This window comes from Nuphar pumila, chromosome 15 (genome assembly GCF_984573655.1).
Source record: "Nuphar pumila chromosome 15, dmNupPumi1.hap1.1, whole genome shotgun sequence".
In the NCBI taxonomy this organism is placed as follows: domain Eukaryota; kingdom Viridiplantae; phylum Streptophyta; class Magnoliopsida; order Nymphaeales; family Nymphaeaceae; genus Nuphar; species Nuphar pumila.
The window spans coordinates 44,218,895-44,290,983 of NC_143263.1; the positions used below are offsets into that span (position 1 = coordinate 44,218,895).

Here is a 72,089-nt window from a genome sequence, read left to right on the forward strand (position 1 = left end):
TCACATTCGCTGCCGAAGATATGGTTTTTGTAAAAGTATCTTCGATTAAGAATATGCTTCATTTTGGAAAGAAAGAAAAGTTGAGTCCCAGATTTGTTGGCCCAATTGAAATTATTGAGCGAGTTGGCGAAATTGCCTATTGGTTGGCGCTACCTCCCCAGTATTCACAAATTTATAATATTTTTTATGTCTCAATGTTAAGAAAGTACGTGCATGATCCATCGCACATCATTCAGTATGAAGAATAGAAGTCCAAGAGGATATGACTGTTGAAGAAAAACCAGTATAAATCATCAATCAAAGGGATCAAGTCTTGATGACAAAAACCATTCCACTAGTGAAAGTAAAGTGGCAACATCATGGAATAGAGGAATGTGCCTAGGAGCCTGAATCCAGTATATGGTAAAAGTGCCATGAACTATTCGTCTAAGACTTGTATAGAAAATTTCAAGGATAAATTTTTTCTTTAGAGGAGAAGGATGTAATACACGATATTTTTTTAGAGATTTTTGTTAAATATTAATATCTAAGGTAATGAATATTTTTGGCAACCTATTTTATGATTTTTGAATACATAATTGTGACCACATCGAAATTATGAAAAGAATGCAATTGATTTTCTCAAAATCAGAGCTTGTAAGCTCGCAAAACATGCCCGATAATCTCAAGGGAAAAGTTATAATTTTGAAAGTCATTTTTATGGGTTTTGAATACTTGATTGCATTCGTATCAAAAATCCAAAAAGAACGGTTTTGATTTCATCAAAATCGGAGTTGAAATGCATTCAAAACATGCTCGGCAAGTTCTAAGGGTAAAATGGTTATTTTACAAATGTCGCTAGAGGGTCATACCCATCCACCCACCCATTGACTAAGTCCAGTCAACTCTGATTTAATGTGTAGATAATATATATAATATGATTGGGCCTAGCTACATTAACTAAGTAAACTTAGTTAATGTAACTATAGACAACCAATCCAGTTTAGTTGGCTGGACTGGCTGGGCCTTGGAACCAGGGTTGGATCATAATTAATCCAACCAAAGGCCCATTTAAGCTAGAACATGAGGCACCCACTATTTTTCTTCCATGCTTTTGGCCAACTTTAACAAGTGTTAAATAGATTTAACACTTGTTAAAGAAGGGTCATCCATGTGGATGACTTGGTGTTGGCATTTGGCAACACCAAGGCATCCCTTCTCTCCTATAAATAGGGCATCGAGCCCCCCGCCCCCCTTGTTTCATTCATCCAAACTTTCTCCTCTCACCTCTCCACTTCACGCTCTCCCCCACTCTCCTTCACTCCCTATCACCACCTAAACCACCATTGGTGGTAGCTGAACCACCACCTAACCCAACAACCTAACCCACCTGGGTGCAGATTGACCCCCACTCAAGTTTGGTCTTAGTTCGTCCCCACTCCAGCCCAGCCCAGCCCAGCCCAGCCCTGCTCATTTGAACTTGATCACCCATTGTGTTGCACTCGTACTTCTCCCTTCCACGTTGCAACACTGAACTCTTAAAACACAGTTCGCTCTCACACCTCAAAGGTTCAACTTGGAGGAAAAATTCCCCTGGGATTTTTGGAAATTTTTTCATCTCTTATCAAAACACTATACAAGGTAAGCTTTATCCAAATGCTTGTGGATTCCGGATATTTAATATATATTTTGAAAGCATACATGTTCACTTATATTATGCATGGCATATTTGTCTTGTCTCAAGAATATATATATATATATATATATATATATATATATATATATATATATATATATATATATATATATATATATATATATATATATATACATGCATTGGATTTTGAATAAAGTAGTTTGATATGTGTCATACTTCAAATAAAACAAATATATTTCAAATAAAATAATAGTTTTTGTATGTACCATACTTCAAGAAAAATGATTATATTTTAAATAAAATAATAAAATAGTAGCTTTTGGCATGCATTATGCTCTGAATAAAATATTATAAAGATGCATGCATAAAATAATATTTTTCACTTATATTCTGCTTTATGAAGATAAAATATTGGAAGCATGCATAGAACAACGTGCATCTCTATTTAGCTCAAGAATAGAGCTCTGGGTTCAGAGAACCCTACTGACAATGGAATAATTCACTCCACATAAAAAGGAAAAGAAAATAATTGCAGCCCAAAAAAAGCCAAGATCCTAGAGACTTTTCCAGTACACAGTAGTGTGTAGGGCATATTTTTGTTCTGAGATTAGCTCGTGTGCGAGCTTGAAATCATTTAACTCTCAAAGTGTGAAACAAAGCATTATCTAATAAATAAAACATGCCTACACACAAAAACTTAAAATATTGATTCACTACATTGGCGAAATGCTCGTAAATACTGAGCAAGTACTAATTGGATCAAGTACACATACATGACTTTGGTTATTACCCGAAAAATGGGTACTTGGATTACTAAACCCCCATTCTGGCCTACACAGTGTAAGGCACTTATAAAATAATCTCAGTAATAAAGATAACCCTTGTGACTCATTATGTTTTGATCTCTACTTTGAAAAAGGTAAATGGTACAAGTAGTGATTTTGTTCTGATTTTTTGGAGTGAGGCGTCCTAGTGGTCTCCACCCACTCGTAGGTTTACAGAGGCCGGTTTCTATCCACATGTCCTAAGTGATAGATCTCCAACTATTGCAGTAGTCCAGAATGCATCCTACTTTCTGTTCTGCCTTAGCGGTGATTCTCTTTGTCACAGACTGCCCGTTTTGGGTCCGCTACAGTCAGATACACAGGATTAAAATATTTGAGAATAATACACCCTTAAAATGCCTCGGTTGTTTGCGATGGTCTTCCCCCACGTATAAGGGTGGATGGTTAATAATCGAAACAAAAAGTTTTGTTTTGTATTTTGTCTTACTTTTTAGTAAAAATATTTTATCTGAATTGACTCAATATGTTTAATGTTCTGACTTACCGGAATTGATATAGACTTACCCGACTGTCGAAAGTCTGACCATTTAATGAGTTTTTGTTCAGGTGCATGTCAGTAAATGCAGCGGGGCAGTAGCATCATCGAGGAACCAATACTCTCTGAAGGATCCAGGGACCAGCTTGAAACTTTTGTTCATAATATTTTGTATTCTCAAGTTTTGAACTATCTGTACATTTTATAAAAAATGATGTAAATAATATTTTGGTTTTCACTCTGATAATAACTTTGTCTTATTTTACCCCAGTGGCTTGCTCAAAAATTTCAAAACCGGACTTAATATTAAATTGTTTTTCGCTGCCAATAATTTTTTTCAAAATTTTTGGTAAAATTTTGGCTTTTAAATTTCGGGGCATCACACGCACACACATGTTAAATGGGTTCTTTGGGTTTTCTCACTGTTCTTTTTTTTATTCTAACCTGTAGATGTGTTTGGCATGGTTGATTTACTAAGAATTGATGCTTGAATTATGTTTGAAAAAATGAAAAAAAATTATATTTAGAGCATAAAAATTTTGAAAAGATTTTAGACCATTGTTTTTTCAAATCTTTTAAAAATCTACTCGTGTGTTGGAATTGAACTCTCTATGAGCTGTTTCTATAAAATCAAGTACATAGATCATATTTGTATCATTAAAATTTAAAATTAAAACAAAACAACCTGAAATTTTCATTTAGCATGTATGCATCCTCTCTCTCTCTCTCTCTCTCTATATATATATATATATATATATATATATATATATAATAAATATTACAAAAGAGAAAGAAAGGGTAGTAGTTGTCAAAAATTAAATGCATCATTACTTTTTCTAAATTGACATTCTTGCTATGTTTTATAAATATCATTAAAAATTTGTTTACCCTTCTTTATCTAGTAGTCTTACATGAGATTGTAATTTTTCAAACACCCTTGAATTACCATATATAACTCTCTCTCTCTCTCTCTCTGATTAGGATGATAACCGAGGCATCCAACCATGAACCAAGGCCAACTCAGGTGAAGCCACATCAAGCATCCACATTTGTCGATGCATTCATCTTCTTTGTCAATCATTAAGGGGTAACAACCATCTTTTTGTGCCTCAAGCCACGGTTAGAATCAAATTAGTTTGTTTCTCCCAATTCATAAACCTTTTCCCAATATCTTACTCTGGCTGCAGAGTGCAAAGGCCTTGTTATCAATCAACTATCGAGGTCCCAGCTACGGCCAATTCCCAACAATGATCATGCCCAAAAATTACCTAAACCAATGTGTACAGCAACAATCCAGCCAAGAGGATACCTCAGCATGTCCAAAACAATTATCATTTATTGCTTGACCACAAGGGCTCCACTCATCTGGTGAGGGCAATCCATTTCCGTCACCAAACTGAAGGGATGTCACGATCGAAATCAAAAGGTGTGCAGGGTTTTTTACACCAATAAGCTCACAAGTGAATGAGGCGGTTTTCAGTTATAGAAATATATGTATATCATTTATTGCTTCATGTGCCTCAATGGTGACCACTGGTCACAATACCACGCGCTTAGTTTTTCTTCAACGAATCCCGTGATCATTTGTCTAGATTTCTTGATAAATTCTGATATAAAGATTATTCTTATCGGTCCGAGTTTTAGTAGTTTTATTTTGATTAGTGAAAGTTCTTATATTCATACTGGTCCTAGTCTCCCTATCGTTTATAGGGTCAAAATTGATGATTATCAATTCAAAATATTTTCTATCTAGATTTGATACGTATCAAACATATATTTATCCTTTAGGCAATCATTAATAGTTATAACATAAAATCAATTGTATTTGAGTGTATTGTAATAGAATAGAGATAAAATTTCTCAGACTCTTTAATAAGCCCAATTTATAATAATCATTTCTCTCTGAATGAATTAATTGATCTTTTTCTTCATATGAATCCAAGTTTTGTAAGTCATTTTTTTTAACTGTAGGATGATGATTGTCTTTATTTCTCCATTTCAGAGGTGCCAATCTTGACCATTTTGCACAGGACAAATTGTATTGATAATGACTCCTTAACCGGTTTTTTCATTCATTCATTCCAAAATTCTGCAGTTTCTTGTGTTTTGATTCAGAATCATATATTCCTCATGTATGGAAATAGTCTTTTATTATATCCTTCATAAAAAGATATGTTATGTAGTATTGAAATATAGATTATATTTGTTACTAACTTGGGTTTGCAATAATTTGTAAAACACAATAAGCTTGGGACAAAGAAGATAAGTAAAAAAAAATCAGTGAATGACTATTACTACTAATAGTAGTAGTAAAAGTAGAAAAGGATTTTATAGTCGAAATGAAGGAAATTATATTGGATTTGTTTAGTTAGTATCATTTTCTTCTGTTTTTGTCATTGTAAGTGTATCTATTTAGAATCTTTTTTGTTGGGTCAAGAAAAAAGTGTACATTGATCTTGTAAATTTTAATGATACATAAAAGGATACCCATGTATATTCTTTTAATAAAAGATTTCATAAAAGTGTTCTATTTAGGAATTAATCCGATACTTTTTTTATTAAATATTTTCAAATATATTTCTGTAATTCCATTCTTTTTTTTGTCTTTCATAATCTTTTCTACTTTTTTTTATATTTACGTGGAGAAACCGGCCCCAGGATCAAAGAACTAACTGCGCGTACTTACCGTCACTGTCTTGGTAGGTAAAACTCCGTGGACCTACCCCTTGCCTCCAGGGTAATCTTTTCTACTTGATCCTAGATTTTGATTGTTTTATCAACCAGATCGTTAATTTTTCTTTCCGTCATTGAACTGTTTGCCTAATCTCTGGACCCAATTCTAATGAGTAATTCATAGATGATCCTATTATTTATTTTAGAATCTTTCTTATTTTGAATTGGGTCAAAGGCTCATATCAATCTCAAAAAGAAAATGACTTTTGAAAGTTCTCACTTTGATTTTTATCCCCCAAACATAAAAAAAACAGATTTTTTTTTCTTAGATCCCTATGATGGAATCATAGCTTAGATCTACACCAAGGTTTCAGAGAGAAAGGAAATAGGATTTTTTTTTAATATCATCTGTTAAGCAGTATGTTGAAAATTATGTTTTCGACAGCATTATATGTGCATTTGACATGCATTTACCGACTCCATTCCTTAAAATCTTCATAGCACTTGAGAAATTGAAACAACAATGTACGATCAATATTTTTAACTATTATCAATGAAAGGTAATACAATGTATTTTCGAAGAATCGAGTGGGTTACTAATACGGAACTCCTTAATGAAACCATAGTTGCCAGAGATGAGTACGGGTCCTAGTACAGGTACGAAATACTAGCACGCTACGGAAAATTCTCAAAAGTTTTGGGTGTGCTTTTATTGAAATGTGTATCTAAAAATTTTGGTACAAGCTTCTAATAGATATTGATACAAGATTTTCTTGAGTAGTTTCTACGAGTTTCTGAAAATTACATCTCATCATATATATTGTGACAAAAGAAATGCTAAGAAAAGCAAAAACACTAAAAATCAAAATATGGGGCAAATGTCTCAAGCAACATGTAAAAGCAAAATATTAGAAGCATTATCTTTTAAGACAATAACTAAATAAAAAAACATAAAACAATCACGTGCTAATGATGTAAAGGCTGCCTCTTGCAAGATTATTAAAAGTATATGCAAGTATGAGAATAACATCTTGCTTGTCTTCTCAAATTTTGATATAAAAAGTATATATTATATTTAAATTAAAGAAAAAAACTCCTGTGACAGCCTAAATGAAAGTGAGAGAAGCCTGTTGATGGTTTCAATGAAAGTAAAAAAAAAATGTAAGAAGGAATTGTCCTATTATCCCATGTCTTACCTTGTTTGAGAGGAATACAATTATCGCCACCATCATAGATGAAACAAAGTTTGGTACTGGTTTCACTTATATAAAAAGCTGGTTTCCCATATTTTTAAAGGTGAGTTACATGCATTTATAGATGAAAACAAGTTTGGTATTGGTTTCACTTATATAAGAAACCATTTTCTTATATTCTTAAGGACAAGTTTCATGTGCATTTAGAAACGAGTTTTTTGGTGTTTCTAAAACTGGTTGCAATGTTTTTTAAACCAATTTTGCGTGGGGCAAAATATGGTTTATATGCAACCATGAATGAAACAGTATCCCAAGCATATTGCTATCAGTTCACCTTCCCATCTTATCCTCTTTTCTTTTATACTCCATTTTTTCTTATCCACTTTTCTTTTATACTCTTTTTCTTCAAGTTTTTTTCTCTTTCCCATCTTATCTTCTTTTATTTCATACTCCTTTTATCTTATCCACTTTTCTTTATTATACTCTTTTTTCTTAAAGTTCCTTTTTGCCCCTTCGCCTGTATAATTGACCTTTCTTATTTTGAATTTTAGGTTTTCTCCTTCATCCAATTCCTAAAAATTAGGTTACCATCTTTGAGATATCAAAAGAAAACAAGTGTTTTGTCTATTCTATCCTAAAAAGGGAAGACGCAGATTTATTTGAAACATTTCCCAAGTCATTGTTTTCCATCTTTGGGCCCGCATCAACCCTTTGATTAGATCCCAACAAAAATCCAATTGTAGTGAGTAACACATCAAGGCCATGTCATGTTCTTCTAGTATAAATTACCACACGTTTAGCTTTTCTTGAACATCCATGGGTACTTCCTCATCTTCTTCCTTCTCATCATCAATGGTAATTTATGCACGGGAGTGTTTTTTCATGCTTTAAATACTAATTTGATAGCTGCATCTTTGCTACACACAAGTACTCCAATGATGCATTTGCTGCGACTGGCAACCAGAGCCATCACATGGGTGAGGCAGTAATTCTACCAAGATATATTTTGACATATATACTAGTATACAAGAGCATATCAGAATTAAGTATACATCAAATAGAAATGAGACAAAACCATGAAGTGGGTTTAAGGAGATTTCGACCTCTCCCTGATCAAAATACCGCTCCCGCTTTCCTCTCTCTTGACGACTGCTCTTCTTCCACTGTACAATTAATCACATTTTAGTTGCCGTTTGCACATCTTCTCGACGAAAGCACCGCTCACAAAATTTTTCCCGGCATCATCAACATGGCCGTGGATTATGATACAAAATGTTTAGCACCCTGATTTCCATGCAATTTGCACTAATGCAAAATGCGCGCGCTATGGCTTCTCTCCCTTCACCTTGGCTTTTGATCGAGATTCGATCAACAAACAAGCATGCTTGCTTTGAACTTCTTGAAGCTCTTTCTGAAGCTTCTGTACCTGCAGGAGGAAAGAAAAGGAAGCAGCTCAATGTAAAAAAAGAAAAAAAAAACACTTATATAGAAATAATACAGAGAATAAGAATAACTAATTAAATAAAGCATATACTTTAAGCTCAAGCTCTTTCTCCACTTTCTCATATTCCTTGCACCTGATCAAGATAACAACACTATCAGAATCTTAGGCTCTGTGGAGAGAGAGAGAGAGAGAGAGAGAGAGAGAGATTATAATGTATATTAACCTACTATATATTAAAATACAAGAAAATAAAAGCCAATCAATTATGACATGTAGAACATGCATATTCTACAAAGAAAAGATTGTCTACTTACTGATCTCTTAGCTTCTTATTTTCTTCTAATAGTTCTCTAGCTTCCTGTAACCTCCTAGCGTCCTCAACTTTGTTGCTTATCTAGACACAAAATCCAACCAAGAATTATGCACAAATTCCAACAAAATCTACCAATTTTTACAACGATTATATATATAGAGAGAGAGAGGAGTAGCTGCCATCGCAGCCAACTTCCCAGTGCTGTCCATCATTGATGATGGATGGCACTCGTGCTGCGCGTGCGCAAAATCATGATTTAGCAGTGGGCACTATCCACCTGGGTCTTTAGCGGCGCCTGGGTCTTTAGCGGTAATTGCAACCGCCGCTAAAGACCCAAAAGCATTAAAAAAGCAGGCATGTTGACCACAGTTGGCAGGGAGTAGCATTGGCAGCTACTCTCTCTCTCTCTCTCTCTCTCTCTCTCTCTCTCTCTCTCTCTCTCTCTCTATATATATATATATATATATATATATATATATATATAAGAAAAGTATGAACGGATAAAGTGAGCCCAATGAAAGGCTGGATGAGCAAGCCCCAAGTGCTGACCTGATTTGCATGGTTATAGTCACTTTTTGCACTTTGTCCTACCACTGCCTGCCGTTTGGAAGTTTCTGAGGCCACCAAATCATTTGGTACTTTCCTCTTTACAGTAGAGCCTTCACGTACAGCATCTGGAAAAATATAAGGGTTAACTCTGTTTCTCTTCTAAAAGCATCACTATGAATATACAACTACAGGCTACCTATAGTTGCCACACCAGTGGCTGGACTAACTGATTCCAACTTGACAGATTGGGGATTGCTAGAAGAGCCGTGAAACTTTGAATTCTGAACTGGAACAGTTACTGAACGAGATTTGTTCATGGGTTTATAACCAATCAAAGCACAATGCAAGTTCCTGCAAAAATGCATAACATAAGATAGACAAACTACATACAGCCACTGCCAATGACTAAATATTATCTCCAGCATCCTCTGCTCCGCTTTCAAGCTATCCCGAATAAATACTCAAAAATGGTAGTTTAGGTAGAACCATAGCAGGATCAACAAACTCAGAACAATGAAACTGCAAACATGGACAAATCAAGATTATCTCGCAAGTTTGAAGCGTACGGGCTTGAATTAAGAAAGTCTCCTAAATGAGTAAACCATTGATACAACATTATGACATCGGATTACTCTACATTTACTGTAAGTTCTTAGTTTTCTAACATTTAGAGCAAGTGTATACTATTGAATGCAGAATAGGTCCAATTTAATTTAACTAATTTAGAGTCAGAAAGAGAATAGACAACTTATAATAACTATGTTGGACAACTAAGTAGATATATCAAGCAAACCAGTATGTGGCCAAGAACTAGAGTTAACAAGTAATAAAACAACAGATATACAGCATAAAACTGAAGTTGCTAGATTTGAAGTATTTTGAGACTCTCATTTCATTGCTGATTTATAATGAACTCTAATTTGTTCTTACATTGTAGCCTCTAGATCACAAAGCTATTGAAAAGAAGATTGTTTATCTGGGTCTCTTTTGTTTTGCTCTAAAGTATGTTCAATACATGTTATTCATCCTCATTGTATTCTGACTTTCGTGCTTCAATCACCTGTTAGGGTCAATCAGAGATCAGGTAGGTTATTGTATTGAGAGGATAAACCTCATGGCTATGGTGGTTCTTATGTCAACTGCATCATTAGTTGTTGCTCATGAGTGCTCACCTCCTACAAAAATAAATGGGCAAGCCTCAGGATTTTACTGAAGCTAAGGATTGGTTTTCCAGACACCTAGAGATGCCGACCTATTATTGTATTGTCGTGACATCTCATCAACACCAACCTTCTTCTTTCTAATAGATAAATTTTCTTTTATTCTTCAAAAGAAAAAACTTTGAGTGAAAAAACATGTCTTCATTATTGGTTCCATACACAATCTCTTGCATAGATTATATAATACATATAGAAAAAAGAAAATACCCTAAAAAATAGATAAGACTGGAAAGAGAAAACAAGGAAAGATCAAAATAACCCCCGAGAAAGAAAAATTCCAAACATGTTCATGAATACATATTTTATATACATACCTACACGCATAGATACATATAATTTCAGTAACAATAGCTGCTTCGGAGACCAGAATCGGCACCAAGCAGCAAAAAACTCTAAGCCCTTCAAGATTGCCATATTCATTCTCTATTCTCATACATTTGAAAAGTTGACAATAGCTATTTACTATTTAGTATAGAATGTGATATTACTGATTACCAATATTCAACAGCCATCAGCTTCAGACGAGTTTCAAGTTTCTGGAGGACAGCAGTCTTTTCAAAATCTTGCTTATCATGGGCAGGCTCCATAAAATTGGCTTCTAGCACCCCTGAAATGAAAATAACATCAGCACAGAAAACAAAAAGTTTCCAAGTCCAACGATGCAGTCAAGGGTTTTGCATGTGTGCCTACTGGGGGATCCCAGAAAGTCTCACAAGTGCAAGAGATCCCCAGTTCACAGGGAAAATTCTTACCAACAACACCTCTTCCCCTACTGCTAGCATCATTCCAAACTTTCCAAAAAGGCTGCAAAAGAGGGAAGCAAGTAGTCAACAAGGATGGTCAGATGTCATCTCCCTTACAGAAAGAAACATGCTAGAAAGAGATACCAGATCTCACAAAATATGATTCAAGTAATTACTAAATACTAACCTATAAGGAAACCATTGTCACAGATCTGCTATGTATCAAAATATTCCAATGTGCTCAAATAATACTACTAGCAGAATCTCTCAATTTTCTAAAAAGTATTGCCATTTAGAAATATTGCAAAAACATTTCAAAGCTGTTATGGATATATTCACAATATTGGAAAAAAAAACTATAGATTAGATAGATTTATTTTTCTTATACCTTAATTTCCCTACATTTCCATGATCAAAACATTAACAATGGCATTGATAGAATGATCATAAACAGAAGTAGAAATATGAAATAAGTAGTTTGATCCTTATATGGAAGCAGTATGCAAAATTCATACCATTATGAGACGGTTCTTGTGGTAAATATTGAAGCCATGAACATTGACATGTGGAGCTTCCTTCACAAAACCTATTGTGGTAATGACTGCAGCCTGAAGAAAAAATGCACAACAGCTGTAAGTAACCATCTCTCTCTCTCTCTCTCTCTCTCTCTCTCTCTCTCTCTCTCTCTCTCTCTCTCTCTCTCTCTCTCTCTCTCTCACACACACACACACACACACACACACACACAATAGACTGGGAGATGTCCTTGGCATCGAGTCATACATTTTGAAGTGGATTGTCAAGGTTTATTCAGTACCAATCATGCTTTACTTCTAGTGATTTAGATGTGAAGATTCATTTTCTTGACCATTACATTTTTTATGCAATTTGGGCCATCCATTTTTTCGTGCTTCAAGAAAATATTTCAATACATAAACTGAAGAACATTGCATCAAATGAATAATGACAACTCATTCATATAGCCTGACAGATTAAATTGGAAGAGCAGGTGGGATTCTACCTAAATTTGTGGTATGCAGACCTAAGCCAGAAACTTTATATATATATATATATATATATATATATATATATATATATATATATATATATATATAGAGAGAGAGAGAGAGAGAGAGAGAGAGGTAGTAGTTGCTAACCACTTTTCTAGCTAACCAGGTTTTTAAAGTTTTTTTTTTCATGTTTTTCCTTAAATCTGACATTACAGATGTGTTCGCCATGATCAATTTACTAGGGAACATGATGCAGTGGAGATGCTGGCAGCGTGACACCAGTCGACTGATTGCAATGATCCAATTCTTATGGTCGAACGATGCTCAGAAATGGAGAGGAAGGCCCACTGGAAATCAGTGGGTCTGTTTCTTTTATTTGAAAATAATGGATTCAATAGACAAGAGACTATAGGCTGAATGATAAACTAAGCAAATGCAATAAAGAATAAAACACTAGTAAAGGCAAGAAAAGGAACTGCTGAAGAAATAAGGCTGCTGCCCAGGAATCAATCTCCCCCTGCGCACAAAACCCTAGAGGGGTTTTAAAGACTTTGGCTGGATCCGGGTAGCGGGTCCAGCCCCGGACCCGATGCCAATGCTGTTCTGGCCTGCTGTTGGATCTGGAGCGGTCCGACCCATACTCTCTATGCTTGCCTGACATTGGTACACAGTGGTACCTCCCCTCCACGTTTTGGAACCAGTATGGGAATTGGATCCACTGCTTGGATCCAATTTCCAAAGTGCAAATCCAGTCCCCTACGTGAGTCACGCGATATAAACCCAGGCCCATCCTGCTCTGCATCATTCTCCCCTGGTTGGGAAAAAGTCAACTCCGACGACTTGTTGTTCTTACAGTAAGCACTTAGATCAGGCACAGTAAATGTAGGATAAGAATGTCAATTTTTGGGTAGCTCAAGGAGGTAAGATCGGTCTAGTAGGTTCGCGAGCCGGGGCAACCCGGTCTCCTTTGTGGGAAGGAGAACTATCCTATGACCCTGAAAGACAAATGTGTACGTATTCCTACGGCCATCATGGATGGTCTTACGGTCAAACTGCCAGGGACATCCCAATAGGATGTGACACGCACTCATGGGCGCCACGTCACACCACACTTCATCGTGGTAATGCTCCCCCATAGAGAACCGAACTAGACAACGCAGGGTGATGGGCACCTCGTTGCCTTTCTTGAACCATGTCATTTTATAAGATTGGGACAACTTTTTTGTTTTTAGGTTCAAAGTGGACACGACACTCTCGGACACCATATTCTCGCACGCTCCAGTATCAATGATAACATCACACGCACGCCCCTCACAGTTACACCGGGTTCTAAAAATATTATTTCGCAACCATTTTGTGGGGGGCGACTCTCGGGATGTGGTCAGCACATGATGGATGGTTAACAAATTTTCGATGCTGCCATCGAACTCTACGACTTTCACCTCGTCATTCCCCTCAACAAGCGACTCACCCTCGCTCTCGCTATCGGACGCAGACTCAACAATGCCCTCTGCTAGATGAGTGTTCTTATTCATGGTAGGACACTTGGACGCAATATGACCTAACTCTTGACACCTAAAACAACGAACAATGGACTCATTGGGCTTACCCTTGGATCAGGTGTGGTACGCGAGTCCAGACTGATCGGGTTTGCTAGGGTCGACTCCTTGGGTTGACTTTGAGTCTTCTTTCCTAGGGGAGCTCGCTCCCCTAGTTGAGAAACTCGACTTGGGTTGACTGGACTGATCACTACGAGATGTCCTATGTTCCTACCTCCTTTTCAGTTTCTCCTCCACATTCATAGCATAACTACTTGCCTGATCCAGTGACTCGACTGTGATACAACTGAAGTCGTCAGAAATAGCAGGACGGAGACCAGAAATATAACTCGTGACCTGCTGGCGGGCGGTCTCCTCGATCTGCACTCGTAGGAAAGGGCGATGGAACTCCGCAGTGTAATCCGCCACAGAATTGGTGCCTTGACGCAGGGTCAGGTATTCCTTGTAGGCTCTCTCGGCGTGATCTGACGGCACGAACTTAGACTGCATCTCTTCCCAAGTCTATACACGCTCTAACCCTTGTCGCTCCCTCGACCGCTGCATCTCAACCCATCATGTCTGTGCTAGGCCTCTCAACCGAGTAGAGGCTAGGGAGACACGACGGTGCTCGGCGACATCGTGGTAGTCGAAGAAGAATTGGACGACATATGACCAATCAAAGAACTGCTCTGCATCGAACCGACCTGCGAACTCTGGAAGCTCCAACTTCACCCCATACGTGGAGGGGCGCTCTGGTGCTCTCTGCTGTCGGGTCCCCACCATTCCTGCAGGATGCTCGTTCCAGAAGGTGTCATCATCCCACACTGCTCCATCTTCGTGGTCTTGTTCGCCTGGCTGCTGGGGTTGGCGAATTCCGATGACCTGTTGTCGGCGCTCTGGTCGCACCGAACCCTGCTGAGTCTGCCTCGGTCTGGCTGGCCCGTGGGAAGGAGCCATCTGTGGTCGGGGTTGTGGCACCAGTATGACAGGAGGTCCCAAGTAAGAGGGATGGGTCTCGGGTTCTAGGTGGGTAGGAAAGACATAATATGGGTTTGGGTTAGGATACTGGAGTTGGGTCGGATATGGTACTGGATTCTGGATCAGTGTTGGGTGGAGAGTTTGGTTCTGGTTTGGGTCTAGGGTCTGGTTGGTATATTGTTGGGTTGATTCGCCCGATGGGATGTGGATCGGGTCTGTTCCTAAACTACTCGTCGGACCCAGATATAGATAGGTTGGATCGAGGGTCGAGTTGTGGGGATAAAAGGCTTGGTTTGAACTCGATCCACGATCCATATGATTATGGGTCTGGTTTTGACCCAGCTCAAATCCAAATTGAAGCTTCGTCCGGGGCCGATATGGGTTTGGGTCAGTATTGGATCCATTTTGGGGTTCAAAATTAATGGGTTGGGTTTGATTCGGGATGAACCGCGAACCAAACCCAATTGGATTGGTTGGGTAAGGGGGTTCAGATCCCAGACCCGCTCCCAGGGACCCAAAGGGTGGTCCCCAAGATCCAGGCCTGGGTCCCGCTGAAAAATGTTCCGGCCCGGACCCTCTCGGGTTCGGACCCATCCACATGGGTCCGCCAGGTTCCACCCGCTGGTTGGTCTTCGCAAGGCCTCTGCGCGCGGGACCAGGAGGGAGAAAAAGCTCCTTCCCGAGTCGGGTCGCTGCGCAGGGGCTTGCAGCGGGGTCCTACGTGTTGCTGGGTTCTTGCGGACCCAACCCGACCTGCGGCAGACCCACAGGAAACCAAAACCTGGTCTGAGGTGCACTAGGACCCAAACCTGCGGCAGGACCCGGCGTGACGCTGGGTTCCTGCAGGCCCAGCCCTGCCTGCGGCATAGCCCCCGTGACTCGAGGCCAGGGCAATACTGCACCCACGACGTGGGGTTGCCCTGCTCTATTTTCTTGGTTCAGATGGGGGGGTACCTACTGCGTGTGACGCCGCTGCTGTCGAACCCGGGAATGGAGGGGGGAATGCTGGTTGCGGGGCAGCGACACAGTCGAACTAACAGGGCATCGGCTGGACTGCTTCCGCGTCTGCTACGACCTCCAACGCAACCCCCAGTCTTTGCCGTGAGGTCGCAGAGGGCTCCACCGGCGACTCAAGGGCAGCGACTCGCCCTTCGACCCCATCAAGTCGCCGTGATATGGTTGCCACATCCCGACTGATACGCAACACATTTTCCTGCATCTTTGTCATCATCTCCATCATCCGTAGCATCGGATCTGCATTGTCGGCATCCTCTTGCTCGATCACCGTCGCCGGATCGCCCCTTACCTCCGAACTCATCTTGTTGTCGGGGAGAAAAGCGTTGGCTCTGATACCACTCTGATGCAGTGGAGATGCTGGCAGCGTGACACCAGTCGACTGATTGCAATGATCTGATTCTTATGGTCGAACGATGCTCAGAAATGGAGAGGAAGGCCCACTGGAAATCAGTGGGTCTGTTTCTTTTATTTGAAAATAATGGATTCAATAGACAAGAGACTATAGGTTGAATGATAAACTACGTAAGCAAATGCAATAAAGAATAAAACACTGGTAAAGGCAAGAAAAGGAATTGTTGAAGAAATAAGGTTGTTGCCCAGGAATCAATCTCCCCCTGCGCACAAAACCCTAGAGCGGTTTTAAAGACTTTGGCTGGATACGGGTAACGGGTCAGGCCCCGGACCCGATGCTGCTCTGGCCTGCTGTTGGATCTGGAGCGGTCCGACCCATCCTCTCTATGCTTGCCTGGCATTGGTACACAATGGTACCTCCCCTCCACGTTTTGGAACCAGTATGGGAATTGGATCCACTGCTTGGATCCGATTTCCAAAGTGCAAATCCAATCCCCTACGTGAGTCACGCGGTATAAACCCAGGCCCATCCTGCTCTGCATCAGAACAACACTTGGATGATGTTTCTTCGATAAAAAACATGAATTTTTAAGCCTTAAATATTTATGAAAATCTTAGACCATCGATTTCTAAACCTTATAAAAATCAAGCAGCATATCGCAATCGGCTGATCCAAGAGTCGATTCTTATAAAATCAAGCATGTAGAACATATCGGTACAATCAGATTTAATGAAACATATATTGTAGGTGCGGGTGCAGATGAGAAGATGCGGCACTTTAAAAAAACTTGGGTGCGGGGAGGGTATATATAATCAGAGAACTGAAAATATGAGCACTAATGTGTGAACCGCGATTTCATGGATTTTTTGTTCTTTTCTCTTGAATCTAACCGTATGAATGTGATCTACATGCTTGGTTTTATAAGAACCCGCTCTTGAATCATCCGATTTTGATGGATAAATGAGTTTTTTTTAAAACTTTAAAATCAATGGCTCATAATCTTCATAAATATTCAAGCATTCAAAAAACACATATTTTCATCAAAAATACACTATCCAATAGTTGATTTCTAGCAAATTCACCATGCCAAGCACATCCATATGGTTGGATTCGCAAAAAAAGTGTTGGAAATGCCCATATTTCTAGTTCTCATATTTCAGTTCTCATATTCTAGTGACTTTATATATATATATATATATATATATATATATATATATATATATATATATATATATATATATATATATATATATATAGAGAGAGAGAGAGAGAGAGAGAGAAAACTAGGCTTGGTTAGGGTTAACTGAATCTACTTTTGGACAGAAATGGATCTCACTGTGGTTGACTTCACCTGACACAAATGAAGCTGTGTCCAAGTGTCGTACCTGCATGGGTTCGGATGCGGTGCCCTGTTAGAAGAATCCATGATACATAGCTCATAACTGTGTACATATGTCTATTATTGACGAGCATTTATGTAACATAGCATCAGGGACCCTAGTCAACTATTTTTGTCCTCTTGTGTAGCAAAGAGGGTTGACCCTTATATGTTGTGTATTCTCATTCTTTTTTGAAGTTAATGAAGCCCTAACTCTTTGAGTACTCTTCTTCTTCTTCCACTTTTCTAGTGCTTGGACTCTCTCTGTGCAATATGGTATCAGAGCAATATTGGCACTAGAAAGAGGAGATTGTGGGGGCAACCGGAAGGCATCATTCCCGTTCCAGCTGAAGCAGGCATCAAACCAGACGTGGCAACGTCAGCACACCCAGGTGACTTTTTGGGTTTGGCCTGTTTGAAGTAGACATTTGGTAGAGCTTAATTTTAGAAGAAATATGCATAAAAAATCGCTGTAATCGAAGCAGTATTGGATCTTTTATGATTTTTCCAATATTTTCTGTTTCTGGTTTCAAGTTTGGTTCATATTTTGTATAATCTGCTCGGTCTGAGTTTATCAGCTGTTTCTAGGAATGCAAATGATATGGTTCATAGTCATTTTTGAGTGGGTCATTATTCAATTGTTGTATTGGGCCTCAAAATCAGATTTAGCTGAGTTTTGATGAGTTTTTGAGCATTTTACTGTTGGCAGTAAACCAGCTTTGGGTAATTTGCTTAGTGTCAACCGCTATAGCTGTTGCAGCAGGACACGAGTGTGTAGAACTTCAATTTGTGCACGCCTTTTGTGCAGTTTGTGGGTGTTATAGATGCACATGCATTACTTTGGGTGTTGGTAGATATCTTTGTTGAGCACTTCTGTGAAGTAATCGTCTTTGTTGTAGTAGAGGTTTATACAGACTGTATTGTTTCTGTTTTTTGTTGTATTGAGTGTGTTTGTGTGCAGCCTTGTGAATTTGTAGTTTGGGGGTTGTGGTAGTATGGAGAAGGGAGACCCAATTCAACTTACTCTGATTAAGTTAGATGGAATCAACTAAGGATTTTGGTCTGACTTTATGACAATGATCATTGATGGAAAGAGTTTGGGAGTGTACCTTAATGGTACCAGTGTAAAACCAAAGGAGGGTGATCCCAATCATGATACATTGATGGAGTGAAAAATGAATAATGAATGTAAAATCATGGATTTTTATGTCCGTGGAGCAGAAAATAGCTATAAACATTTCAAAGTTTCAAGAATCCAAGGATGTGTGGGCTTACTTGAAGCAAATATATATGCAAGAAAACTGGGCAAGAAAATATCAACTTATGCAGAAACTTGCGAGCTCTAAGGCAAGAAAACAAATCAATTCAGGACTTTTAGCAGTTGTGGGATTCTCTTGCCTTGATTGAAAGTGGCAAGAAGTGTGATAAATGCAAGGACTGCAAGGCATGTGTGGAGATAGAAAATCAATCCAAGGAAACTATTAGGTTGATTGAACTTCTCATGAGACTTCGTCATAAATATGATAATATAGAGAGTGCCATTATTCACAGGACATTTTTGCCTCCAGTAGATCAAGCGCTCTCTGAGCTCATTGCAGAAGAGACTAAAATGAAGACTCTTCATTCTTACCCAGCTGGAGATATTGTTATGGTGGCTGCCAAGCAGGGTGGTTATGGTGGGGCCAAGAGTGGAGCACCTAAGTTTGATATGAGTGGAGTTAGGTGCCATTATTGTGAATAATTGAGCCATATGTAGAAGGCTTGTCCAACATTAAGAAAGAAAAATGTAAGAATGGGAAGGAATGCATCTGTATCCAGTGCAATGAGTAGAGAGAAGAGCCCTAGGAAAAAAGAAGAGAGTGCCTTTGTAGTTATGTCTTCGTCTACTTTAGATGTACAGCTGTCTGTCCACACCAAGCTAGACCAGTTGCAGCAGCAGATCCAACAACTTCTTTCCATGTCTACTTCTTTAGTTGTTGCATCTCCTTCGGGTACCTCTAGTTGTTCTTTTGCAAGCATTACTAGTGTCAGTTTAGGCTGGTTAATAGTTTCATAAGTGTCATGTCACATGACTGCTAATGAGTCTATATTAACCAACTGCAAGTCATGTTGTGGTACCTTTCGTACCGCAAATGGCTATCTCATGAGTGTCTCGAAAGCAGGTTTGGTTACTCTTGATTTCAATCCTAGTGAAAAACTAAATGTGTTTGAAGTTTTCTTAGTTTGATCACTTGCTATGAACTTGATTTCAATTGGCCAAATTATTCAGTACAATTGTAATGTTGTCTTAACTCATGACCTTTGCTTTGTGCAGGATCGGTCATCAGGGGGAAAGATTGGGACTGGGCATAGGCGAGGTCACCTGTATTTCCTTGACCAGTTGGACTGGAAATCTGAGAAAGTTGCCAAACATGATGTAGGTGTTGCAGTTTTGGAATCATCTGTTTTGTGGCATCAATGTTTGGAGCATGTGTCTAGTTCTAGGCTGCAGTATATTTTATCCTCGAGTATTTTGGGGAATGGTTGTACATACAGTGTCTATGATGAGGTCAAGTATTGTAAGAGTTGTAGGTTGTCAAAGGTCATGCTCTCCCATTTAGCCTTAGAGTAGTTGAGTCTAGTTGTCCCTTTGAGATTGTTCACTCTAATGTTTGGGGTCCATCCCCAATGTTGTCTAAAGGTGGGTTCATGTATTTTGTGACATTTATTTATGACTTTACTAAATATACATAGATATATTTTATGAAATCTCAAAGTAAATTGTTTGATATTTTTAAAATAGTCAGTGTGTATGTTAAGACTCAGTTTGCAACTAAGGTGAAGACCCTATGCTCCATATGGAATGGTGTGGTAGAAAAAAAATATAAGCATATCCTTGAAACAACTAGAGCCTTTTTCAATAGTGGCATGCCTATGGAGCTTTGGGCAGAGGCAGTGGGAATTGACGTACATTTGATAAATCAGATGCCATCTAAAGTTATTAGAAGAGTTACTCCATATAAATTGATTGGTAAGGAACCTAATTATGACTTGTTGAGAGTCTTTGGTAGTACTTTCTTTGTTTTCCTTCCCTCTCATCAAAGACACAAGTTATCCCCCAAAACTGTTAAGTGTTGTTTCATCGGTTATCTTGAATGGCAGAAAGGTTATAAATACTATTATCTTGTTGGTAAGAGAGTTTAGACCTCGAGGCATGTAGAATTTCTAGAACACATGCCATATTATAAGAATAATCATCAAGTTGAGGATCAACCGTCCAAGAGTCTACATTTTCTTTCTTAGTACCTTTCACAGAAGATTTAAAGACAGATAAGGATAAAGAGTGAATTACTTACAGCAGGAAACCATTAGGCATTCCGTCTCAGTCATTCCTTGTGTAGCATGATCAAGAAGGTGAACCCTTGCTAGAGCAAGTCCCAATGTCTCTCAGGCCAATCTTGAAGAGCAAGCACTTGAACCTCCTTCCATTCCTTAGGTGCGTAGAAGCTTTCAACAATCCATTCCACCAACTCATTTTGTTTCATGTGATTCTTTTCCTGCTACTCACCAAGCTTTTCTAGTCATGATTCAATCTTATCGTGAACCAAAATCTTATGTTGAAGCTATGTGGAGCCGGAGAGGCAGAAAGTTATGTCTGAAGAATTGGAGGCATTGGAGAGAATGAATGCCTCAATTTGCCACAAAGGAAGAACATGATCGGGTGCAAATGGGTGTATAAGATCAAAACTAGAATTGATGGATCAATAGAAAGATATAAGGCTCGTCTTATGGCAAAGGGGTATAGTCAGCAGTATGGAATAGATTTTGTTGAGACCTTTGCTCTGTTAGAATTTAGGAAATCTGATGTTCAATCACACGAAGAGAGAAGAGAATGCAAGAGAGAAAATATGCTGCAGTAGAAACCACGATTCCTCACTCAGGGAATCATAGCACAAGTCTTCATTATATATATCTTCTAATACAAGGTTTAGGGTACTAAATTACCCTTTTACACCACAGCTAAATTACAATGTAGCCATTAATGAAGATGCATCAGTCCTGTACATAATAAACATAGATTGGATCCAGATCCAGACCCAAATATAAAAGATGACTGCCGACTTCTTTTCACCCTCTCTCAAGTTGTACATGGTTTTGAACCATGAGCAACTTGCCTTTTAACATAAAAAAAATTATCCTTGGTCAGTCCCTTTTATGAATAGGTCAGCAACATGATCAGTAGTCCAAACAAACTCAGGTTCAATCTCCTTCTCTTTCACCTTCTGTCTTACAAAGTGTTGATCTATTTTAATGTGTTTGGCACGGCTGTGATAAATGGAATTAAAAGATATATTAATGGTACTTTGATTGTCACATAAGAGAAGAGATCGAGAGACTGATTCTCCTACTTTTGTCAACAAGTGCCTAATCCATGTTGCCTCAGCTGTGACAGCTGTGTTAAAATATGTGTACTCGTACACACATATGTATATATATATACATATGTGTGCAATACCCGATAGGGGTATTTCTGTTATTTTGTATTAGCTATATAGTTGTTTTTAGAAAACAACTATTTATTTGTTTTTAGGATTAGTTTATATTTTTTATTTTTTGTTTTTATTTCACGCAAGTGGGGGCCCCACATAGATTCGTTGGGGCCTCCAACGGTCACAAATGTGACCGTTGGGGGCTCCCAACGTCTCTATGGGGAGCCCCTTTTGGCCTCTCCTTTTCCTCTCTTCTTTGTGCATAAATAGGAGTTGCTCCCCTTGTATTCACTATGGCCTTTAGGCCCTCATTCAATAAATTATGTACAACTTATGCCTCTTTGTAGGCTTCTTGTTATGTCCCTTAGTGGACCATTGTGTTATTCCTCGTTATGAGGTTATGTTTGTCCAATGTTGGACCTTATGAATGCATTATGCATTCTTGTAATTTATTTCCGCATACTTTCTAACAAGCTGCCATTGAATCTATATTTGGCCTCTGTGCTCGACCTGGCAATGGCCTTTTGTTTCCTACTACTTCAGAAAACTAGATTCATTTCAATGAAAACACAATAGCCTGAGACTAACCTGCGTTCATCTGGATCTCATGTCTAGTCTGCATTAGTGTAAACAACGAGTTCATGCGCATGTTGTCCATTCATCCTCTTTCTATACAGAAGACCATCTCCGATAGTTCCCTTCAAATATTGAAGTATTTGTTTAACAGCCTGCACATGCCCAACATGAGGCTTATGCATGAACTGAGACACCTGATTAACTGAGTAAACAATATCAGGTGAAGTGAAAGTGAGATATTGCAGCATCCCGACTATGCTACGATATCCCGTAGGATCCTCGTACAAATCTCCATCTTGGGAACCGAGTTTCTGATGAAGAACACTTGGTGTGCCTAAAGGTTTGCAATCTTTCATGCAAGCCTTGCCGAGAACATCAATGGTGTACTTATGTTGGGTGAGAGTCATACTTCAATAATCTTGTCAACTTCAACTCCAAGAAAATATTGCAGTTTACCAAGATCCTTCATTTTAAACCTGTGATTCAAGAGCTCTTTGACCTGCTCAATATGATCATTGGAGTTACATGTAATGATAATGTCATCTACTTATATCAATAACAGGGTAACTACATCTTGGCATTTGAATATAAACAGGAAGTGGTCAAGAAAGGATCGACTAAAACCATGCTTTTGCACTTCAAGAGAAAAACTGTCAAACCAAGAACAAGACGCCTGCACACGTATTTCTTAGAATCTCCTTCTGCATATCCAGTGGGCTGCTCCATGTACACTTCCTCTTTCAGATCCCCATGTAGAAAAGCGTTTTTGACATCAAGTTGACTAAGTGTCCACTGACACTCAATAGCTAAGGATAATATAATTCTGATGGTGCCCATTTTCACAACTAAGTTGAAAGTCTCATCATAGTCTTGTCCTTGCTCATGTGTAAAACCCTTTGCAATAAGTCTCGCCGTGTATCGTTCAATAGTGTCATCTGATTTGTACTTTATTTTGTACACCCGCTTAGACCCAACTACATTTCTATCAGGTGGTCTGGGAACAACATCCCAAGTACCACATTCATGAAGGGCCTCCATTTCTTCATTCATCGCTTCGATCTATCTTTTGGAATTTGCGGCTTGATAAAAAGTTATGGGTTGATCTTCCTTACCCAAAGAGGTTAGAAAGAGTTGAAAGTCTATTGAGAAATTCTCATAACTGACCCATCTTTCAATCGGATGTCGAGAGCGTGTAGATCTTCTGACATCAAATGTTGGAGCAGGGATAGAAGAGGAATTCATCTCTTGATTAGAAGTGGGGGGCACCTCCCTTTCTCGTCGAGAATAAACGATACTTTTATATCTTTCGGGTTCCAAGGATGGTTCAGATGTCATACTTTCCTAAGTCGTCAACTCGTCATCGAGCATGGTTTATCCATTCCTTTGAATACAATCTGAAGGGCAAACATCATCAGTACTAGAAAAGAGTTCAGAATTCAACCACGGGTGATAAACCTCAACTCCAGAGGAAGTGTTAGACTCATGATCAAAGTTTAGTTAATCAAAAACAACATTTCTGGATATCTTGATGCGCTTACTCAGGGGATCATAACATTTGTACCCCTTATAATCATCTGCATATCCCACAAATCTGCAGTTCAAGGCCTTGTCCTAAAACTTATGTCGCATTGAACTGTCAACATGAACATAACATACACAACCGAATACACGCAAATCATGATAATTTGGATGAACTCTATACAAAGAAAAATAAGGTGATTTGTTTTCCAAAATAATCATGGGTAATCGGTTTATCACATAAACTGCCGAATGGAAAGCTTCTGTCCAGAAAGTAATTGGAAAATTACTATCATGCATCATGCTCATTGCACTCTCGACAATATGGCGATGTTTCAGCAATCTCATTCTGTTGAGGTGTAAGAGGGCAAGAACCCTCCTACTTATTTCATTAGTTTGGAGGAAATTAATAGTCATTTGAAGAGAATTCACCCTCTCCATCACATTGAAAACAGAAAATATTTTCAGAAAAATGATTCTTAACAAAGGAATGAAAATTCTGAAACAACTTAAAGGTCTCATATTTGCATTTCATAAAGAAAATCCATGTGTAACGAGAATAATTGTCAACAAATATAAGGTAATATCTAATTCTAGACATAGAAGTAACTAGAGCAGGACCCCAAACATCAGAACAGATAATTTCAAAAGGTCTTGAAGCTCTTTTATTAATAGAATGAAAAGGTAGAACATGACTCTTACACAAAAGACAACTAGAACATTTTTTATCATTGCCACTTAATCCTAAACTTGAAGAAGACTATTTAAGACAAGTTTTTCAATAAAATGAGCAATGACCTAGACGACCATACCAAAGATTTGGCTCAATACATTTAGAAACACTAAAGACATTTTTAAAAAGCGTTGAAGAGGATGATGATGAGAGATTCAAATTGGGATCAACAGGGCAAACGCGAGTAGAAAGATCCTCTTGAAAGACGTACATATTGTCCTATCGTTTTCCTTCAGTGAACGTTTCCCTTGTAAGAAGAACATTGACAAACAGAAAAATGAGTAAATTCAACTAAAGCATTAATATCATCAATAAGCTTGGAAACAGAGACAATGTTTTTCTTGATATTAGGAGCATGAAGGATATTTGAGAGACTGAGAGAGGACTTTGACATAGGAATAACAGAGTTTCTAATATGAGAAATAGAATTGTGAGATCCATCCCTAGTGACAATACTATTTCTACCAACATAAGGAACAAGATTTAGGAGTTTACCAACATCACCAATAACATGAGTCACTGCCCCGAAATCAACATACTAAGTACCCTGATCATTCTGTTTTAGATTTAATTCTGCTAAGGCAGACAATAACTCCTTTACTTCTCCACTGGTCTTTGGATTATTTGTCTTTTTCTTTGCCTCTCTCTGCAGTGATTTTTCTTTATTTTGAGGGTTAAACCAACAGTTAGCCTTCAGAAAATAGGTGGGAATTGTCCTTTGCCTCTGTGAGTTAGGAAGTATGTTGGGTGTAAGTAATATTCCACGACCTTCTTGTTCATTCCTTCCTTGACCTCCCTTTCCTCGAAAATCATAACTTCCTCGTCCTCTCCTATAAGCAACCTCTGTGGCAAGAACATCTTATGTTGCAGCATGAACATGAGGCGCTTTAGAAAATCCTTTTAAGGTCATCTCATATTGAAAGAGTTTGGCACGAAGATCTTCAAATGTAGGTAAATCAGGTAAACACAATAAAGAGGTAACAATCATGTGATAATCAAGCCCCCAACCCGCTCAAAGTCTGCTGCACCATATCTTTGTCACTTACTGCACAACCCACGATGGCTAGTTGATCTGTAATGGTCTTCATTTTGTTCAAGTATTCCATAATAGTCATGGAGTCCTTTCTCAACATTTGAAATTCTCTTTTTAGAAACATAACTCTGGCCTGAGAAACTTGCGAATATGTTTGAACCAGTTTATCCCATAAGTGCATAGCCGAACAGTCATTTGAAATTGCCACAAGCACCTCTTGTGACAGTGTAGAAGTAATATAAGCAACCAGCGCCTGGTTCCATTTCATCCAGGTTATATACTCTAGATTTCTGACATATAAAATAGAATATTCTCACTTACCATTCTTGTCTTCCTGTGATATGAACTATGGAGGAACTGAAATAGAGTCATCAAGATGTTCAGAGAGACCCTGACTTCTTATGAATGGGATGATTTGTCTCTTCCAGGTTAAGAAATTAAAGTTGTTCAACTTCTCAGACACGAGTTGACTAAGAAAACTTAAGGAAAGACCATACTGGGAAGGAAACAATTCCATATTCCAAAGAAAGAGAAAATCGGAATTCAAGAATGAATGAAACAAAGAAAAAAAAATGGGTTCAAAACAAAATTTAATCTCAAGTAAAATTTGTTGCCTCTCTTATTTTTTTTAATAATCACTGACAATATTTAAACCAAAGGCGGCAAACCAAGCGTTGTTGTAAAAACCATGGTTGCCAGTTGAGGAAGCCGGAGCGGGAAGCGATACGGAAAGCGAAAACGGGAAGCGAGGCACTTTCAAAATTTTAGGAAGCGGGAAGCATGGGACAACTTAGGAGCGAATCAGGAATCGTCTCAGAAGCGACCTAAGAAGCGAACCGGAAGCGACCTAAGAAGCGAGGGAGAAACGAAAAAATAAAAAAAATAAAAATAAAAATACAAAAAAATTGAAAAAAATAGGGAAAGCATGGGGAAGCGAAGGGGAAGCGTGGTGGGAAGCGTGTTTTCCAAAAAATGGTGCTTCCCCGCGCGTTTCGAAAGCACGACGTTTCGTGCTTTCGAAACACGCTTCAGGGAAGCGCGCTTCCCCGCTTACCTAGGCATTTCTGGTAACTCTAGTAAAAACAGATCTGAACAATATTCGACCAATATTGCACACGTCACTTTGGATTAAGACGTTGCATCTTTGAATCACGATGGGATAAAAAGAATCCAACATAACAAACTAAAAAGAAAAATTGATCAAGAAAGAAGAAGAGAAATCACAATTTCCAAGAGAATAAGGTTCACAAAATGAGAGTGGGGTTAAATAATATGAAATAAACCCAAAGAGATAATAAAAACACGATGGAGGAAGAAAGCCACGATTTCAAGGAAGTAACCTAGACAAAACTGGGATTGAGAAATAACCTTACAGAAACACGGATGGGAATCAAGAGAAAGAAAATGAAGAAAAACGTTGGCAAAAACGACAAGAAGAAAAAGAAGTTGGAATGGAAAGTAAGAAAATGAATTACCTTAGGAAGAAGCAAGAATGTCGATTTTGATGGTCATAAAGAAGTCATGATCTCCAAGCCCTGGATCTGCTGCTTTAGAATTTAGGGAATCCGATGTTCAATCACACAAAGAGAGAAGAGAATGCTGCAGTAGAAACATCAGTGCACAAGTCTTCTTTATATATATCTTCTAATACAAGGTTTAGGGTACTAAATTACCCTTTTACAACAAAGCTAAATTACAATGTAGCCATTACTGAAGATGTGCCAGCCCTGTACATAATAAACATAGATCGAATATAGATCCAGGCCCAAATATGAAAGACGACTGACGACTTCTTTTCATGCTCTAGTGACACACATGACTACTATCAGGGCTTTGTTGGCAATGGCAGTTGTCAAAAGTTGGGATTGTGGCAATTAGATGTTAAGAATGCATTTCTGAATAATGACTTGGAAGAAGTATACATGGAGTTGCCTCAAGGATTAGTCGATAAAGAAAGCAGAGTGTATAAGTTGAAGAGAGCTTTGTATGGTTAGAAACAAGCTCCAAGAGCTTGGTTTGAGAAGTTTAGCATTGCAGTTGTGAAGTTGGGTTTTAGGCAAAGATTTTATGATCATGTACTATTTATATTGCATCCTCAAATCAGGGACAATGTATACCATGGTTGCCAGTCGAGGAAGCGGGAGCGAGAAGCGATACGGGAAGCGAAAGCGGGAAGCGAGGGACTTTCAAAATTTTAGGAAGCGGGAAGCGTGGGATGACTTAAATGCGAATTAGGAATAGTCTCGGAAGCGAACCGGAAGCGACCTAGGAAGAGAGGGAGAAGCGAAAAGAGAAAAAAAAATAAAAATAAAAATACAAATACAAAAAAAATTAAAAAATGGGAAAAGCGTGGGAGAAGTGCGCTTCCCAAAAAACTTGGTGCTTCCAAGCGCATTTCGGAAATGCTACGTTTCACGCTTCCAAAACATGCTTTGGGGAAGCACGCTTCCCCACTAGGCTAGGCACTTCTGGTAACTCTAATGTATACTTTTGTTGTATATAGATGATATGATAATTGTGGAGGATCACAAGATTATGATTGAGAATGTGAAATCTAGGCTGGCAGGAAACTTTGAAATGAAAGACTTGGGCAAGCTAAAGTATTTCTTGGGGTTATGCATACTCACAGAGAGGCTACTTGCAGACTCAACACAAGTATATAGTTAATTTGATTAGCAAAGCAAGACTAGCTGAAGATAAGAAACATGTGGATACTCCCATAGAGGCCAACTGCAAGCTAAAACATTCAGACGAGGAGCTTCTTGATGATCCTACAATGTATAGGCAGTTGACAGGGAGTTTGATTTACTCGACCATCTCGAGGCTGAATATCACTTGCCAATTGTCTTGAAAATTATTAGATACATCAAAAGTACCATGCACTATGCACTATTTTTTTTTAAGCATCCTCTATGTTAGAGTTGAAGGCATATTGTGATGCAAACTTTGGTGGAGTATCTCAAGACAAACATATCGTGGAACAACAAAAAGCAGCAGAGAGTTGCTTTGTCCAGAGCAGAAGCAAAGTATCGTGCTATGGCCCAAGCCACAATAGAGATTACACGGTTGAGGTGGATATTGCAAGATATGGGTGTCACTGTTAAAGGCACCACTAGCTTGTATTGTGACAATCAGAGTGTTATTAGCTAAAAATACGGAGTTCCATGAGAGGACAAAGCACATTGAGATAAATTGTCACTTTACTCGTAGAGCCTACTGGGAAGGGATCGTATCATTGTTATACATTAGGACTGCTAGTTAGATAGCAGATTGTTTCACCAAATGTTTACCCTTGAAGGCATTTCAACCGTCTCTTTTCAAATGTGGAATGATTGTGCTCTCATTATCCAAAGTTTGAGGGGGAGTGTTAAAGAAGACCAGGTTACATGTATATAGGTTACCCTCATAACTGTTGTATTATTGAGGAGCATTTTGTAACATAGCATTAGGGACCTTAGTCAACTATTTTTGTCCTCTTGTGTAGCAAAGGGGGTTGACCCCTATATGTCTCATTCTTTTTTAAGTTAATGAAGCCCTAACTCTTGGAGTGCTCTTCTTCTTCTTTCTCTTTTCTAGTGCTTGGACTATCTCTGTGCAATATATATATATATATATATATATATATATATATATATATATATATATATATATATATATATATATATATACATATATATATATATATATTCACATGTTGCCATCATAACTAGTATGAAACAGCATACTTTTTCAATATAAAAAATGTATTTTTGGATCAGACACTGCATAGTTGATCTACATGGTTTTCAGTAGAAAATGAGTTTTGGATTGTGAAATTGAGAAATGTAAGCAGGTCTCTCAAGGGATTCCAAAATCAATAGCTCACAATGTATCAAAATCATGACTCAAAAAGATATTTAACACTGAAAAACATTATTCAAGGTTTGATCCCCTAGAAAGCCATGCATGCTGAACACATTGATTGTCAAATTTAATCAATACAGCTTGCACCATGATTTCCTGCTAGATTGGAGAGCCATGTCAACATGAGCTACTGGGTTTAGTATGGACCAGTAAGGACCACTTCAATTTTCTTATGTTTGATTAGATTAGAGATTTCTTATGTTTCAACAAGTTCTTATAAGAATCTAAAAATCAACAGCTCAATACAGTTCGCACCATGATTTCTTGTAAGATTGGAGAAACCATATCAACATAAGCTACCGATTTTAGTATGGACCAGTAAGAACCACTTCAGTTTTCTTATGTATTATTAGATTAAAGATCTTATGTTTCGACAGGTTCTTATAAGAATCTAAAAATCAACAGCTCACACCATACCAGGATTTTGCAATTAAAAAAATTGTTTTTTAATTGAAACAATTTTATTCAAATATCTATTTGTAGTAAATAATCAATGATAAAACAATAGATCTTGTGGAGGGGTGACAACCATGGAAGTCATGCTCAGGATTTTGGAGACTTCTCCATTCCTTTTCATGAGATGAATTGTGACTTCATGTGCAAGATTCAAAAGAAAGAAATTGCAGAGGCTTTGAAGAAAATGAAATAAAAAATGGCAGTTGGCCAAGATGGTATACCTATCGAGGCTTGGAAATGCTTAGGAGAGAAAGGTTTAGAATGGTTGACAAATCTTTTTAACAAGATTTGGCGGACAAATAAGATGCCTAATGAGTAGAGGAAGAGTACTTTGGTGCCTCTATATAAGAATAAGGGTGATATACAAGATTGCACAAACTATCGTGGTATAAAACTCATGAGTCATACTATGAAACTTTGGGAGAGGGTGATTGAGTCTAGGTTGAGGAAGGTTGTCATGATATCGGAGAATCAATTTGATTTTATGCCTGGAAGATCAACTATGAAAGCTATACATCTTCTTACACAACTTATTGAGAAAAATAGAGAGATGAACAAAGATTTGCATATGGTTTTTATTGATTTAGAGAAGGCATACGATAGAGTACCTAAAGACATTCTCTAGTGGACAATGATGAAGAAAGGTGTTTCTCTCAAGTACATTAGTATAATTAAATATATGTATGAAGGAGTAGTAACCAATGTTCGCACTTGTGGAGGGGTGACAACCAATTTTCCTATAACGGTTGGGCTGCCAAGAGACATCATATTCAAAAAATGAGTGTAGCTGAGATGCGGATGCTTAGATGGATGTGTGGAAATACAATAAAAGATAAGATTCAGAACGAGGAGATACGTAAGAAGGTAGGTGTTGCATCCATTGAAAATAAGATGCGAGAGAATTGTTTACGGTGGTTTGGACATATTCAGCGAAGGCCTAATGATGCTCCAGTTAGAAGGTTGGAGAAATGGGAAAATATATTAGTTAAAGGAGGTCGAGGTAGGCCTAGGAAGACTTGGATGGAGATGATAGGAAAGGATATGAATGCTTTGAACCTCACCGAGGACATGGCATTGGATAGAAATGATTGGAGAAAAAGGATTCATGTGGAAGACCCAAAATGAATTTCTTTTTTTGGTTCATATCGCTGACCCCAATTGTTTTGGGATGAAGGCGTAGTTGTTGTTTTTGTTGGTTGAGTTACATCAAGGATCTGCTTTAATCCCTTTCCTATTTGCTATAGTGATGGATGAGCTTACGATATCAATTCAAGAAAATGTGTCGTGGTGCATGTTGTTTGTTGATGATATTGTTTTGATTGATGAGTCTAGAGTTGGGGTTAATGCTAAGTTATAATTATGGAGACAGACATTGGAAGCAAGAGGTTTTAAGTTGAGTAAAAGTAAGACATAATATATGGAATGTTCGTTTAGTAAGCAACGAAGTAGTGATGGGAGTGTAGTGAAGCTTGGTGAGCAAGAAATACCGGTGGATGATTGTTTCAAATATTTGGGATCTATCATTCAAAAGTATGGAGAAATTGATGGAGATGTAAATCATAGGATAAAGGTTGGGTGGATGAAATAGAAAAGTGCAACTGGAGTGTTGTGCAATCATGGAATGCCATTGCGGTTGAAGGAAAAGTTTTATAGGATGACTATTAGGCCCGCTTTACTATATGGTACGGAATGTTGGGCTGCCAAGAGACATCATATTCAAAAATGAGTGTAGCTGAGATGTGTATGCTTAGATGGATGTGTGGAAATACAATAAAAGATAAGATTCGAAACGAGGAGATACGTAAGAAGGTAGGCGTCGCACCCATTGAAAATAAGATGAGAGAGAATCGTTTACGGTGATTTGGACATATTCGGCGAAGGCCTAATGATGCTCCAGTTAGAAGGATGGAGAAATGGGAAAATATATTAGTTAAAAGAGGTCGGGGTAGGCCTAGGAAGACATGGATGGAGATGATAGGAAAGGATATGAATGCTTTGAACCTCACCGAGGACATGGCATTGGATAGAAATGATTGGAGGAGAAGGATTCATGTGGAAGACCCAGAATGATTTTCTTTTTTGGTTCATATCGCCGACCCCAATTGTTTTGGGATGAAGGCGTAGTTGTTGTTGTAATCAATGATAAAACACATCTACAAGCTCATACTAAGAAAAGCAGCAAATTAAACATCTCTCTCTCTCTCTCTCTCTCTCTCTCTCTCTCTCTCTCTCTCTCTCTCTCTCTCTCTATATATATATATATATATATATATATATATATATATATATATTGGCCACTAATGAAGGTAAGGAACTAATGAGTAGAAATAACATTTTTCTTCAAAAAAATTCAATTTTTTTTTGTCGACCAAATGTTACGGATGTGATCCACCTGGTTTGTTTAGTAGGAAACTTGTTTTGAATCATGTGATTATGACAAGTAATTAGGTTTTCAAAGGGGTCCAAAAATCATCGGCCCATAATGTGCCAAAATTTCATAACTCAAAAGATCACATTTTTACATTAGAGAAGCATGATCCAAGGCTTGATCCTCAGCAAACAAACCATGTTGAACACATCTATGTGGTTAGATTGAGTCAAAACAACTTGCACCTATGATTTCTGGCTCATTAGTTCCTTATATTCATTAGTAGCAAATATTTTCCATATATATATATATGGACCAATGTTTGCTATAGTCGATTGTAACTGTTTTTTTTTTCCTCACATCTCACACCATAGATGTGATCCATGTTTTTTTAGTGGTGATCGGTTTGTAGATTTCCGGAGTCCAACTTGTATACAGGTTTTTTCTGGTAATCCAAAAAATCAACGGCTATGACTGACTTAAAAAAACATATCTTTTTGTCGTAAAAACATGATCCAAGGGTTGATTCCCACTAAATCAACCATGTTAAACACATCTATGTGGTTAAATTGAGTCAAACAATTTGCATCATCAGATTCCAACTAGGTTGTAAGTACAATCGACTATATATATATATATATATATATATTTTTTTTTTTTTTTTGACTAGGGGTTTCGGAACCCATGAGGGTAGCCAATATTTTCCATATATATGATCATAGCTTTTGGTCTCATAGGCCAAGCAAGTTGAAAAAAGAGGACAGGCAGTTCTCAACAACTACCTCTTTGTTTTCCTCAATATGAGGCTTGTACAAGATGTATTCTGGAAACTTGAGGTTGTCAAGTATACTGTAATGCTCAACTGCTCTTCCTCTCAATATTATAGTGAAAGTTTTTGGTAATTGCAGATAAAGAATAGACGCATACACCTGCATCAACCAAAAAAGTTCAAAAGTAGAATACAAGCAGAACCATCAAGTTCTAACAAAAGACTATGATCCAAACTCATAAACTGACACGAAGACTGTAGCGGAATTGATTTGCAACATGCATTTGGTTCAGCTTCTTAAGATGGGAATCTGTGTGTCTCAGTTTTGGAGCTCCAGAAATCTGAATATCCTGATGAGAAAAATCATTATAATACAAATCAATATGCATCCGGTACTGAGTAAAAATAGATCAGATGTTAGAGACACAATTTGTGCAAGCTACAAAAGCATATTGAACCCAAATCAGAGGTAGAATTGGCAGTTAATTTAAAGATGGCAATAGATACACACTCACCTCTTTATCAGATTCAAAATCAAGCTCCATTTCCCCATCATCATTGAGCCATAAGTTGTAAACTACAATTTTAGTTCCATGATGTCCTAAGTCATCAAACTGCTCATTGAAGTCACAACAGTAGGCATGAATTTGAAGCTTACATAGGCTTGCAAAATCAGGAGAAAATGAATACAATTTTTCTTTCTAGAAAATGCTGTTCTACATGCAGGCCCAGTTGGTGAAGAAACAAAAGAAAATATATGATGTTAGAAGTCCAGACCAACATCAAAATATTCAAGGTAGAATGACAGTCTTGCAGTGTTATCCAAACGTGGAATATCAATTTGAGGAAGTGAAAAAAAGGAAACTTATGGGGATAAGCAATTGATGCATGTGCCTATGTCCCACAGATACAGATACCTTCTCTTTCCAGTGAGAACATTATACAATGAAACACAGGATGGTAGCAAAAATGGAATATCCAAGTGAACCAGATGACAATAAGAGGAGAAAATGGATTGAATATAGATAGATTATGTTGATCTACCACCTGATCTAACAGACAAAGAAATATGCATGGATATAAGACAGTTAATTAATCCAGGTGGTTTATCTAAACTACAAAACCTAGTAAAACAGATCAAATAGAAGGGGAAGATAGTTTGGATGCAAAGTTTTTATGTAGAGAAAGTTGAACAAGTTGGAAGTTGGAACTAATCTGGGTCCAATCCATATCTGACTCACATATAACTGCCCAGATCAAAGTCCAAATCCACAAGTCTTAATAGGTCACTTAAGTGAATCCCGCAAAATTTTTGTGACATATTAGAGAAAAGAAATTTCAGCTTCATCAAACAATACTCGTGCAGCTTACTTGCTTGAAAAGATCAGATTCTGTTTGATAGGGTGACCATTGCAGGATTGTTGAGATATTATACGACCAAGCTTTCTCAGTGGAGTGGATTATAGGTTTCCTTTCTCTGGTGGCTGGCGATAATTCATAGTCGACCTACAACAATTAAATAAACTTCACTTTTTCACATGACTGCTGAACATCCAATCAGAATTTGAACCTAGGAGTTTCCATCAAATTTGCAAAACCTACAGTTTTTCTGGTGGCTACAAATAAAGTGATTAGAGAGAAAAGGAAACATAACTAGATGTTGCACTCACCATTGGTACAACTGTATCTTCGTGGCCTGTTTGGGTCAAAAATGTGTATGAAAGAAGGCCAACACTCTGAGTGCAGATCCTGACATCAAGACAGGGCATATTTAAACAAACTATCAAGATGGACAGAAAATTCAAGGCAACCAAAGATGTGATGGTATATACTACAGTACTGATGGTCACATAAAATATGCAACAAATGAATTACTTGTAGCAGCAGAAGTATATGTAGTATTCAGAGTATTCAGCACTCAGATACAACCAGAGATAACACATTTCACATAAAATATGCAACAAATGAATTACTTGTAGCAGCAGAAGTATATTCAGAGTATTCAGCACTCAGATACAACCAGAGATAACACATTTCACATAAAATAACTGTGGCAGAAGTGTTGCCTTTGTACCAAGACTAGGTGGCCTGTTATACACATTCCTGCGGCAGGAGACTGCAATTTTTGCCTTACAGTTTTAGTCTAAAGTGTGATTCTTCTTGTTTCGTTTTGCCTACAGGTGACTCCTGATCACCCTTGTATTATTATGTGTTGTTTAATAAAAGATGTTTCTCTTTCTCTCACTCACTCTCAAAAAATTAATACTTGCACTGAGCAAAAATAAATCCTTCAGAACCTATGTCACAGGGACTCGGCATAGAGGTCGCCGCACCCGCGTCGATGTGATGCGACGCGACACGATGCGGGTGCGGCACCCGGTGCAGTCAATGTAACACTGGGTGCGGTCAACCCACACCCAGGGTTATTTTTGTCCAAAATAGATACATTAAAAAAATAATTATTTAAAGTTTTGTCCCATATACAAAGCTTTGAAAGTTTGAAACGTTGTGCATTAAATGTTTTGAGTCACGTACATTATTTTATTGTTTTTAAAAAGCTTTGTCATAAAAAGTTGAGTCATTACATTCTTTTATACTTTTTATAGAGCTTTGTCATAAATGCATTAATAAAAAAAGTGAAAACTGCATTGGAATGAATTTTTATATTAAATGGAGAGAACCGAGTAGGTTGGATTCTGTATTAAATTTACTTTTGTATTAAATGGGGAGAACCGAGTAGGTCGAACTTTTGTATTAAATGCATTAATAAAAAAAGTAAAAACTGCATTGGAATGGACTTTTGTATTAAATGTATATAAATCCAAATCTGATTAAGCAATACCCGATTAAAATTTGATTCAGCAATACTTCTAAATTTTTTATTGTTTCCAGTGAAAAACAGATTTTTTTATTGGGAGCTTGCATTATATATATATATATATATATATATATATATTAAAATATTAAAAAATATATATATATACCCTCCCGCACCCAAATTTTTTTAAAGTGCCACATCACCGCACCCGCACCCACACCCGTACCCGCACCAGCACCCATGTGACATAGTTCAGAACGAACAACCAATAAGTATACAAAGCACTTTCAAATGTTTGGCAGCAAAATAGTGTGTGTGTGTGTGTGTGTGTGTGTGTGTGTGTGTGTGTGTGTGTGTGTGTGTGTGTGTGTGTGTGTGTGTGTGTGAAGGAAGTAATGAACAACTTGTAATTGAATTAACAATATCAACAGTATGAAATGCAAGCCTTTCTTAACACAAATTTCTCTGTCCATTTACACAGTACGCACATTCAAACGCCAAATAAATTAGAGATAGAGAATGGAAGGATTTGAAGCCAATTATCAAAGTCAAACCTTTTTTTCATGCAAGAAGAGAAAACAATAACATCCGCACCAAGTCGCATTGTGCTCGTTTTGAAACCATTTCCATCTGAAAGGCCAAAAATTAACCACTTAATGAAACAGTATGAATTACGTTAAAAGTACTTGATTAATGAAGTTCACAATACATACACTGTCCAATGGCAGATGTCTTTTTCTCTGAAAATCCCAAGCTCATGCACTTGCGTATGCATTCTGGATCCATCCCACCACCATCATCTGATTGGCAAAAAACAAATATCCAAGCATATATTTATTAAGCTGGGAAACTCTTTCCGTTTAACCAAAGGAAGTACAAGAAAGTAACATCAGAAAACAAGCAAAGATTCTTAGCATTATCACATAAACATATACCTTGAATAAGTAAAGCAGGACTCCCATCCCATGCATTTACAATTTTATTAATGTTGACAGAGGTAGCTCCATTATGTATCTGCAAGCACGGCATTTAATACACAACCCAAAACAAGAGAAACACAAGTTCACAAAAATAGGGATCGGGAAGGATTAGTTGATTTTTATAAAAATAGATGAAAGTCCTTGAAAAATAATGTGGATGCTGAACAAAGCATAGAAACATCTCATAAGTTTGACAAATAATGCATCCACATTGTACAAAAATTAAACATTAGAAAAGACTACCAATCCAAGAAGTTAACATAAGATGTCAATCAAGAATCAGACACCACCTCATCCACAGCATTGTCAAGCAGCTCCGCAATGGCTGTTAAAAGACAACCAATCTGAAATGGTCAAAATAAAGAAGAATAAACTTAATTTATATCACATATCGCAGAACAGTTGATCTATATATTTACCTCCTAGCGCCCACTTATGTGATGTGGCATTTGAATGAAGAAATTTAGGATGCACACGCATGTGATTCCCGCCATCTGAAAAATAAACAAATTAATAATACATGACTATGACAAAGAATTCCACCCCAGACCCCTCCCCCTCCCCCTCCCCCTCCCCTCACCCAAAAAAAATCTAGAGCCAGTGCAGCAGCTTCCGAACATAAGGTAAATAATATAGTTGCATAAAATACAAGAAATAGGCCAGTACTTGTTATTTTCATCTTAGAAGCCTTCTCAACATGATAGTTCCCAGCCTTCCAGAACTGCTGGCAAATTGGCTGAGAGAATTTTGTTGGTACAGAAACTATTTCATGCATATCCAACCCAACCCTTGGTTGATCTTGTGGCAAGCAGAAGTTATCTATAGCTATGTTGTTTGAAGTGCCCAGTCTGCTAACTTGTGCTTGTGCCTTCTGTTGCTTGATGGTTTCTCCGCTGTAAGCTTCTGAAAGCTGATCGACATCTGGAACTGCAACAGTCTCCAATATGACTGCTTTTTCATCAACCTCTCCAATGTCCTCATCACTGCTTAAATCCACAACGTCCAGGAAGCTCATTACAAGCTGGAAAAAAATCAAGTCAAACAAACGAAATACTTAGCATTTACCAGATATAATCACTTATTTATTGCATTGTTAAACAATTAAAAGTAAAGAAAAATAATCAATCAAGTATTTTTGCACGACTCAGTTTATATCTATAGCGAGCAAAAAGATAAAAGGTAAAATTGCAAACAAGTTAAACGAAGGGTTTGATTTACCTGAGATAACCACACACTACATTTCTAAACAATTGAGTAAAGAAAAAGAAAAACAGTCAAATGATTTTGACAGGACTCACTTTATTTCCCAAGGGAATCCAGATTATCTGGGAAAAGAAATTGAAAATACACATACATTCGTTAGGCATACTAATAGGACTAGGAGAAAAAGTCATGTAGCCCTGGATCTTAAGGGTGAAAAAAAGGTGAATCACTAAGTATTCATCCATAGAACATTCTGTATGCAGCTATTTTGCAAGGATAATAATGATTTTTCCTTGCCTTTTGTTCAACATATTTATGCTGCATGCCAGCCAACAAATTATAAATTAGAAGATGTGAATTTGATTACCTACTTATGCAAGCATAACTATTGACTAATCCTAGTTGCTGATTCTACATTTTCATTTTATGTGAATTCGTATTGTATAGTGATTTTCATCCTGTCCTTTTCACTAGCGCATATGCTATAGGTGTGCAACCTGAATGTCGCTTAGGAATTTTTCTCTAATTTCCCTTTTCTTTAGTTCTTCCATCTTCGTAAGAGAAGACCTTTTTTCTTAGTGATTGTATAAATTTATAAGCTATTCAGAAGACTGGTAGAAGAAGAAGAGATGAGAAAGAGAGAAGGGAAGGGAAGAGAGGAGAGAAGGGAAGGTGGACGTCGTACCTCTGAGCCAAGGCAAAGCGAGAGAAACACACAGAGAGACCGATGACTTCTTCCTCCTCTCCGTAGTTTTCGTTCTTTTCAGTTCCCCTCCTCTCCTTCTGAAGCAATAGAACGCTTGGTTTATTAAGATGTTATATTTTTAAAGTAATTATGTATTTTAAAATATTTATTAATTTAAATTTATATAACTTTTAAAATTAATTATATAAATAATTTAATAAAATTTTTAATTTACTTTAAATTTTTAATTTACTTTAAATTTTTAATTTACTTTAAATTTTTAATTTACTTTAAATTTTTAATTTTTTATATATCTAACCTTAGTAGAAAAAAAGTTGTCAATTGATGTGTAAACAAGTTTTTAAGAGCATAAAACTAACATTTTCACAGTATGCCAACATGAATAAAAAATAAAAACTATAGAATAAAAATAAAATAAAATTCAAAGTATATTTTCTAACATAACGAGCATGTTGAAAATGTCTATCACTTCGTAGTGAGCGAATACAACTTGCCCTTATACCCACAAGGTCACCACTCATTTTGTAAGAGCCACCTGTGAATGTTATCACTATGACAAAACATCGGAGTTTCAAAACTCATGGATGGTGTATTTTGCAAGTGAGAGCTAAGCCTACCCTATAATAGGCAACGAGGCATCAAAGGTTCTACCAACTGCAGGCCAAACAATGTGACGTCGATGATGGGGTTTACTTATTGTTTTTTCAAAAAAAAATAAAAACAACTTATACTTTTTCAACTATAGCAAATATACGTTAGGAAATACACCACTGAGGTTGTATCCCATGTGGTAAGCGGGGTCTTGTGTCAAGCTGAAGGCCCAGGATCGAATCCCTCTACGACATGGGGCAGTTGTTGTTATGGTAAGGGTTCGCCGTAACCCCAACTTATACTATGACAAGTGCTGAGCAGCAAAGTAACCAAGTATCAGCTGAAACAAGTAAAGCAACTGGAGTAAAGTCCACAGCACAAGTGAAGTAGCAATTATAGTAAGTCAGCTGATTGATTAGTCTTTAAGTTCTTCTGATTACTCCTTCGGGTACATGAAGAAAACCTCGCATTCTGTGAGACATGCACCCGACGTCTGTTATTCAAGTTCTAATGTGGTAACCGGGAAAGCTACAGACCGAGTCGACCTCATGCGAGCAGCACACGGCTAGGAGAAAATACTTGCATATGCAAAGATTGCAATCCATACTATTACAGTAGTGAGGTTCTAGAAAGGCACATCGACCTCCCTAACTCTGAGTGACTGGAGGCTAAAGGACGCTACAGCTCCTATCAAACACGTGTCGTAGTAACGACAAGTCACTCAGGGTTGTACCATCCACCCTCTCTCAAGGTGAACCATTTTGTGAATGGGGTGAAGCAGGTTTATCTTTCTTAAGGCTCATGTTTCAATCATACCTCACTACGAGGAATTTGCCTCATGGTCCCCCACAGGGTACGCAAAACGAGGGCTTAGTCTGCCCATTCACGTGCTCAGCCTCACGCGGCCAACAGAGCACACCGCTCGTGAAAGCAGTCACAACATCATGTTATTTATGTTTTATTTAGGGTATGTCACACAAGAGTCCTTACACAATACAAGGGCCACTGCCTGAGGACTTCACTGAGCCCACCACAAGTCATTTCAATATTCATACCCTATGGTGTTCAATTTCCTATCTTTTCATTTTATAAGGTAAGTGCACCTAATGTGCTTACCAATGCCTCAAGCAATGTACCTCCTCAGGGTACGCACTACTCAGTCACAGTGTCTGGATGTGCCAAGTGCAAGGTGTAAAAGTAATATGAGCTTTCTATCATTTGCACAATTATAAGTAACAGAGGCAATATAAGATTTCATTTCTGAGAGACAAGTAATGTGCAAGCAATTATGCAGTTTCATACATATGACATTTCATCAAATTTTCATTATATAAGACCTTGTCCCTAAGTTATTGTCATTGGCAATTTGCACAACATGCAATAATTTTCACAGTCAAAATGTACTATTTTTCATACTTTAGTGTTGAGATGCATTGACCAACATTCTGATATGTGGTTCAACGCACTTACATGTTTATGGTGAAATCTAGGATATTCCCGTCTTATGGGAACAACATTAGCTATTTCCACGGTGTGGGGAGCCGCGCCTGCGGACCCGAAACAGAGATATTGAACCACTTGTGGTTTTAAATCAACGAAGTCTCTAAGTTCATGGATTTACAAAAATGTTCAACTGCACACCTTCCTAGTATGTCGAATGTAAACCAAGGCATAAGGGTTTTCCTTACGCGATACGACACACATACGTGTCGAAGGTGATTTATGGAATTAACCCATCTAATGGGTATTACACTGGTATTACCACGGTTTGGGGTGTCGCGCCCGCGGACCCGAAACAAACCGTTTGCCAAAACGAATGTAAGACAACACTGGGTAACTCAACTTAGTTTGGAGTGTGGAGTCATTCAAAGAAATTACTTGGACAGGACACCGGAGTGTCGCAAGTCCATTCGATTACACCGAAATGATCATCATGTGCTTTTAATATATATATATATACATATTTACATGCATATCCATGTTTACAACATATTCGAGGTTCCACATTCATATATGTATATTCACATATACTTGTACACATCCATACCTAGATACATATATTTATACATATATATACCTATATATATATATATATATATATATATATATATATATATATATATATCGAAAATAAGCAAACCAAGGCATGCACTCATGCCAAAACTTAACCGGGGTGCGAGGATAGTGCGGGGCACTACTAAGGCTAGCTCGAACCTAATAGGACCAACCTAAAGTAGGCTCGCTCTTGTTTAGACGGGAAAGAAGGTTAACAGCCACAATATGGCATAAACGAGGCTGCAAGGGTGCCAACTTGCCGATCCTCACACTCACTGCCCAAAATCTCAACTAATACAATGGTCTGGTCCTACAGGCCAGACAGTCATACTAACACGAGGGGTTCTGGTCCGACTCTTAGTGCGGACCAGACGGTCGAAGAGACTGGATTAAGATGAGGTAAGCTGCCAACTAGTGGAGCTGCGACTAGACCTAGGTTTTGGGGGCACCAAGGAATCTGGACCCGGAGGAAGGGACTGATCCACAGAACCATGCTGCCCTTACCACAAGCAGGTCTGAACCACTTGGTTCAGACCTGGATCCACAAAAGGGTCGACACACAACCCGGGGGCCCAGCAACTTGCGGCTAGCACCTGGCTCTACCGTGAAGGAGCCATGGCTAGCAATAGGTGCTAGCAGGACTACTGAGGTGTTCAGGTCTGAACCTTGGTTCAGACCGGCTCCCACAAAGCTAAGACAAGAACCAAGGGTGTACAACACCCGCGCGGAGTGCACCCAGCTCCAGCCAAGGGAAAGTGCTGGACTGGGCTTCATGCGCACCGCAGGTCCGAACCCAGCTATGATGCTGGTCTGAACCCCCGGTTCAGACTGGCACCTAGCCAAGTCGAACCGAACTAAAAGAGAAGGCACAAGAGTGCCATGAACAGACTTGACTCAGGGAAAAAGAAACCAAAAAAAAACTCAGGTTATAAGGGTTGGACGCGCAGCTAACCGAATGCGCCCAGCTCAACTCAAGTGCATTGATTTACAATGGGTCTGGTCTGCAGGACTAGACCGAGCTACCCCTTTGCACGTGAACCAGAGCCCAAGGGCACGATTCACTGCGAAAAGGAGTGTTGGGTGCACGCCCAAGGCCGACCCAGCCTGCTCCACCACATAGGTTCGATAAGCCGAAACGAAAATAAAAAAAAGAAAGAGGAAGATGCACTGCTACCGAAGGTCTAACTTCCTACGGCCAAATGGACTGGTCACGCCGTGACCTGTGCCTACAACCACGACTACAACCCCAATCCCAGCGTTTTGGGACTGGGTTAAGCCTAGCACCACAAGAGGAAAACACAAAAAAAAAAGAATGATAACACAACATAAAAAAAGAAGTGCTGATGGCTGAAACGTGTCAGCCAGCATCCAGCAATCACAAGGGACTGTCATCTGGCTTGGGTGTAGGCTGGACGAGCCCAGCTCGGTCCAGCACACTCGGAAGTGTGGCAATAGCCAAGAACTTTGACAACAAAACAAAAAAAAAGAAAACAACAAGACAACATTACACTAATAGGGTAACAACAATAAACAAGAGAATGATTCAATCTGAATGATATTGGAAGAAAAACGAAGAGAAAAGAGATTTCAAATACATAAAACAAGAATTCATACTAATCTATGGTGATTTAAGAATTGAACAATGGCTATGTAATCTAATCCACCATTTGGATTTGCATGCCAAAGTGCAAAGCTCCAACGGTTTCCTTTCTAATACCGACACCATATCCAGCAAGGTGAGTCTTCACCTTAGATAAACTTGAAGAAGAAGATGGAAGGTGTGGAGGTGCTGCAGCTATTCCACGCCAAGGTGAAGCCCACGGTTGGAGGTAGGAGACAAGAGAGAAGAGGGGAAGTTTTGGGAGAGAGAAGAGAGAGAGAAAGAAGGAAAAATCGCCCAAAACAAGGGGGGCCCATTTTTTTGTAAGGATTTTATAGGTGTGGGCTGAGGGATGGATGACTGGGATTTAATTCCTCCAAGATGAAGGGTTGGAGAGCTCCACAGCCCCCAACAACCAATGCATGTTGGTCTTTCAAAAAGATTTTGTAGAATTTCAAAAATGCCATTCATTTAGAGCCTTAAAACTTCAACAAATAACAAGGGGGCGCCCTTGGCTGCCACCCAATGTGCCCAATGGTTTTTAAGGATTCAAAAGCTTTTGAAAATTTTACAAAACCTGCCATGGGGCGCCAGCTCCATAGCTCCCTTTTGAAAATGGCGCCCCTCATGATGGAGCCTACGCTTCATCATGAGGGGGTTGGAAAGACATATGGCCAATAAAGGCATAAGCTTTAAATCCATGCAAAAAAACCTTTTCAAAATTGCCATCCAGCTGGTCAACCAAGGACATGGACATCCACTATAGGGGTCGCCCATGGGTCTTGGATCCACTAGGTGCTCCGGATCCAAAACCAAAACCGCATATCGTGTATGTCATAAGAAAATGCTTATTTAATGGATTAAAATAATAATTTAATTCCAACAAATTATTTTATTCTCTTTATAACCTTAATTAACGTAGAATGGTTGATGCCTCTTGAGAAAATAATCTCTCGTTCATTAAAGTTAAGCGTTATAAGATTCAGGTCCAAAATTAAGTCAAGACTCGTAATTCACATGCACTGACGAGGTTTTTTCGTCGTTCGGATCTCAAATTCGGGGTGTATCACTACAACCCTATTCCAAACTTACTCTAAAAGTTTTAGAGGTTGATCCACTCTAGATTTCCCGAAATCGCTCTATTTACATAAAATCACGTGATTTAACCCATTTCTCAAAATAAGCAAATCTTCAAAAATTGCCAAAACATAAAAATTCATCGATTTCTATATAATTACACAATATACATAAAAACGAAAATTGTGGATCTTACATTCTCCCCTTCTTAAAAAGGATTTTGTTCGCAAAATCACCCTTAGGAGGTTACAAAGAGTTCCGGATAAGTCTCTCTCATGCTCGCTTCTGGTTCCCATGTGCATTCTTCAATGCCATGGTGCTGCCATCGTACCTTAACTAGCGGAATAGTCTTGGTACGCAAAACTTGATCTCGTCGATCAACAATCTCAATAGGCCTTTCTGACAAAGTTAGATCTTCTTGCATGTCCACATCTTCGTAACGAATGACATGCGATGGGTCAGGAATGTACTTCCTGAGCATCGACACGTGAAAAACATTGTGAATGTGAGCATATTGTGGAGGCAACTCGACACGATATGCCACTTCACCAATCCTCGCCACGATCTCAAATGGTCCAACATACCTCAGACTCAATTTCCCTTTCTTTCCAAAATGAAACACGCTCTTCGTCGGTGAAACTCTGACAAAAACCATGTCTCCAACATCAAAAGACAATTCACGATGTCTCTTATCGGCGTAACTCTTCTGCCTATCTTGAGCTGCCTTCAAACGTTCACGAATCTTCTGCACTTGCTGCGTGTAGTGCTGAAGAACTATCGGCGCTTCGCTCACTCTATCGCTAATGTCGTCCCAATAAGATGGCGACTGACAAGGTCTACCATACAACGCTTCGTACGGGGCCATCCCGATACTAGCGTGGTAACTGTTGTTATACGCGAACTCTATCAAACATAGGCGTGAATCTTATTCACCCCTCCAATCAAGCATATAAGCTCGCAACATATATTCTAACGTTTGAATCGTCCGCTCGGACTGTCCATCTGTCTGAGGATGAAAGGTTGTACTAAACTTCAATCTCGTCCCCAAAGTAGACTGCAGTTGACCCCACAGTCGTGAAGTGAATCGGAGATCGTGATCTGAAATGATAGATCTCGGCACACCGTGCAATCGAATGATCTCTCTAATGTACAAGTCGGCTAAGCTCTCAAGCGACTGACTGATCCTGATCGGCAAGAAGTGGGCGGACTTGGAAAGTCTGTCCATGACTACCCAAATCGCATTGTGTTTACGCCTCGTCAGTGGTAAACCAACCACAAAATCCATCATAACATCCTCCCATTTCCAGTGAGGGATCTCAATCTTCTGCAAGGTGCCACCGGGACGCTGATGTTTCGCTTTGACTTGCTGGCAAGTCAAACACCTTGCAACGTAAGCCGCTATCTCTCGCTTCATGCCATGCCACCAATACTTCTATTGTAAGTCCTTGAACATCTTCGTTCCTTCTGGATGAATCGTGTACTTCGACATGTGAGCCTCGTCAAGAATTTCTCTCGTCAGCTTAAGGTTACTCAGAACCCAAAGGCGATATCTCATACGAACGCTGCCATCTTTAGACACCCTAAAAGAAGAATTTGTTTGTTCAGCCAAGGCTAGAAACTTGCCATACTGGTCGTCAAGCTTCTGAGCCTCTACAATCTTCGGCAAAAACTCGAATCAAATGGTTAGACCAGACAATCTGATCGAACCATCACCAACAGAAAAAGGTTTCCAGACTACAAAATCCTCAACAAGCTTCTGGCTCCACACAAGACTAGCCAGAACACCACTCGTTTTGCGGCTAAGCGCATCCGCCACAACGTTCGCCTTACCAGGGTGGTAAGACAACGTGAAATCGTAGTCCTTGATAAACTCAAGCCATCATCGTTGCCTCATGTTCAGCTCCTTCAGAGAGAACAAATACTTGAGGCTCTTGTGGTCTGAAAAGACCTCAAACAATTCCCCATATAGGTAATGTCGACATGATTTCAAAGCAAACACAACTGCTGCCAATTCTAAATCGTGCGTCGGATAATTCCGCTCATGAGTCTTCAACTGTCTGGAGGCATAGGCAATCACTCGGCCATGCTGCATAAGCACGCAACCTAAACTGGTACCAGAGGCGTTTGTGTATACCACAAAACCACCTCTACCAGAAGGTAACGCTAACACCAACGAGGTTGTCAACTTCATCTTCAGGATCTGGAAACTGTCCTCACAGGCACTGTTCCACACGAACTTAACACCCTTACGTAACAGCTTCATCAAAGGTAAAGTGATCCTCGAAAAGTCTTGGATAAAACGTCGGTAGTAACCGGCCAATCCAAGAAAACTATGAATCTCATACACATTCTGAGGCTGCTTCTAGCCCAGAACTGCTTCGACTTTCGCTGGATCGACGGATACTCCGTCCTTCGATATCACATGGCCAAGAAACATGATGCGCTCGAGCCAAAACTCACACTTAGAGAACTTGGCGAACAACTGATGCTCACGAAGAGTACTTAAAACAATCCACAGATGTTCTCGATGCTGCTCCAGACTCTCCGAATAGACCAAGATGTCATCGATAAATACTATCACAAACGAGTCCACAAATGGACGGAAGATCCTGTTCATCAAATCCATGAATGCTGCTGGAGCAATCGTGAGGCCAAAAGGCATCACCACAAACTCATACAACCCATATCTTGTCCGAAAAGCTGTCTTCGCAATATCATCCTCTCGGATACGAAGCTGATGGTAGCCCGAACTGAGATCAATCTTCGAGAAAACCTTTGCCTTCTGCAACTGATCGAAAAGGTCTTCGATCCTCGATAACAGATACTTGTTCTTAATTATCGCTTGGTTGAGCATTCGATAATCGATGCACAACCTCAGGGATCCATCTTTCTTCCAAACGAACAACACTGGTGCTCCCCACCGTGAAGCACTAGGTCAAATAAAACCTTGATCGAGAAGTTCTTCTAACTGACGCTTCAACTCTTCAAGTTCCGTTGGGGCCATACAGTATGGTGCCTTGGAAATCAGTGTCGTTCCAGGCATCAACTCGATACCAAATTCGATTTCTCGCCTCGGAGGTAACCCAGGCAGTTCCTCCGAAAATATGTCGGCAAAATCTCAGACCACGTCCAAGTCATCGATCAACACCATCTCAAGTTCAACTGGGGCAATACTGACTAGGAAAGCAGTACCCCCGTTCCGCATATACTTCTGAGCCTTGAAAGAAGAAATCATGTGGCTATCACGCATAGGTCGAGGAAGCTTGATCTCCAAAACAGGACGATCAGGCCGAAAAAGAACGACCTTGCCTTACCGACAAAAGACTTGAGCATGGTACTCAAAAAGCCAATCCATGCCCAAAATCACATCGTATTTTGTCATATCTAACAGAATAACGTCAGCCAATAGGTTCTGTCCTGCCACTAACACCTCGATGTTCAGAATATACGAGTCACAAAAAGATTGCTCTCCAATTGGAGTGCGAACCTTCAACGAAAAATTTAGAGACTCGATTGCCAAAGGTAAAGTACGAGCAAATCTAACTGCTATGAACGAATAAGTAGCACCACAATCAAACAAAGTAAATGCTTCATGTCCGGCTACCGAGATCGTACCTTGGACCAACTCCGCCTTGGTCACTTGCTCAGCTGTTGCCGCGTATGCTCGACCGGCAATGACTTTCTGGTTCGATGGCCTCGGTGGATATGACTGTGGTTGTTGCTGCTGCTGTGTAGCAGGCTGTCGCTGTTGTGCTGGCTGGGAGGTACTCGGCGTATTCCTGCGTTGGTCGTCTGCCTGTTTCTTCCTGCAATCCCGGATATAGTGACCCATCTTTCCACAATATAAGCATCCGTCTGTGTCTCGTGGGCAAGGTCGTCGTGGATAATCTGTGGTACATTTCGGACAACTGGCTGCGGTAAGCTTCTTCTGCTGCGGCTGCTGGCGTTGCTGGTACTGGGGTCTATGATTCTGATATTGAATCTGGCGGTTGTTGTTGTTGTTGTTTCGCTGCTTCTTTGAATAAGGATGAAACTTCCTTTCACCCTGATTCCTTTGAAATTGTCTCTTCCTTGGCCAACTTCTTTGGCCAGGATTCTGCTACTGCTGACGTGGTGCGAGAGTCTTCTGCGATTCGGTCCAATCGTACTCAAGCAAGGAGGCCATCTCTAAAGCCTCGTCGACTGTCGTAGGTGGACGCGTGTACACTTTCGTCCATAGTACCGGCTTTAGACCTCAAGCAAATTTAAGAGCTCGCTCCTTCTCTGTCGTGTATAAGTGCGGACAAAACCTCTTCAGGCTGCGAAAACGCATGACATATTCTGAAAGAGAAGAACTACCCTGTTGGGGGTCGAGAAACTCCTACATTTTTCGGCTCCTCTCATGAGCTAGAAAATAGGTTGCGTAGAATGCCTCTACAAACTGGTCTCACTCTATAGGCTGGTTATCGAATTTTATCTCCCAGGTGGTTGCCCACCACCTTTCCGCGTTCTTCTTGAGACGGTACGTCCCAAAATCTACTTTCGGATCGTCACCAACTTGTAACACACAGAAAATACGCTCTATTTCTCAGATCCAATCTTCGACTGCTTCTGGCGACGACTTCCCGTCAAACGAGGGAGGGTTCAAGCTCATAAACTGCTTGTATGAGATTGCTGCAACAGGAACCTGAGCAGGTGTTCCCTGTCCCTGGGCGGCTTGCTGAAGGTGCTCGCCCATGTTCTACATAGTCTCTGCTTGTCGACCCACAACCACGATAAGGTTGTTTAGAGTCTCCATAAGGTCATCACACCTGGTTCGCCACGCCATCTAAATACGCAAAAGTCTATACGTAAGCAACCAACCATTACACAGGGATAGAAAAATTCCATTTTATTAGTAAGAAACTGCAACGTTACAGAAGTACCCTTTATTCAGATAGGGTTAAACAAGCACTGGCAACAACTTAAGCATAACGAAACCAAAAACGAAACATCGTCTCAGTGTTTCTAACATCAAAACAACACATCACGATTTTATGATTTGCTGGTGTAGAAGTCCCTGTAGTCCTTCCGACTACCACAGCGCCTCGGTCTAACACGTGGAGGAGAAACAACATTTCTCAGCGGCGTGTCAGAGATCTCCTAAACTTCCCTCAGAATCGGCGGCACGTACTTCGAAGAAACAACATAGGGGTAGGACTCGGGAGAATCAATTGCTCCACGCCTTTCTTTGTCCTGGCTATCCACTTCCACCACCAATGGTCTAGAGACCGAAGAAACATCGTCGATGTCTTCCGCATTTCTCTTCCAGAGCTCATCCCTCTATTTCATCTGGCATTCCTATTCGACATGCTCACGAAGACTACAGTAGGGGCACTCAGCCAACTCATGGGGACAGATCTGCCTTGCATGATCTTCCAAACACCTGGCACATGGAGGTGCCAACATATGCACATCATGTGCCAAATGTCGCACAACTTCACTCAGGGCCTTTTTGCCTTGAGTCAGGTTTTGGAGAGCCTCCAAAATCTTGCCGTAGGTAGGGTTTGTCGACATCTATCACATACATAGAACCACAACACAAACTATCTAAAAGCATGAAATAAAGGAAATAAAGAAGCTTAACTTATACTTACAGTGCGATAGATGATGCACGATGAAGCTCTAACCACACACTTAAACTCTGCTCTGATACCAAACACTGTGGCGCCCCAAACCCCGACCTTGGAAAAACTTGAATTTTTCAGTGATTTTTTTTTGAAAGGGTTTAAGTAGAAAACCAGCGGATAGCAAGTGTGGGAAAAATGACAAAGCCGCAAGTCTGGGCGGCCACCACAGATAAGTGCAACAAGTGGAAACAGTGTAACCAACGGTGTGTACAAAAAATGTAGCTGTAAAGTAAAAAGGGGAAACACCCCAACAATTTAAGAGTTTACAAATGTAAGTACAAAACTAGGAATATATCCCAAGAACAACAAAAACCCAAAAACTACTGGGTACATGATCTACAGGTCAAGTGTGTGTGGGTCCTCAGAGACTCCACCGTGTATCACCGCATCCACACTATACCTATTCGTCACCTACATCCCCATAAAATGGGGTCAGTCCTCTTGCGAGGTGGTGAAGAAACAACCATAAGCATATATATATATATATATATATATATATATATATATATATATATATATATATATATATATATATATATATATATATATACCATCTACACAGGGTAAGACAGACCCTGAAGCTGCCGAGCCATGGTTACGAGAGATAGAACATATTTTTTGCGTTATGGATGTCCCAGGGGAGCAGAAAGTGAATTTTGGTACCTATCGTTTGAAGGACTACGCTGAGAAGTGGTGGGACACTGTCTCTATGGTTAAATTCCAAAACGGGACTGTTACATGGGATGAATTTGTAGAGGTTTTTAACTCTGCATATTTTCTCAAGCATGAGCGAAGCAAGAAGATGCAAGAATTTTTGGACCAGCACTAGGGAACGACAACCCTGTCTGATTACATAACTAAGTTTCGATGTCTGGAGCGATATTGTCCGAACGTGTACATCCTGGAAAAGGATTGAGCAATGAAGTTTGTTCGTGGGTTGAAGCCAACTCTTAGAACCAACGTGTTCACTAACAGACCACAGTCACTTGACGAGGCCATCGAGGTAGCAACACTGTTGGAAAAAGCCCAGATCGAGGAGCAGAAGAACCAGTGGAATGGAGCCGGTCACAGACCAAGATTCTCGCATGTACCAGTGAGAAGGATCCCAATGGAGATGAGTCCACACCGCTTGCAAACAAGCAAAAGAATCAGGAAGACTACTAGAATCGCCAGTAACAGAGTCGATCTCGACAACAAAGTGTTCAACGAAAGTGTAGACGGTGCAACAAGGATCATGCTTTCGGAGTTTGCCCTCTCTATGACGACAAGTGTTTCAAGTGTGAACAACTTGGGCATATTGCTAAGTTTTGTCTGAAGGGGTCTATTGGATACCTTGCTTATGCTGATTAAGCTCTATCGACAGAAGAGGATGTGATGATGAACGAGGAAGCTGTCAAGATCGTTGATCATCGAGATCAAATTTTGTGTACCGAGACCATTATGTTCGTCAAGTTGTGTTGGCGACTCCATGGCATCGAAGAATGCTCATGGGAGCCTGAAGCGTGTATAAGGGAAGACTATCCTGACTTTTGTGTTTGTGATTTTGCGGACAAAATTCTCTTTAAGGAAAGTAGGATATAAGAGCCACTGTAATTCTGAGGAAATTTTATGTGTAATATATTTCTGTATTGGTGATTTCTCGCTTTAACGCGAGAATTGCTCGTAATTTATGCATTTATTCCTTTCTGAGATTCGGAATCACGTAAACTTACTTTACGAGGCGATTTAAAGCAAACCACGATGAATCAAACCTCAATATTACTAGAGTTGATTTATATTACATCTGATAAGACTCTCTCCAAATTTGGAACCTAAACAAGAAAGATATCTCGTTATTTTATGTAATTTGGCGAAAAAGGGGTGTATCGCGACATACGAATCGTAGCGAGGCCCGAATTCGTCAGAACTGGAAATCTAAATACGTAATATTGAAATTCAGGTCTTAAAATTATGAAATAAAATTTGGAAATAAAGCACTTGAATTATTTAAATCTAACTTTTAAATAAGAAAGCAATTAGAGGTTTTAAATAACTAAATAGCAATTTTTACAAAACCTAATTGAGTTTTTTCAAAAAGTTTAAATAAATAAGCTTGTTTTTGGCATTATTAGAAAGTGGTTAGCATGGGCCCCATCTCAGCCCATGCTACCTTAATTTAAAATAAAAGAATTTTCAAAACAATGCATTTCATAAGGTATTTTTGAAAAGTATGCAAAAAAACCTTTTTAGAGGGTGGTTTTTGCCATTTCAAAAGGTAGTTGGCTAAAAGCCAATGTCTTTTCCATGTGGCTGGGTGCCCCTTAGGGGGGGGGGGGGGGTTAGCCCATACCACATTTATTGTGGATTCAAAAAAGAAAAAGAAAAAGAAACAAAAGTCATATATATATATATATAATAGAGACAACTTTCCTTAAATTAAGGGAAGTTGTTGAGGGAGTGGTTGCCCCTCAAGGGATAGCTTGAGGGTCAACCATAGGTATGAGGGAATGGGGGGGGGGGGGGCATGGAGCTGGAGATCCCTCCATCTCCCCTCCATGGCTCCCCACCCTCCATCTCATTTACCTCTATAAATGTAGAGGAAAGAGAGGAGAAAGAAAGAGCTTGCTCTTTCTCCTCCCCTCTCGCCTTCTTCCCCACCGTTCTCTTCATCCTTCTCCACTTGTGAGGGTGTGTGACCAGGGGTGTTGCCACCTCCTCCAGTTGGAAGAAGAGTAACTCCAAACTAAGAAGAATTCATCTTCTTTTTCATGGTCAGTTTTCCATCTTTGGCATTTTCGTTTCAATGGATTAGCTTCTGGTTCAATGCATGACCCATAAAACCGATTTGCTTGCGTGTGAACCGAAGGATTTTGTGGTGGATTAGATCCACAGAGGTTCCTTTTCTTGTTTTAAGTGGTTGTTCTTAATTTGGAAATATCTTTCATGAAACTCATTTTCTTTCGATTCACCCGTTTCTTGTTTTACCGATTTTTCTGAAAGTCCTCCGGTAAAATGGCCGTATCTCTCTGGATACATGTCAGATCAGAGCGTTCTTGGGAATTCTGAAAAGGGAAGACAAAGTTCTACAACTTTTAAGTTGATAACTTTGTCTAATTCGGCAAGTAGAGTCATCGAAAATCAGCATCGTTTGCTGATAGCATTTTCCGTCAACAACCCTGAAATGTCCCGGATGATGCTCGGTGTTTTTGTAGTAACTCCATGACTGTTTACCAAAATGCAAACTTCTTGGACTCTGTAGAAAGCTATCAAATATCTCCACATTTTTTGTGTTTAACGTCCTTGCCAAAACAGTGTGTAGGCTGCCGGAAAATGGCAGTCTTTCAGCCACAAATCTGAGAAATATATACATATTTAGAATGTTCTTCATTTTTCTTTTGTTGCTAATATTTTTCGTGGTTGCAGGACCGCACCGCTTGTCTGGTTTGCTCTCGTAGGGGACATATCCAACTAAATGCACATTGGTCCGAGCACGAGCTCGGCCAAATGCACCTAGCTGGAGCATTGGCACAACCACTGGCTGCCAGGCACTGGATGCCCTTCTCGTTGGAACGCACCTAGGTGCGAGGGATGGCTGCGGCCTGAAGCTCTGGTTTGGACCCTCCCCGGGGTCAAACCAGGAATGCTGAGGTAGCACACACTCCGGTGTGCTACTCCGCCCCATCTGACCTAGCAAGGTCTGGACCCATAGGGTCGAGACCATGCGCTCTGGCTAAACACCCTCTTTTGGAGCCTTGGGGGCTAGCCGCACCCCACTGGGAGCAGGCTAGGCCTGGTCCGAACCCACTGGGTTCAGACCAGGGGCTCTTTCGTGGCCTCAGCTAGGTCTGGTCACTGTCAAACCAGACCCTGCTAAGGGGTCTTGGCCTAGTCCATTTGGGCCCAACATTGCCGAACCCAAGTTAGGACTCCCCTCTTCGCATAGCCGGACGCTAGCGCACCCGGAGGAGCTGGATTTTTGCCCATGGCTAGGGCTGCAACCTCCAATATTTGGTCTGCACTTAGAGTGCAGACCAGAGTGGATGTAGGCTTCATGAACCCATCATACTGCAGGCCCCACAGGGGCATTGCGCCTTTCGCTTTGGGCGATAGTGGGCGCTGGGCACTAGCAGGCCCGGGTGACCCCACCGGTTAACACCTATTGAGCTGACCTTAGGGCGTAGTAGTTTTTGGCTTAGACCAAAGCCCTAGGTGATCCTAGTGGTATGGACCTACAGACCAGACAAGTGGTCCAGCTCGCTTGCTTCTCGCTTTTGCAGCCAACTTATAAAACACGAGAAATAGAGTAAAAGAAAGGGAAAAGCTAGGAAGATGAAAAGAAATTTTTGGGACGTTATGTGCACTGTCCAGCAGTCCCATTTGTACACTTGGCACTGAGTGTGCTTGTCTGGACCCACAATGATGATCTCATGGGTCCCGTGTGATGTATTGGTACTTCGTGCATTACGATTATCGCCTGCGGTTAGCCTATCGCGCGGTGCGCATGGAGCAACCATCGTGACCACCTTGTTGCCTTGTTTTGGCAGTATTAGGGCGGTGAGTATGGCAAGCGGTACGCTATCCACTCATATGTACATGTATTATTACGTATTGGGGTTTTTGATGTTTCGTCAAAACCAATATTTTGGCATTTTTATGTTTCGTGAGCGCGGCAACACATCGTGGATGTGCTAATAAAATTTCCATACTTAAGGGATTATGCCGAGAATCTTTTCCCACACTCGTGGGTGTTGACATCGCAAATTCCCTAAGCGAATGGCCTCGCTACGCGTTATGAGCCAACGTATGGCGTTTAAAGTACACATACTTTGAAGATTTGTAATCAAAGCTTTGGACACTTGATGCATGTGCAATCGTAATTGTATATGCATTTTTGAGATTTGTGCCACTCAAAAATTGGAAAATGTACCACTTTATAAATATGTGTTCATATCGTAGCTTCTGCTCGATACTCGTGCGAATGATTGTGACTTCGTGGCTTTATTTGTTTCACATGTGCACGTTGGCACATCTGACACGTATGTCACTGGCTATGGTTTGTCGAGTGTTACTTGTTGTTTGATTCATGTTCGTGTATTAATGACTGTTTTACACACCAGAGGCGTGCTTCACACTCGATGTGACATACACCTGAAAACTGGAACACCATATGGGTATCGGCACAGAACCCTTGTTGAGGGTTGTGACTCGGCTGGAGTCTTTGGGCAATGGACCCATGATCGTGAGAGAGCTCACGTATTGTGATACCCTAGAGACGAAAATGGTCATGGTGTGAGATTGTTCTTATCGACGATGTGCTCTTTCTTGGGTCATGTGAGGTCGAGCATGTGAATGATATGGCTAAGACCTCGTTGCGTACCCCGTGGAGACCACAAGACATTTGCAAAGTTTTAAATTTGTGCAAAAAGGCACGTGTTGGATACACTTGCATTATCATAGTGTGAATATCATAATATGATCACTCGTTTATTGCTTTGTTGAATGCCACTTAGCCCTTGCACGTGTTCGCACATGAATAGTCATGAGATACGTAAATATTAACATTTTCGTTTGATGGTTGAGCAATTATGCCTTGCTTTTATTGACATGTACATCATATGGATCGTATGCGACATCGGTACACGTATGTATGCAATAATTCACTCCCTTGGCATTAAGTAAATGCTTGTTACATCTCTAATTGTCATATATGGTTATCGCCTTCGTCGGCAAGGCTCTTCTCTATGCTGGTTGTGCTGAAGCACGTAAATGTCTGAGTGTGACCTCGACATTTCTGCTCATGTTGCCCTGCAGGGAACACCAGACCAAATGGTCCTAAGAACCTCAGAAAGAAGAATTGTGACTAGACACACATAATTATGCTTAATTATGGTTAGTGTACATGATGTTTTTCTTAATCGTAATGACTCCTTTAAGAAAGTGCCTTACTGCTTAAATGTTTGATTAGTTTGTGTATATTGCATTGGGCACACGATTTACTCTCCCCCATGACCTCTGATTTGTCATGCGAAGACTTTTTGCGCACTATCAAACTATATGCTTGTTTTGAGATGGGGTTTGGAGGTGATGAACTCCGTGGCGAGTTTGTGTGGGCGATAGACCCATTTCGTGAGTTGAGCTCACCTGTGCTGAGAATGTGTGGTTACACGTATTTTTCCTTGTAGTATGTCTTGTGTGTTTTGGATATATAATTGATAAACATTCATCGTTGCTCTGGAATATAAATGCAAATCGTTTGATTATGATAGTGCTGCTTATCCTTGACCGTGATGCTAGAGTTGTAGCTTCTTTGTTTACTCGCTTAGATGGTTGCCGTCACTGTCTAAGTTGTTAGTGTTCGACATTGTCGCTTATCACTTAGTATTATTTTTACTTCACTGCTTGTGTTAGTACTGTTCTTGCGCTTGTCTCGTGCTTGGTTCCTTAGTTGCTTGTTGTTTAGCAGTTGTTTGGCTCAGTCCTTTGTTTTGCTTAGTTTCCTCATTTCGTTGTTCAGTATTTGCGTGGCTTGTTTTTCCTTGTCCACTTCGTTGTAGTTGTTGTACTTGCTACTTTCACTGTTGCTTAGACTTGTAACACGTATACTTGCTTACTTGACACACACACTTGTACTTTGGTTTAAATGTTTCTAACTGTTCCAGCATGTTAGCAATAGCTTGTTACTTGTAGTTTTCAAGATATGATATATCTGTATCCTGCTTCATGCTTCATACCTTATGCTTTTCTTTAGAAATGATAATGTATAGATGGTTTTTCTCACCAGCTCATAAGAGTACAGACCCCGTTTTATGGGGATATAGGTGTTTGGCTTCTAGTGGTTCGATGGAGCTCGATGTATGGCAGCAGACTGAACCCACACTCTAGAACTGAAGATCTTGACAACGATCTTTTGAACAGGGAAATGATGAAATTCATGTATCAATTTGTAATAAATAAAGTGTTTCTTTCTGTTGTCTCTTCCTGTGACCCGCACAGAATTTTCAATTGTTTTGCCTTGCCAGTTTTCCGCTTTGCGCAGTGCTTTAAAAAAAAAATTACCCTAAGAATTTAAGGATTTTCCAAGTTGGGATTTCAGGGCGTCACAGTATATATATGTATACGTGAATGTATGCACACATAGTCATGTATATATATATAAGAAAAACCGTAGAACAAAAATATATATACATATAAAAATATATATGTTTATTCATTTGATTCGAATTTTTGAAAGGTTTTAGGATTTTTATTAAAAGAGTTTTTCTTTATTTGTTTTTAAAATGTTTAAGAATGATAAAGAATTTTAGATTTTATAAAAAATTAGGAGGGATACTTTAAAAAATCAAAGCATAACTTCAAAAAAAAAAGAAAAAAAGAAAGTGGTTCTTTGAAAAAGAGCTAAAATAGAATTTTAAAAAAGTAAAAGTGAGGTTTTCTAAATTCTTGAGAAGGTTGGCACCCAACCAACGTTTTCCCAAGGCATGGGTGCACTCTATGGTGCAGCCCATGCCAATTTGAATAAAGCCAAAAAAAGGGAAGAAAGTCAAGGCCCAATAATTCATCCCCAAATTAAGGAGGAAAAGGGGTGGAGTAGTTGGCATTATTGGAGGGGTTTCAAAGTCAACAAGGAGGAGGGAAAAGGGGGGGTGGGGGGGTGGGGGGGGGGGGGGGGGTGAGCTAGGGAACCCTCCATCTCACCCTCTTATTCTCAGCCCTCCATTCCTCTTTAAACTCCATAAAGAGTTTGAGAAGGGGGGTGGGCGGGGGAGAGAAAGACCCTACGATTTGGTTTCTTCTCTCTTTCTCTCCCTCTTTATCCACCAAATAGTGTGTGTGTGTGTGATGGAGCCTCCCTCCAAGCAAGAATAAGAAGCATAGCATCTTCCAAGGTGAGCAATCCTCTCATTTCCCCATTTTTTTTGAATGGCATGTAGTATTATGCGTGAAACCATGAGATCTCGGTGCATCCATTGCATGCATGGATCTTTGGTGGATTAGAACCTGATTTTTTTTTAATTCATGTGGATTTAGTTGATACAATGAGTGTCATGATCTGATGTTATGCACACAACATGCTCACACATGCACCATGTATTTCTCGCATGAACCGGTTTGCCTGACTTTCCAAGTGTCAGAGACTACCTTGAAGATTTAACTATATCTTCCTAGATACGAGTTGGTTTTCGGTGTTCTTGGACATTTTGAAAAGCTAAGGCTTTTTAACTTTGTAGTTAAGGACTTGGCCAGATTCGGTTCTCAAAGTCCTTCAAAATCCCTATCAAAAATATAGTTTTTGCATGCACTGGGCTTTCCCGACTTTCCAAGCGGTCAGAGACAACTCTAATAAATCTATTGTATCTCGCTAGATATGTGTCGGTTTTTAGTGTTCTTAGACATTTTGGAAAGCTAAGACCTAGTCCTCCAACTTTGTAGTTAAAAACTTGGTCTGATTTGGTCTGCAGAATGCTTCAAAAGCTCTATCAAAATGTCAAATATTTGAAACTTCGTCAGTCATTGTTCAGTCCAGAACGTCCTGGGCAATGTCTCATATTTTCGAGATTTCTCCTGGATCCCTTCATGAAAATCTAATTTTCTTGATTCTGTGGAAAGCTAAGAGATAACCCTACATCTTTTATGTTTAGCACTGTGGCTGAATCTCCTTCTAAACATCTTAGAAATGACAATCTTTCAGCTACTGAATGCTATCTAGCAGCCTTAGAGCGCCCAAATTGTCCTAGTCTGGGGCTCCCCGCAGTGGAACCACCGCACACCCCCTGGTCCGAAATGCCCTGGTTCAGACCAGAGCGTGAGTGCATCAGTGCAGGCCTGGTCCCGTATGGACCAGACCCACTTTCGGTGGTGTTGGCACCTGAGCATCCGAACTGCCACAGTCCGGGGCAGCTTGCCACAGGCCTGCCTTGTAAACCACAAACCCTTTTTTTTGTTATCATTGCTACCGGTCTTGGCAGCAGGCTAGGCCCTATTGCTGGTCATTTCCAGCTTGCGTAGGGCCGCAGCCCTGCTACGTTGGCCACAAAGGTGTTGTTGCGCCTTAAAGTCCTATGGACTGATGTGGTGTGGCACAAGGCAACGATAGCGGAACACCTTGTCATCTGATGTTTCGTGTGCATCCACGTTGCATGCATGGCTGCATAGCGCAGCTCCTTAAATTCAATTGTATGCCGCTAAAAAATACATTACTTTTGAGGTTTTTCCATGGCATGTGCAAATATAATAAATCCAAATGATGTATGAGCGTTGTGGCATGTTAGTTCGCTAATTAAATGTATGGCAAAGGCAAAGAGTTTTCGAATGTCGCATATATATGTTTTAATGCAAAATTTTGTGTTTTGAATGCTTAATTAATGAACACCACACACACATTAAGCACATGCATGGATAGTATTCGTTGATTTGATTGTGTACTTAGTGTCAAAATTGTAAGAAAGTTGGTAAAATTATATGTCTAAGCCATGCATTACATGTTTGGCAACTCTCGCTTGCACATATTGGCACGTTGCAGTACAATTTGATGCGATATTTAAAATATTTATTGTTTCACATGCAAGACTTATGCGAAAAAATTATAAGACTAAATATGTGCATGCTTTGCACTCTCACTTTGCACATCTTGACACTAAACTAGCCTTGTTTACTGTTTACATCAAGTATCATGTTTGGTAATGTGCATTACGATATATCATGTTATACTTGACACTACACTGATGCATTATCGCATGCTATACACTTGATATATCCCGACAAAGGGTTGGGAAGTTAGCATCACATAGGGTATGGGCATGAATTGCCAGTTGAGGTTATGCAACTCCACCAGAGTCATGTTGGGTGAAGGTCCCATGTCCGTGAGAGAGTTCACGTGTTGTGATATTCTAAAAATGAAAATGGTGTTAAAGATCGCCTTCACCGGCGATGTGCTTTTCTTTGGCCGTGTGAGGTCGAGCATGTGAATGGGCAGGCTAAGACCTCATTTGCGTATCCCGCAGGAACCATGAGGCAAGTATGTCTAAACACCTCAGAAGGTGGTGTAATTGTCAAACCAGCTTAAGAAAGATAAACCGTTGTCACCCCATTCACAAAACGGTTCACCTTAGAGAGGGTGGATGCTACAACCCTGAGTGACAAGTCGTTACTATGACACATTTATAGGAGCTGAGGCATCCTTTGACCTCCAATCACTGAGAGTTAGGAAGGTCGAGGTTACCTATTGAGGTACTTCTACTACTGCAGTAGTGAAGATTGTAATCCATTACCTATGCGTGGTTTCTCTCGGCTGCGAGCTGCTCGTATGAGGTTTACTCGGTTTGTAGCATCCCCAGTTACCATATTAGAGATTGAATAAGAGACGTCGGGTGCACGTCTCACAGAATGCGAGGTTTCTTCGCGTACCCGAAGGAGTAATCAGAAGAACATAATTACTAACCAATCACATACTGATTTACCTTGTTAGTTACGTATTTTGGTCATTTAGAGTAGTTTTACATAATTCTATACTTGTGCTTTCTCGTAGTAGAGATACAGTAGATGTTGTACTTTGATTGCATGCTTGTAACTGTCTCATCTTAATGCACCTAGTTTGTATTGCTACTTTTGCTAGCCTCGTACTTGTTACACATTACACATATATTTATGCTCACTTGCACATGTACTTTGGTTAAATATTTCTAATAGTGTCATCATGATAGTTATAGCCTGTTATTTATAGTTTCAGAGATATGTCATATCTGTTTCTAGTTTCATGCTTCATGTCTTTCTTTTAAAATGGTATTATATGGATGATTTATCTCACAAACTCGCAAGGGTACTGGCCTCGTTTTATGGGGATACAGGTGATGACTGCTAGGGTGCGATCGCGATGACTATGCTACAGAGGCTTGGGACCCACACTTTGAACTTACGCGGTCTTGGCAGTTGTTTTGAGAAATCCCCCTTTTTGGTTTTTGAGAGACCCTTTTGTGACTAAATTGATGTATATCCTCGGTCTCATTTTGTAAATCAAGTGTGGAGTGAAATGTTTCTTTTTGTTGTTTATTCTGTAACACGCTCAAACTTTTCAACTGATTTCCCTTATGGTTTTATGCTTGCTTAGTATTTAAAAAACAAAAAATTCCTCTTAAAATTTAAGGATTTTACAAGGTAGGATTTTGAAGCATTATAGATCTTGGTATCAAAGCAAGTCTAAAAGTGTGGTTCAAGACTCTATGTGCATTGTCCATCGCACTGTAAGAATGATTAATTTAGCAAATTTTTTTGTTTAGTGTTGATTACTGCTTTAATCAGTTCTGCATGCATCATTAGACATATGGTTTGTTACGTGTCGTTGGATCCAAGACATGAAAGGATGCTTGATGCCCTATATGACTGGATCCGAGGCGTAGAAGCCCTAGACCGAGCCGTTCAATATATTGTACAAAGTTCCCAAGTGATTGCACATCCAACACCTCCGTGTGGAAGATGTGAGTTGTACCATGTGGAACAAATTTGTCCACGTGCACTGAGTGATTGCCCCTATTGTGGCCTTAGAGGGCATATCGAGATAGAGTGCCAACGCAAATTAGGCGATGAGATCACGAAAGGTAATGCCGAAATGGTAGAAGACATAGTGTCCGAGACTAGTCCAGTACCGTCGGAGGTTGACAACCAAGAGGGAAATTTGCGCATTTCGCCAAATTCTCCCCAATAGTCACCAACTTCTTATTCTCATTCCGTTTCCTCTTAGTATGTGTCGACTTCACCTCCTTCATCCCAAGTTTTGAGTTCTCCTGAGTACACTCCTGCATCTCTTCCTCGTCCGAAGTAGAGATGGTGTGGAAATCAGAATGACTATCGAGATAATTACACTAGTAAGAAGTGAAGATGGTCGCTTAGATATGAACATTTCGGTTGAAACACTGAGTCAGTGTTTGTTTTTGTTTTCGACATGGTCGAATATGCTTTGTGTAACCTTGTTATAGTAAAAAAGGTATTTTGGCTTGATATATAATAAAATGTATGCATCTTTTGTTCTATAAATATAAATCATGTTTTGAACTTGTTCTCTCACTTATACGAGTTTTTTCTTGTTCAAGATGGTGTGGTGAGGTCGATGTGATGACTTGATAGAGTCGCTCAACAACCTTGCAGAGGTTGTTGGCTGTCAAGTGGAAACCATGCGTGCTATGGGTGACAACCTTCAGCAAGCCACCCAGGGATGAGAAACTCCTACTTTAACTCTAACTATGGCGGTACCGTATAAGCAGTTCATGAGCATGAACCCTCCATGTTTCGATGGAAAATCGACTCCCGAGGTAGTAGAAGATTGGGTTTGAGAAATCAAACTGATATTTTGAGTTCTGCAAGTTAGTGACGACCAAAAGATGGACTTTGGGACGTACCGACTCTGGAAGAATGTTGAAAGGTGGTGGGCGACTACCTTAGAAGTCAAATTCACAAATAGAGCTATCGCGTAGGAGCAGTTTGTGAAAGTCTTCTATGCAACATACTTTTCAATGCATGAGCAAAGCCAAAAAATGCAAGAGTTCCTAGACCTTCAGCAAGGGAGCTCTAAACTAGTAGAATATGTTACAAAGTTCAGAAGTCTGAAGCGCTATTGCCTGAATGTCTATATCATCGAGAAGGACTGAGCGATAAAGTTTGCTTGTAGATTGAAGCCTATTCTTCGTACGAAGGTCTACACACGTGCCCCCATGACTCTAAATAAAGCTTTGGAGACGGCTACTCTCCTAGAGCAAGATTGGTCTGAATCCCTGAAGACACAACAGTTTAGAGGAAACTCGTAGTCAGGCCAAAAGAGTTGGCCTAGGAAGAGAAATTTTCAGAAGAATCCCAGTGGAAAGAAATTCACTCCACCAGTGAAGAGAAACCGACCTCAAGGAAACAACAATCAATATTAGAATCGTCAGCAATATCAGCACCAACAGAAGCAGATAGCGACAACACTAGGTTGCCCAAAGTGTCCCAATGATCATCCTGGCCGACTGTGTCCTTGTGACATCGGAGGATGTTTGTATTGTGGTAAGATGGGCCACTATAGCAAGGATTGTCAAAAAAAGCAGTTAGATGACATGAAGAGAAACATCTCAAGAGCATCGCAACCAGCGTAACATCGACTGCCTCAGCAGCAACAATCTTATCACCAGAAGGCGGGCAATTAGAGACCAGTGGCGGGGCGAGCCTATGCAGTGATTGTAGAGCAAGTGACCAAGGAAGAATTGGTCCAAGGTACTATATCAGTCACTGGAAAAGCATCTTTTATCTTGTTTGATTATGGTGCTTCTCATTCGTTTATTTTTATTAGATTTACCAGAACTTTGCCTATGACTATTGAATTGTTGAATTATCCATTGGAGGTCCATACTCCAACCGATGATCAGTCCTTATGTATTTCGTATATTCTGAGCATCGAGGTGTTAGTGGCAGGGCAGAACTTGCCAGCTGATGTAATCCTGCTAGACATGACTAAGTTTGATGTCATTCTAGGCATGGATTGGTTGTTTGAGTATCACGCTCAAGTTCTGTGCAGAGAAGGCGATGTGGTCTTATATCAGTCTAATCGACCAGGTTTGGAAATCAGACTCTCTCGACCTATTCAAGACAGTAGTTTGATTTCATCTTTTAAGGCACATAAGTACTTGTGAAATGGGGGTACTGCGTTCTTGGTCAGTATCACCCCAGTTGAACCAGAGATAGTCCCTACCAAGAACTTAGATGTAGTTCAGAAGTTTCCTGATGCGTTTTCTGAGGAATTGCCTGGATTACCTCCGAAACGTGAGATCGAGTTTTGTATTGAGTTATTGCCTGAAACGACTTTGATTTCGAAGGTGTCATACCGTATGGATTCAACAGAACTTGAAGAACTGAAGCGTCAGTTGGAAGAGTTGATGGAGCAAGGATTCATCAGACCTATGAAAATGCACTAGGATCGAGGCAACGAGCACTAGAGGGGGGGGGGGGGGTGAATAGTGCTTTTAAAAATTTCTGCGGAATATTGAATGATTTTGCAAATCTCAAAGCAAACACACAAAAAACACAAGATTTTATCCTGGTTCGGTCAAACCCGACCTACATCCAGTCCCCAAGCGAAACCCGCTTGAGATTTTCCACTAACAACCTTGTAAACTACAAGATCACACAGACCATAACCGGTCCCACTTTCAGTAACAACCCAACTGAAAGCAAACAACTCCTTTACACCAAGGAGTCCTTCTTTTTACACAAAAGAAATAACAACTTACAATACAACCTATGAGCCTTCCTTTTGAATGCAAATGAGATGCAATTGGCTTTTGAGGTTGTTGAAACACTCTACTCACGAATTCACTATCTCTCAAAGTGATTTGAGTGAAAAACTGAAGTGAAAATATCACGTGAGTGAGAAAACAAATACTTGAAAGAATAAGAGTGAAAAGCAAGATTCAAATCGATTGAATTGTTATGTTTTGAGTGTAGAATGCACTCATATTTATAGTTAAAAGATTTCATACGTTGAGAGTATGAAAGGGTGTCAAAACGGTCCATTTCGAACGATCAAAACGTTTGAAAAATGAAAAGACACGCTTTTTTGAAGTTTCAGGAAAACGGCAAAATTAGTCGACTGAAACATCAGTTAGTCGACTAATAGTTAGTTATTAGTAGACTGACAGTTATCGTCGGTCGACTGATCTGTTAATCGAGCCATTTGAAAATCTGAACTTTTGAAACTTAGTCGACTTAAGAAAAGTTAGTCGACTGATAATATCATCAGTAGACTGAAAAACCTTTTAGTCGACTGCTGCCAAAAAAACTTCTGAAAAACAAACATTCTGTTCGGTCAACTGATAAAAAGCATTAGTCGACTGCTGCTAAATTTTTCAGAAAACACATGTTCTGTTCAGTCGACTGATAAAACCATTAGTCGACTGCTGCTAATTTTCCAGAAAACAGACATTCTGTCCAGTCGACTGATAAAACCTTCGGTCGACTAATTTGACAAGAATGACTTTTTAGAAAATATGGCGCGAAAGGATTAGTCGACTGATAAGTCTATTGGTCGACTAATAAACATGAAAATTTAAGAAAAGAGTTTTCTAAAAAGATTTTCAAAAGAGTTTCTTTTAGAAAAGTTTTTCTAAAGACTTTTAAGGTGAAATGCAACCTAAATATGCACTCTAAGTAAGGCTCTTACAAGAATCTAAGACTTTTAATGAATTAAACATTTGCACACTAGTCTTCAAGGATTCTTCACTGAATTCTTCAATTTCTTCATAGCCTTAGCTGAAATGCAGTTGATTCCACTTGCTCATCATCAAAACCTTGTACTTGAAGTATCATGTATGGCTTTATTGTCGTAACAATCTCTCCCTTTTTGATGATGACAAACTTAATCAAAGATGAAGCATTTAGATGCATAGATGGAGATTTTACTCCCCCTATCAATATGCTGCAAAACATTAAAAGTTAGCACATTTAAAGCACATATATCACATATTGATTGGTTTGCATTTCCATTCATCATGTATTCATGTATTTAGAAATACATTCATTCAAAGCATTTAGAAATACATTCTTTTTCTCTTAATTTTGCATTTCTCATGCAAGATCTCCTGTAATGTAATTGCTATCATCTTTTTCTCAAGATCTCCTTGCAATTTCAAAGTAATGCTATCTTTATCTTTTTCTCCCCCTTTGTCAGAATAAAAAAGAGTAAGGGCAAAAAAAATAGCATAAGCAGAAATAGAGATAAGTTTAAAATATTACAACCCATAAAGTATGTTTTTCAAAGATCAAAGATCAGAAAAGAGAGTTTAGCAAATCCTTAATGGCAGTTACATCCTTCTGAATTGAAGCAAGTTGTTGAGTCACATCTTCACGAAAGGTGTGTTGATGTAGCTCCAAAGCTTCCAGTCTCTGCATAACTTCATCATGGTCTTGATTTGTCGAAAATTTCTTTCTTTTTGCATGAGATGAAGGTGTTGCAGAAGGTGAAGGTTCAGAAATAGATGGTTCATTAGGATCAGATGGTTCAGTTTGATCAATATTTAAGGGAGGCAGATATTTAATTTTCATTCTTTTAAAAATTGTTTGATCAAAGAACTCTTTTTGCTCAATATACTTTTCATTTGTTAAAGGAACTTTAAAATGTCTAAAAATACGAGTTAAAAGACAACCATAAGGAAGAAATGGTTTTTGTTTCCACAAGTTTGTAAAATACACATTGGCCCAGTTGATAGAAATATTCCCAAATAAAACATAAAGAGCCGTAGATAGATCTGTAGAATAATAATCAAAAGAACCAGTTTTGGGTAGAACATTGTGGGCAAGGATTCATCCAGCAATGCGTGCACGAGTTTGAAGATTAGTATTTTTGAAAGAAGGGCAGTGAGGTGCTTCTGGAAGAAGAATTTGTTCAAAAACTCTTTCATCAATCATCTCAATAGTGTTGAAAAGAGTGTCTGAAGATGGAATTTCAAGAATTTCTCCAAGTAATTTCGAATCAAACTCGATTTCAACATCATGAACAAGAGAAGATAAAATTCCAGTTTCATGATTCATTTGTAAATTTGTGTAAAACAAGTGAATGAGAAAAGGATAGTGAAGTGTATCTGCACAAGCATAAAAAAGATGTGAAATACCAGGAAATAATTCTCTTATTTTGTAACGAGAAAACAAGTGAAATAGAACATTTCGGCCTGGTAAAATAGGTAGTGCAGAAATTGATCCAAAAGTGTCATAGAGAAGAGGGTTACGAAGTAATCTTAGTGAAAAACCATGTCTTGAAGTAGGTGTAGGAGGAGGAGAACCTAAACCTTTTGCAGATGTAGACTTCGTGCGAGGCATGGTTACCAAAATGTCGGCTTCCAAATGACGTCCAGCAAAGGGAAAAAACTTTCCGGCGATAAAAAACGAAGGACAATGTGGTGGCTGACGGTGAGGAGAGGTCGGCCAAAAGGGGATTCTGGTAATGCACTGTCACGGCAAGAGAGTTCCGGAGTGTTTTGAAGATGCGCCAGTCGCTGCAAGAGGATTCCGGCGTTTGAAGATCACGACCAGAAGATTCCGGCATCTCCCTGTTACGGTAAGAAATTCCCGGCGATGATGGAGTCGAACGGTACTCCGAGGGTTTTTTGAAAGAGAGAGAGAGAGGCAAAGGAGAAAGAGGGGTTTTCGATTTAAGGGTTTCGTTAAAAAAAAACAAAAAGGTGCAAAAAACAAAGTGAAACGATGCCTCCTTTTTTAAAAAAAAAAACGGGTTTAAAAACAAATCCAAGGGGTGTCGGGTCCCTTCACTTAATTTTTTTTTTAAAAAAATTAGTCGACTAAAACTTTATCGATCGACTAAAAAGTGCGACTTATTCTAAAAATATCATCAGTCGACTAGAAATATATCGGTCGACTAATATGGTGCGATACATTCCAAAATATAAAACACCAGTCGACTAGAATTTTATCGGTCGACTAATATGGTGCGATACATTCCAAAATATAAAACACTAGTCGACTAAAATTTTATCGGTCGACTAATATAGTGCGATTTTGAGATTTTGTTCAAAACTCAGCATTTTTATAAATCCACAAACGAGCAAATACCTAGTTCTCTCCTAATTCTCATAAAATCTTCATTTTTAAGAGGTTTAGTGAAGATATCGGCATGTTGTTCTTTAGTGGAAATAAAATTTAACGAAATATCTCCTTTTAACACATGATCTCTTAAAAAATGATGTCTAACTTCAATATGCTTGGTTCTTGAGTGTTGAATAGGATTTTTCGAAAGATTTATAGCACTAGTGTTATCACAATAAATAGTTGTTGTGGAGTAGTTTAAACTAAAATCTTTTAAGGTCTGTTTCATCCAAAGTACTTGTGAACATGCTAAACTAGCCGCTATATATTCAGCTTCAGTTGTTGAGAGTGATACTGAATTTTGCTTTTTACTAAACCAAGAGACTAAGGAATTTCCCAAGAAATGACAAGTTCCACTAGTACTCTTGCGATCAAATTTACTTCCTGCAAAATCTGCATCACTATATGAAACTAAATCAAAGGAAGATGATTTTGGGTAAAACAAACCGAAATCTGAAGTATCTTTCAAATAACGAAGAATTTGTTTTACTGCAGTTAAGTGAGATTCCTTTGGATTAGCTTGAAATCTTGCACACATACAAACACTAAACATAATATCAGGTCGACTAGCAGTTAAGTATAATAGAGATCCGATCATACCTCTGTAGAGCTTAGTATCTACACTTTTACCATTTTCATCTTTATCAAGAGAAGTAGTTGTACTCATAGGATTCCTTCTTGATTTCGATGAGTCCATCCCAAATCTCTTGAGAAGTTCTTTAGTATACTTAGCTTGATTGATGAAGATTCCTTCTTCAATTTGCTTTATTTAAAGTCCAAGGAAGTAGTTTAATTCGCCCATCAAGCTCATTTCAAACTCTTCCTGCATAGCCTTAGCAAATTCTTTACAAAGAGAATCATTAGTAGAACCAAATATTATGTCATCAACATAAATTTGCACAATAAGAATATCTGAATTAAAATGTTTAATAAATAAAGTGGAGTCTACCCGACCAATGGAAAATCCAGATTGTTCTAGAAAATTTTGTAGTCTTTCATACCACGCTCTTGGTGCTTGTTTGAGTCCATACAGAGCTCTTTTCAATTTGTAGACCTTTTCTGGATATTTCTCATTTTCAAAGCCTGGGGGTTGCTCTACATAAACTTCTTCATTGATGTGTCCATTTAAAAATGCACTTTTAACATCAATTTGATATAACTTGAAGTTCATGTAACTAGCAAAAGCAAGCATCATACGAATTGACTCTAATCGAGCAACTGGTGCATAGGTTTCATCAAAATCTATGCCTTCTTCTTGATTATACCCTTGTGCCACTAGCCTTGCTTTGTTTCGAATGACTTCACCATTTTCATCCAGCTTATTTCGGAAGACCCATCTTGTTCCAATTACTGGATGATCCTTTGGTCTATCAACTAGATCCCAAACATCATTCCTAGTAAATTGGTTAAGTTCTTCAGACATGGCTAAAAGCCAAAATTCATCATCACATGCCTCATTGATATTCTTTGGTTCTAATTTAGATATGAAAGCAACATTTGCAATATATTTTTCTAACTGCCTTCTAGTTTGGACACCACTCTTTATTTCACCAATAACTTGTTCATGTGGATGATTAGGAACTTCTTTCCAAACTGGTTGAAGAGAAATATTTTCTTGAGAAGTACTTTCTATCAAGGGTTCTTCTTGAAGTGTTGCTTCTTCTTCTTCGCTTAGAGGAATAACCTGCTCACAATTCTCATCAAATGCAACATGTAAAGATTCTTCAATACAAGATGTTCTTTTATTGAAAATACGATATGCTTTACTTCTAGAAGAATATCCAAGAAATATTGATTCATCTGATTTTGAATCAAACTTATCAAGATTATCTTTGGTATTTAACAAGAAACATTTACTACCAAAAATTTTGAAATATGAGATCTTGGGTATACGATCATAATACAATTCAAAACATATTTTATGTAAAATTGGTCGAATAAGAACACGATTTAAGACATAACATGCTGTATTAATTGCTTCAGCCCAAAAATATTTTGGTAAATTTTTATCTTGAAGCATGGTTCTAGCACATTCTTGCAAGGTTCTATTCTTTCTTTCAACAACTCCATTTTGTGGAGCCGCTCTAGGAAAAGCAAAGTTGTGAGATATACCATGTAAATCACAAAACTTTAGAAAAGATTCATTTTCAAATTCACCACCATGATCACTACGAATTTTAATAATAGATGTAGATTTTTCATTTGTAATTCTTCTACAAAGTTTAGAAAATTCTGAAAAAGCATCATTTTTGCTTTTTAGAAAAATCACCCATGTAAACCGAGAATAATCATCTACTATAACAAAAGCATACTTGCTACCATTCAAACTTTGAATTCTAGATGGTCCAAATAGATCTAAATGTAAAAGTTCAAGAGGACGTTTTGTTGAAACTATATCTTTTGCTTTAAAAGAACTCTTGATTTGTTTACCCCTTTGACAAGCATCACATAAGTGATCCTTTTTATATGGTATTCTGGGTAGGCCTCTTACAAGATCATTCTTGGATAATTTTGAAATAATTTTAAAATTAACATGTCCAAGTCTCTTGTGCCATAACCATTGAATTTCATTTGAAACAATAAGACATTTTTCATTAAAAGAGGGTAATTCATCTAGATATAGTTCATACACATTGTTTCTTCTTTTACCTTTAAAAATGATCTTTTTAGATTGAAAATCAGAAATTAAGCATAAATCATTTTCAAAAGAAACATGAAAACCTTTATCACATAATTGACTAATAGATATTAAATTATGCTTTAAACCATCCACTAAAAGAACATTTTCTATCAAGGGAAATTTTGGATTACCAATATTACCAATACCTATCACTTTTCCCTTGTTATTGTCACCAAAGGTGACGGTTCCTCCATCCTTATTTTGGAGGGTAGAAAATAACTCTGGCCTTCCAGTCATATGTTTGGAACAGCCGCTGTCCAATATCCATTTGCTCCTTATGTTGTGTACCTACAACAAAATCAGAAAACAGAGCATTTGACCCCTTTCTATTTTCGGGTCTATGAGAGTTAGTCTTAGGAACCCATATCCATTTGGATTTTGGTTTCCTTTGATAATAAGTATTCTTTCTATAAAAGGATTTAGAATAAACATGTCTAGAACAATCATATCTAGATGCATTTCTATTAGAACTAGAAAGTTTAGTTCTATGAACAAAAGGTTGAGAATAATGTCTTTGATTTTTCACCACAAGGTTTGGTCTATTTTGAGTATCAAAGAAGCTATATCCCAATCCAGTTTTATTTACCGAGCATCTTTGAGAACCAAGAAGTTTTTCTAGATTCTCTTGACCATTTGTAAATTTGGTCACTATAGAAAGAAGATCATTTGACTTTTCTTTAAGACTAAATATTTCTTTTTGTAAGAGATTGGTTCTAACTCCAATTTCTTTTATCTCAATTGCCTGACAAGAATTTTCCTTCTTGAGATCTTCTATTTCTTGAAGTAACACTTTATTTTGAGAGTCAAGAGTTAAATTTTCAGTTTTTAACTCTTTATTTTTAGAACTAAGACTCTTAAATTTAGCATACAAATCATTAAATGCTTCAAATAACTCATCATAGTCAATTTGACTTACCGATTCTTCTTGTGCTACAAAACACATGTTGGTGACTTCTTCATTTGATTCTTCATCGGAAGAGGAGTCACTATCATCCCAACAGGCTTGAAATGCCTTTTTCTTCTTGAATTGGTCCTTGGGCTTGAATTTGAGAAGAGGACAATCTTTCTTGATATGTCCTGCCTTTTTGCAGTTAAAGCACTTTACTTCATTGGGAATGGAAGAATCTGCTTTCTTTGCCTTTCTTTGAAATCTTCCCTTTTTGATGAATCTTCTGAATTGCCTTGTGATGAGGGCAATATCTTCATCTTCATCTTCTTCAGAATCTTCTGAGTCAGAAGTAGCCTTAAAAGCAAGAGACTTCTTTTTAGGCTCTTCTTCTTGTCTGTCTTGAAGTTGGACCTCATATGCCATTAGGTTACCAAATAAGTCTTCAAGAGTGAGAGTATTGAGATCATTTGCTTCTTCAATAGCAGTGGTTTTTCTCTCCCATTCAGGAGTTAAACACCTTAGAATTTTTCTGACTAAATCCACTTGTGAATATTCTTTTCCAAGGGATTTCAAAGTGTTAGTTATATCGGTCATTCTAGTTACCTTGTCCGATATAGATTCATTTTGCTTCATTTTGAACAATTCAAATTTATGAACTAAAGAAGCAATTTTAGATTCCTTTACCTTTGACGTACCTTCGTGTGTTACGAGAAGAGTATGCCAGATTTCATTAGCTGTAGAGCATTGAGAGATGCGATTGAACTCTACCTTGTCAATGCCACAATATAATGCATTCATGGCTTTGGCATTCAGTGAAGCAGTCTTCTTTTCTTCATCGGTCCATCGGCTGAAATCAGTTGATGGAGTTTGGTACTTTTCTAAAACAACTCTCCAGATGTCGAGATCCATGGATTGCAGGAATATTGTCATTCTTACTTTCCAGTATCCATAGTTTGTTCCATCGAAGAGAGGAGGACGAACAGAGGAGCTTCCTTCTTTGTGCTGAAATGTTGTAGTTGCCATGCTAGATGATGGATAAATCAAAGTAATAGCAAACCTGT

The 72,089-nt window shown here is 39.0% G+C and overlaps 1 protein-coding gene and 1 long non-coding RNA gene across 2 annotated transcripts; both read right to left on the reverse strand.

The window, feature by feature from the left end:
* Positions 1-7,811: 7,811 nt before the first annotated feature.
* On the reverse strand, positions 7,812-8,398 carry LOC149815280 (uncharacterized). Its single transcript, XR_016427972.1, has 2 exons — positions 8,357-8,398; positions 7,812-8,248 (listed from the first exon to the last, which is right to left on the reverse strand). It is a non-coding gene; the product is annotated as an uncharacterized LOC149815280 (long non-coding RNA).
* A 178-nt stretch (positions 8,399-8,576) lies between these two features.
* On the reverse strand, positions 8,577-48,051 carry LOC149815281 (protein MICRORCHIDIA 6-like). Its single transcript, XM_089990512.1, has 18 exons — positions 47,860-48,051; positions 37,654-38,008; positions 37,407-37,481; positions 37,278-37,312; positions 36,943-37,021; positions 36,721-36,807; positions 36,562-36,637; positions 34,860-34,938; positions 34,561-34,695; positions 33,705-33,803; positions 33,438-33,539; positions 33,203-33,349; positions 11,607-11,699; positions 11,101-11,152; positions 10,844-10,955; positions 9,325-9,479; positions 9,129-9,253; positions 8,577-8,660 (listed from the first exon to the last, which is right to left on the reverse strand). Exons 1-18 carry the CDS (start codon positions 48,049-48,051, stop codon positions 8,577-8,579), a joined length of 2,082 nt encoding a protein of 693 aa, XP_089846638.1.
* Positions 48,052-72,089: the final 24,038 nt, after the last annotated feature.

Excerpts from the sequence above, each read along its gene's own strand:
- LOC149815281 (XM_089990512.1), bottom strand. The coding sequence starts at position 48,051 with ATGGGTCACTATATCCGGGATTGCAGGAAGAAACAGGCAGACGACCAA. Across the intron at positions 37,022-37,277 it reads TTGACAATGCTGTGGATGAG|ATACATAATGGAGCTACCTC; the intron begins GTGGTGTCTGAT and ends CCGTGCTTGCAG. Across the intron at positions 33,350-33,437 it reads AATTCCGCTACAGTCTTCGT|GTGTATGCGTCTATTCTTTA; the intron begins GTCAGTTTATGA and ends TGGTTGATGCAG.